General features: G+C 37.0%; 3 protein-coding genes across 4 annotated transcripts in view; 1 reads left to right on the top strand and 2 right to left on the bottom strand.

Moving 5' to 3' along the window:
- LOC140158737 (E3 ubiquitin-protein ligase RNF103-like) overlaps window positions 1–2279 on the bottom strand; it is a 17519-nt gene extending 15240 nt beyond the window's left edge. The window contains exon 1 of the mRNA XM_072181944.1: window positions 1739–2279. Coding sequence (XP_072038045.1) covers window positions 1739–1976 — 238 coding nt within the window. The 5' untranslated portion in view covers window positions 1977–2279. The remainder of the gene's footprint in view (window positions 1–1738) is intronic.
- Window positions 2280–20161: 17882 nt separating this feature from the next.
- On the bottom strand, window positions 20162–37288 carry LOC140146280 (NADH-ubiquinone oxidoreductase subunit 8-like). Its single transcript, XM_072168073.1, has 6 exons — window positions 37171–37288; window positions 30406–30471; window positions 27155–27244; window positions 25133–25305; window positions 22799–22927; window positions 20162–21275 (listed from the first exon to the last, which is right to left on the bottom strand). The coding sequence occupies exons 1-6, from the start codon at window positions 37208–37210 to the stop codon at window positions 21144–21146; spliced, it is 630 nt and encodes a 209-aa protein (XP_072024174.1). The 5' UTR covers window positions 37211–37288; the 3' UTR covers window positions 20162–21143.
- A 240-nt stretch (window positions 37289–37528) lies between these two features.
- LOC140146266 (uncharacterized) lies at window positions 37529–66112 on the top strand. Of its 2 annotated transcripts, XM_072168060.1 has the most exons (8): window positions 37529–37851; window positions 41437–41756; window positions 50998–51078; window positions 52070–52203; window positions 57208–57286; window positions 60937–60968; window positions 63221–63255; window positions 65096–66112. In XM_072168060.1, exons 2-8 carry the CDS (start codon window positions 41439–41441, stop codon window positions 65284–65286), a joined length of 870 nt encoding a protein of 289 aa, XP_072024161.1. In that variant the 5' UTR covers window positions 37529–37851; window positions 41437–41438; the 3' UTR covers window positions 65287–66112. The 2 variants fall into 2 exon arrangements, with proteins under 2 accessions (XP_072024161.1, XP_072024153.1); XM_072168052.1 differs by lacking the exon at window positions 37529–37851 and having other exon boundaries at window positions 41122–41756.
- The last annotated feature ends 5977 nt before the right edge of the window (window positions 66113–72089 follow it).

The raw sequence follows: 72089 nt of genomic DNA, 5'->3' as shown, positions 1-72089 counted from the left end.
AAAAAGGTTCATAGCACGGAAACTGCTCTGCTAAAGGTGAAGAACGACCTTCTCCAGTACGTTGAAGACAGCAAGACTGTACTGTTGGTGCTACTTGACATGTCGGCCGCTTTTGATACGGTTGACCACCCCATTCTCCTTCAGAGGCTTAGAGATAGGTTTGGAATGTGTGATTCCGTTGTTTCCTGGTTTCAATCTTATTTTGAAAACCGTACCACCAGGGTGTCCATAAAGAATGCCTTATCCAATGAACACGTCCTCACTTATTCTCTGCCTCAAGGGTCTATCATAGGTCCTCAAGGTTTTATATTGTATATTTCACCAATAGGGATATAATTCGCCGTCATAATATTAGTTTTTCACTGCGCAGATGACATCCAATTATATGCTGCTTTTGATCATAAAGTCCCCGGGAGTGTGAACGGACAATGAATCGTATTACCAATTGCATATCTGATCTTAATATGTGGATGTTGCGCAACAAACTGCAATTGAACCAAGAAAAAACAGAGTTTTTTGTTGTTGCGGGCCCAAGAGTGTTAAATTTGGTGTCTGATATCCAACTGAAGCTTGATGGTAAAACAATAGAGCCTTCAATCTCTGTTAAGAACCTGGGTGTAACCTTTGATGGTTCAATGAACATGTCCATCCATATTAGTACCCTGTGTAAAACTATCAATTTCCACATTCGCAATCTGTGGCGCATACGCCGTTTTATTTCTCAGGAAGCCTGCCATCATGCCGTTAGAGCACTTGTCCTGTCCCGCATAGACTATGCTAATTCTCTTTTGTTTGGTGCTCGTGAGGCCGACCTCAAACGGCTACAACGTGTCCAGAATAAGGCGGCCAGGCTAGTTTTTGCTTGTGGACGGGACAGTGGTGCTCTGCGGATCTCCTGAACTCCTTGCATTGGCTTCAAGTGAAGGATAGAATACAGTTTAAAATATTGTTGTATGTCTATAAGTGTTTGATGAATGTCGCTCCACCATATTTATGTGACCTGCTTACCTTGCTCAGCTACACGGTAACGCACGAAATAGGCCCAGACTCCGCTCCTCCTCAGATACAACAAGGCTCTTGGTTCCACGATCAAATAAGAGAGCTGGTGATCATTCGTTTGCTGTTGCCTCTCCACGGCTCTGGAATGAGTTGCCTATCCAGTTGAGGGAGGCGGTGTCTGTGCCTGCTTTCAAGCGTTTGCTTAAAACACATTTGTATTAAAGGGGCATTTCGTGATCCACAGCCTCATCCCCCCACTTTTCTCAAAAAAAGTTGAGATTTTTATATCACTGGTAACCTCTGGCTACATAATGTTTATGTACAAAATATTTCTTGCAGATTAATTCGTTTAGCAAAGATATCGTGAAATTTGAATTTCGTTCTGGTGCACCAGAACAAAATTACAACGCATTGTCTATGGGGCAGTGTAATACACATAATCATGCATAACTCGCAAACGCAAAATCGGAATCAACTGAAATTTTGGGAATAGGCTTTTTTCGTGGATATGTACTGAAAATGTCATAAAAAGAGGATGCTAGGATCACGTAAATACTCCTTTAATGTTGGTTGTATTTGTTTCTTGCTTCATTTTTGCCTGTATATTTTGTAAGTAAGGCGCTGTGCTCATTGTTAGAGCGCCATATAAGTGTTGATTAATAATAACAAATAATAATAATAACATGCTTTTATTTATCAAAAATCGAATATGACATAGTCTAGCATTTTATGAGCTCACCTGAAGTGTGAACAAGGTTAGTGAGTTCCTTTTTCTCCACAATACCATCATAGCTCACTCCTCTTCCATCTAACAAATTCTTCAGTTTTCGTACACTCAAAGAGAATGGATCTATGATCTGGGTGGCAAGAAAACCAGCTTCATACCAAGCCAACGTCTCTATGACCCGTACCAAGACAAATAGCAGCGCAAGGTATAACAATAACAAACCGAATTTTGTTAACATTACGTGAACCATCGCGGATCGGGGCAATGTTCTACCTCTGTTTAACCTTAATTTTACATCACAGAAGGCGCAAATGATTGTGATGTACCTTCACATCAAGCTACACCGTTTCTTATCAAATTTAAAGAAATAATACGGTAATTTTGCTCCAAAACAGACACATAGTTTTGCTCTGTTGTCGTCTAACAGAAGGACACGTAATTGATAAACAACGGTGACCGACCTGTGCAGTGGAGTGGTGTGTCAAATTCACACCCGGAAGTAAATCAATACGACTCGCATTCCTGCTCATTTGCATATCTAAGTGTCCTTTTAAAATTTCGCGCCATATCTGTAATGTTATTTGCCTATTTCACTCCAGAAAATTTCAATTCCAATTCATGCACAAGCCAAATAATTTTTATTCCAATTCAATTCCAATACATTGAAATGAAAATCCCAAAAATTCAGTTCAATTCAAATTTCAATCCAGCTGTCGAATTAACATTCAAATCCAATTCAGTTTTTCAACTTCAATCCATTCCAATATAATTCATGCCCAAGCCAAATTCAATGCATTGAAATGAAAATCACCCAAAATTCATTTCAAATGCATTACATATCACTATAGGCCTACATTTGAGCTATTTTTGGAAGCAATATACAATCTGAGTACATCTCAATCCAGAATTCTAATTTCATTATAAAATTGCACTACTCGGTGCGGTGGTCACTCGATAGTTGGCCCAACAATAACTTAGAAAAACATTCTTGATCCACACACCTCATAGAGTTTGCCATGATTTGCCATGGATAAGTTTTGTAGATTTAGTCCATTGACTAAGGTCAGTGACCATTGTTGAGGAATTTTAAATAAATGCCAGAAGCTATTCTATTGTGGTGGATATCCAACTTACAGTAGCCCTACTAGTAGGCCTTTTGACTGTGGTGATCCAAAACCATGCTATATCATAAAACCTGGCTATATCCAAAGAATGGAAATTGTAATGATGCGTGCGCATACTGCCAGGCATTGACGTCAAATTATCTTACTCGAAAACCGTTGGGGTATGACAATGTACCCCACTGAAAGTAAGTTATTTTTCAATTTTATAACTGCTATAAACCGTCATTTTGAATGGGGCTGTCAGCCTTGTATTTTCGCAAGCCTCGAACGTCTCATGTCGCTACTATGCTGCCTGATTTGGATGATGACATAGGCCTAAGGGGTGGTGCAATAATTATGTGTACCCCCGGGGTGGTGAATTCTCAAAATGGTTTGCCAAAAATCGCTTCCCCCCCCCCCCCCGGCCGTGCCAAATAATCTTTGCTCCCCCTTTTGACGTGCCAAAAAACCTTTGCCCCCCCCTTTTGAAGTGCCAACAAATCTTTGCCACCCCCCTTACACAGCTAGATTTTTGGGAACCTGAATGCAGGTATTTTTTATGAAATTGATTGAATAAGTAGGTGACATGTGCAATTTGTGCATCATTACAATACACATATTGAAACTGAAACACAGTGGATTTTTAGGCCTATATTTTTAACTTTGGAGAAAACATGTTGCTATAATTCATCATTCTCAGATGTACACACTGTACATAAATGCACACACAAACAAAAAGAGTGACTGCATATATTCCATCACATGCTAACCGGAAACCAGAAAGACCACGTACACTGTACAGCACCTCCTGGGAGATACTGAAGGGATGCTGCAGCCAAACAAAATTGCTTTGCTAGCCGAAGATCACAGCAGCTGGAGAAAGCGTGTGATCAGCTACTAATATGATGATGATGACGATGACCCAACCAACACATTCAAAAAACTGGCTGCAAAACATTCTAAAATGGTATGAGCTGACAAAATCAAATTTTACAAACATGCCAAAATACATTTACAATAATATTTTTATAACACGTTTTCATGACCTTTATATGACCTGATATTAATATGTTGTGACCAAAACACAAATAATGTTTTAAAAAACTGAACATATTAATTTGTGTTTGCTGGATAGTCTCTTTCTACCAAAGTTCGGAGAGTAACAGGGATTCTAAAGTGTGCCACTCAATTAGTTTTGAACCGTTCAAGGGAGACCAGGATTTGAATTTTCAGCCTATTTTACAACACACCACCACATTGGGTTCGTTACTTTTAATGCACTCGGTGTTTCTACCGTCCCGACTCAAACGATTCTAGAAGTTTTTCTCATAAGCCCCGCCTACTTTTCCTGCCTTCTCGGCGACCCGGAAGTAACGTTTTCCATTGGTTTGTGTGGTGCAAAAAGAGGAAATTACCAATATTTGGCAACGAATTACAGGAATTCCAGTCGTAGATCTCGACTGAAATGGATATTTCTAGGTAAATAACACTTTCATTTATGCAATATCAAAAAATTGTAGGAGATCTATTACCAGTTTGGTAGAAAATCGAGTTGAAATGTGGGCATGTTTTTGGTATGAATTGACAGGTTCGTATTAAACTCAATGGGAATCTCAAGCTTAGGCTAAATTTTAGTCTCGGCATTATACAACAATATTTTGTAAATTTTTCTCATAAATCGACTTGTCCATGTGTGGTATACACTCTCTTTTTCCATTTAAATAGTTACGAATGGAAATTTTGGCCTTACTAGCGTAACAATTACGAGGTATACTAAAATGCAGAAAACCTTTGACGAGCGCGTATTGTAAGGATACATCGCGTATGTACTGCGTTGCACGCACTTGTCTCTGATTGGCTGCTAAGGCGATATGTTGTTGCTGAGTGGAAATTTATGAATGAACTGTGCGCCGTACGCGTTGTTAGCGCCGAATTTGCAACATCACGGTAGTCGCGCTCGTAAAAGGTTTGCTGCATTTTAGTATAATTGTCAGCGGTTACGGATTCTGCTCCCTCCGCCAGTAGTGCAAGACTGTGGAATTCGGCAATGTCGAGATAGTATTTTCACACGTTCATAACCTAAAATGCACTTTATCACTGAGTGTCTCCCAACGAGTGTTTGTTTATTAATAACAAATGTCTTCATTACAAAAGAAAACTTCCAAACCTGTTAATTTAGATTATAGTTTTGAATTCCCACACATATTGGGGACTGCCATTTTCTTCGAAGAAATTTATGACCCCCTATCGCCGGGCAAAAAATTTTAGGACCCCCTATCTTGGGTCGAAAAATTTTATGACCCCCCCCCCTTCACAGACTCAAGACAAATTATTTATTGCCGGAACTAAGGTGCGGAGCGCACCAAAACTTATAGTGAAGAAAGTGCATGGAGCGTGTTAAAATTTTTATTGTAAGTATTAAACTGTAAAGAAGGCCCTTTGCACATAGATTGTACGCACATTTCGATTGGGAAGTTAAAGCATGCGCGCATAGTCACCAGCCCTTCATAATTCTGTAACCCCCTATTTTGGGTGTTAACAAAATTATAACCCCCTATTTTTTGTCTGAAACTTCTATGACCCCCTGTATTTTTGGGACCCCCCTTCCAAGAAAATGCCAGCCCCTAACCACCTTCAAAATACAAAACACTGATTTGTTTACCTCTTTGATGAAGTATGTATTTATACTACTACTGTAACGTGTAATTTTTTGCTTGTTAAATATTTTAAAACTGCATTTAGGGGTTGTGCAATAATTATGAGCTCGGGGGGGTAAAATTTCCAAACGACTCGCCAAAATTGCTTGCCCCCTCGGCATGCCAAAATCGCTTGCCCCACCTCTTGGCCTGTCAAAAATCTTTACCCCCTCCCTTTGCACATGCCAAATTTTTGGGATCCCAATTTGCAAACCTTAAATGGTCTATATAATTATGTACATGTTATGAAAGTGCAGCGAGCAGGAAAATTTGCATATTTAAGCGTTTCCGTATTGTTATCCTAAGCCTTTTTAGAGCGCTTTTATTTAAAAGGCGCCCCAAGAATGTGTGCCAAAAATCATTTGCCTCTCCCTTCGCTCACCAAAAATATCTTGTCCCCCTATTTTACCCTCGCCAGGGCTCATAATTTTGCACATTGCACAGCCCCTTAGTGAAAAAAGTAAGTCTGTAATTAGAAATTTAAGGACCTAGGGCTAGGAATATAAAAGTGAAATGAAGGGGGGGGGGGGGGGGTAAAAAAAGGGGCCGTTCACAAACACTTGTAACAGGGGGATTGGGGGAAAAAGGGGGTCTGAAATACTTTTCAGGGCCCCCCTAATATTATTTTCAGGGCCCCTTTTGGCCATGATAAATGAATGTCAACCCTATAGAAAATGGTGTAAATTAATGTTCTAAGGTACAAGAAAAAATTAAGGTGAAATTTTTACAGCCTCCCCCCCCCCGGGCAATTTTTCTTTTGGCATTAGGCCCCCTGTTACAAGTGTTTGTGAACGTTCCCAAATATGACACCTAAATGAACCCTGTGGTGTGCGACCGACTGGGGGTTAATAATTTGCCCCATAAATGAAATCACTCAGTGCTGAATGACACCGCACCACAGGGTTCAGGGGTAACATTCTCCAGTGACGAAACTAGACTTTTGCAATCAAGAGAACAGTTAGCTGGGGTAAATCTGCCACCACCACCAAAGGGGCTGGGGAAATGCTGATTTTTATTGAAGAATGTGTTCATTTGGGGAAGTGTGAGTGGGGGCAAGGATTTCAAACAAAGCTGCTGTAACAGCCCCTTGCGTATTGTGCCACTGTCCCAGCTCTACCCTAACAAATTTTCTAAAATCATATTTTCCTTTTCAGACCTGCCAAAAGATGAGAGCGACTGTACAAGTAACAAGCAACTGCCAGTCACCATTGACCAATGCCCCTGTGAGCCATTCCATGTCACTTTTTGCAGCAGAGGCAGACAAAACAAAGGACTGAAATAACGGAGTTCAAAAACGCACTTCACTATGTTGCTAATTGAAGAACAATACTAGTATTAAAAGTCGGGACTCATAAATTAGGTGTAATGGAATGTGTAAAAATTATTCAGATCTAGTATTAGAAATATTCAATCTAGACAGATTAGAATACAATTTAATTCAATTTAATTTTAATTTAATGGATTAAAAATTGCTTAGATTGATTTTTAACCCCTTAAATTAAAATCAAATTAGATTGAATCAAATTGGATTTTTAAAAAATCAAAGCGATTTTAAAAATCGAATTAGATTGAATTCTAGATTGAATGTTTCTAATTAGAGAATAAAGGTATTGTTTTTAACCGCTGGAGTGCATCTATCGTCTCTCATATAACACGGGCGACATCATTATTTTAAGTAAAACAATGAGGCGAAACCGAGTTGTTTTACGCCAAAAATAATGATGTCGCCCGTGTTATATGAGATGATAGATGCACGACAGCGGCTAAAAACAATACCTTTATTCTCATTCTTAAACACTTCCAATTCAAATAAAAATATCAAAAGAATAATAATTATTACAAATTTTAATCAAATTAAATCCTACATTTTGCAAGGAATTATACCTAGGGCTTAAAATCAATCAGTCCTGTTGTTGCTATGCAGTGTGCACCTCTGATTGGTTCAAATAGCAGTACGCCAGATCGCATCGATGCATTATCGCGCTGACCCGTGTGATATCGTGTCATATCACACGGGTAAGAACCAATAAGATTGCAGGAACATTCTCAAGTGTAAAAGAATAGATTAGAATTCAGTTAAATTTCATTTAAATGTTTTAATCCAATTTTGGACTTGTCTCTGATTACAATCACTAGTAGACTGATTTTTTTTAGTTTGAGGAATTTGTAGGGAACGTATACTGTATGGATATCTTCCATCACACAATAGTAGAGGCTAGTAAAAAAATTCCCATCATTTATTTGCTATTTAGTAGGTGGATGAACTATTTTGGTTTGATTGTTTATTGATGCCAAACACAAGCAAACACAGAACTTCTTCATACTTTTTAATTAAAAAATAGTGCTTTTTATTTTTTAAATTTCTTACAAATCTCAAAATAAACAGTGATCAAAACTACATACCCGCCGATTCACCATGCTTTTTCATGAACTCTTGTCTTTTTTATATAGTGTAAAAATAACTTAAGTAATGAATTGCAAGTACAAAAAGATCATTTCTTTGTCTATTGGCAGTCACTAGTCTTTGGGAAGGCTTGTGTGCAGGCCTCAAATTTCAATGTTGTTTTTTTTTTTGGGGGCTTGAAAATGGGTGCCCCCAAAAAAACACATTGAAATTCGAGGCCTGCACACAAGCCTTCCAATTTCCCAAAAGACTAGCGAGGGCACCAAGGCCAACAAGTGATGAAGAATGCCTTGAAAATGATATGGGGCACCAAAGCCAAAACTGAAATAGGGCACACAATGGCCTTGGTGGCCTCACTGCAATTCAAGCCCTACTTAATATGGTACTTTCACAAAAGACTAGAATTGACTGACACCTGCCAATGCTAGTCTTCATGAAAGAAATAGTTTGTCTGCCAAAAATAAAGCATTTACAAGTCGAAGATTTAGGACCAGAAGGCCCTATCTGCAATAGCTGACGGGTGTCATATTTTAGATATGTACACTACATAATGCAAAAAATTATTGAGATGTCTACATGGCAGCTATTGCAATTGGGGCCTTCTGGACTTAAACCCTTGAAGTGGATACTTATCATATTTAATTATTGGAATGAAGGTACACCTTACCCATCACTGCCCACCCACACCCACCGGAACCCTGGCTATTCATTAGTTTGCCTCAAGTTCGGTAGTGACGTTGGTGCAAAATTTTGTGGGCCGGGGGGGAGTATTGAATCGCACTCGTAAAGTTAATTGCGTAGAGAGTACATGTACAATGTTGGTTTTAGGGCTCTCAACTAACAGGTAATTATGTACCTGGGTACATGTACCTGATTGAATTTTTCGGTGGGAATCTGGGTACTCGAAAATAAAAAATAAAAATCAAAAAATTACTTTTGCTTCTATTGAACAGGCAGGGACAAATTGAATTAGTATGCATTGCTAGCTGTTCAATAGAAGCAAAAGTAATATTATTAAAATGTACAACTTAATCAAATTTAAATTTTTTTTTTTATATAACAGTATTTCTCTGGTTTCCAACCTCAAATAACAAGTAATTTAAAGCCTACAACTGCCAGGTTATTTTTTCAGGTACTTTGACCCGGGTAGGCCAAGAACAGGCGGGAACTCGGAATTGGTGAGAGCCTTTAATAGTTGGTTTGTAATGGCACAACCGCGAAAAGACATTGATGTCATTAGGCCTACCGAACTTGAGGCGAACCAAATAAAAGTGCCTGCACATCGAACATTTCCAATCATTCTGTGCTATAATTTACAGTCTACAAAATGTATGGAACTCTGCATTGTACTTGTAGGCATCACATGTCATGATGTCAGTGTCACTTGTTGAGGTGAGGTCTTTATTGTTTTTATAATTGGAGTTCATATTTACTACTGCATCGTGCATGTAGTTAGTTTATGCACAACATGTATTGCTATGCAAGTACGGTATTTAATTTCTTTTAAAATGTTCAACCTCCAGATAAGATTTTTTTTTTTTTTATTAAATTGTTGACTTTATCGGTCCAGCAGCATGTTGGGAGAGTTTTAAAAGCATGCAACAGATGGTTTACAGATGCCAGCTGTTCGCTTCCAAATCATTATCTTTTCGGTCTTTCAAGAATTGCGCCATTATCCTCATGTTGTTCTACTGCACCTGGAAATGAGAATAAAATAAATTGTAAAATAATATTAGCCAATGATAAATTACAAATTATTATCCATGTATCAGGATTATAGACTGCCTTTTACCATGGACAGCATCCAGCGATGCTTTTAGTTTCATTCTTTTAACTCGGATGCACTCGCTTTAAAAATTGAAAATCACATTGCCACAATTTATTAAAAATTCCTGTAGTAGGTTGCAGAATAGAAGAAAAATGGCTATACAGATCACCGTGGTGAAAAATGATGCATTACTTGCTTTTTTGTACAGTAACTGAGTAAGGGGCTGTGCAATAATTATGAGCCCTGGGAGGGGGGGGCAAGAAATGTTTGGCGAGCAGAAAGGGGTGGGGCAAGCAATTTTGGGCAAGCCAAGAGGGAGGGGCAAACGATTTGTGGCACACATTCATGGGGCACCTTTTAAATAAAAGGCTAATGGAAAACAGGACGGAAACGCTTAAATAGTTCCTGCGCGCTGCGCTCGCAACATATGTCTAGACCATATGAGGTTTGTAAATTGGGATCCCAAAAATTTGGCATACGAAAGGGGGGGCAAAGAATTTTTTGGCAGGCGAGAGGGGAAGCGAATTTTGGCGGGCGAGAAGGGGGGCAAGTGATTTTTAGCAAGCCGCTTGGAAATCCCCGGTTCATAATTATTGCACAGCCCCTATGTCAATGATGGCTGCAGAAATATGCAGAATTTGAAAACAGTCATTTGCCCATAACTTAGCTAATTTTGACATACTGACATGGTGGCAAGACCTCTCATTTTTTTAGTTAAATCATCACCTTTTTAAACAAAATAATTAAATGTAAAGGGCCGTTCACAAACACTTGTATTAAAGGGGGACTTTACAGACCTCGAAAATTTCAGGCCCCCCTTTATGACATGAAAATTATGGGTCAACCCCATAGAAAAGCATATAAACTCAATTTTTCCAAGAAAATCTGTGGTCATTTTTTCAGGGCCCTCCCCCCCTTAGGAGGGTCAAAAAATTTCAGGGCCCCCCTTTTTGCATTTTTAAGTGTTTGTGAACGGTAGTATTAAATGGTTAAAATATAAAGAAACCCACCTTGCAGAGTCGTGTACCATGTGTACACAATTCAATTGCACAACAAGCAACACAATCCAACATTCTCTCAGCATGCTCAGCTAGCTGTACACACAGATAAAGGTATGATCAATGCATATGAAAACACACGGGCAGTGCAGTACATGGTGGTGGTCAATGGAACAAATCTCGATATCTCGTCATGTTTTCGCCGTGTATTCGATGCGGGATTCGATGTCCGTGGCAATATTTGTCCTTAGTCCATCTTATTATTTGCTTCTCTGATACAAGATGAATTGAAAACCTATTGCAAACTTGTCAAAGCACGTCGGTAAACGAGGCAAATAATGCGATTGATTTTGCACAACTATCGTGTGTATTGCATTTTGTGTGTGTGAATGTCTCACTGGGCGCAGCCATGTTTGTGATCGAGGTCAGAGGTGAAATCTGTCAATCAAACTACTTTGCGATATTTTAGGGAAATATTTTGCCGAAGGCATTGAGGTGGTGTGATTTTACAAGTCAATCTCAGATGGCCTTTGACCTCAATGTGTGACCTTCAACAACAACATTAAAGGGCAGGTCTATAGCAAAAATAACATCATATCATTGGCAAGCTAATATTATGAGGACAATGAAAATGACTCCTTTTTTGAGAAAATAAGACATTTAAAATTGATATTCCGCAAAAACCAACTTAAGCGGCGAGTTCCTTTGAACGAGACAGATTTGGTCTAGAAAACCGGTGACGTCATGAAATGAGATGTGCCCGCTGTGAGAAAAGGGACTATAAACGCTCTCAATGGACAGAACGTATACTGTTGCTGTTCACAGAAAAAAATTCCAAATTAAGTATTACAAATTTCATGGTTTTTAAACATATGGATAAAATCAGCCGCTTTTTTTATATATTAGGGAGCGATCGTTATTTATGGCAGGGGGGAATGGGTAAATTTAGGGGAACACGAAATTTTTTGTGGTCTTGAGGGGGAACCTGAAATTTTTAGTTGAAACAGGAGGGGGATTGTTAAATTTTAAATGGAGAAAATTGGGAAAACAAGGGGAACGCGAAAATTTTGAGCGGACGCGAGGGGAACGCGAAATTTTTGTCGATATTTTTGCCAAAACACCCATTCCCCCCCCCTGCCGTAAATAACGATCGGTCCCTTAGACAATTGTGATATTACAATTCATATGTATATCAATATCGTGAGAAATATTAGGCCTAAAAAATAAATACATAATTTGAGCTTAGAATTTCATCTGAGACTAGCATATAAACCGTGTTAGTCCACAAACTCATGTATCTGATTTCCCTGTATATTGCAATGCTATAGTTTCAGTTGGATGAAATATTACAAAGCAAATACATAGTAACAATTACTGTGTGGGCTTTGTTAGGAGAACAATGGCGTGCATATTGTTATGCAGCATTGTTATGGTAAGTGATAGTACAACTCATTGTTGCTAATGTCAAACTTGTCAAAGTGAATGTATGATGAGAGCACGATAAAGCGCCCGCTTCATTTACCTACGTCATCAGTCAAACGGGGGGAGAACACGTACGCTTCAAACAGGGGAAGAACATGATACAAGGCTGAACTTTACCCACACAATTTCTCCTTTTTCAGGAGAAATACGCATAAAAAAATTGCAGCAAGTGTCAACTTGTAATGTAATAATTATTCTCTTGAATAGAGATAAACTTGTTTTTGCTATTGACCTGCCCTTTAAATGAGAGTTCCCATAGTGCAGCAATGGCCAGTTTGGTTGCATTGGATTTGAACTGTTATATGAGACCAGATTTGTAATTTTCAGCCTGTTTTACCAGTTGACCTCAAAAGACATTAGACCTCTGTGACCTGCAATTTCAAGCTAGCTCAATCAAACTTATTGACTGTGATCTCGATCTTGCATCGCCACAGACTGTGCAATGTTTCCGCAAGCCTAAGACTGTCACGCTGAATATTCATTGGCAGAGGTTTGTGGATATGAAAGCAATGGCGCAAACTAACCCTATTACCATGTCATATCTAACAAATCAAAACCACTGCACATGCATGCATCTCATGACGTGATAAGATGATGATATCACCCCACGGCCAGCAATGCACTGCTTGGCATGTGAGGGGTCCTGGAGTCGAAACCCGAGGGTACCAACAAACTTCTTTGTTGTTCATCGTGACCGTCTCTTTTTTCTTCCGTCTTTCCTTTCCGATAGCCAAAAACCATATGGAGCATTAGCAGGGGGGTGACACTAAATTCACGGCTTTTGTTTAGCCACGCAAACCTATTGCAAATTTTGTTGGCTTGCTCTCAACAAAGTGAGGCAAGGTATCGATCGGTTATGAATAATTCACATCAACTCTTACTCAGCCCATGTGATTGAGGTCACCACATAAAGGTGTCGTAAGTTTAGCGAATCGAACCTGTTGAAGATAGTAAAAAGCGCCCCAAGCAAGGTTAGACCGGGCGGAAGTGGGTCAACTACTATGATCCCATCAGGCCACAGTGATTTGTTTCTGCAAGAAAGTCTTTTAATTTGATAAGGGAATGTCTTGTTGATATAGTAATGTCGAAATTGAAACTAACTATCGATAATAGAAAGGAAATATACGACAAGCATAAGATATGAAATACAGTGAGTATTTGAAGTCAAAAATCATTTGACACTTCACGTGACCTTCCAAAATGGCACCTGCGGCAATAGTTTTTGCCATGTGCTTCCTCCCTGTGGAAAAGTATCCCGAAAAATATCAATCTGCACTAATACACTTCTTGGTGTAGCCTGCCAGTATGAATTATTGTTGAAAAGTAGAATAGCTCCGTAATTTTGACATTTAATTGTATACCGCCACTAATAATCCAAAAATCCGATCTTTATTCATCACGTCTATTGGCTCATTTTCTTACATTGAACTATTATAGGCACTTCAACATCGATGATAACCAGCGTAGACCACAAGACCCCAGAAAAAAATCATAGGCTCACGCGATCACGTCAAGCCGTCTGTACACCTGTCTTCAATCATATAATAAGTCTATAATAGATTGAATACAATACCGTTCTTTGCAAAGATACTAATCTTACAGGTGCAAGTGATTAGCATCTCTTTGACATCTATGGTTCAATGCATCGGTAGGTCCTACTGCATGAACGTGAGTGCGGGCGATAGCCTATAGTCAAAATTGTATTCATCTATTGTTATGGTAGTTAATCCGATTTAAGTACGTCACTTACCCAGCGTGCCTATAAACATATTCTGTTAGGGAGTAGCATACATTAAACAATTACAATTTCAAACTTTGTGATTGGCAATAGGCCCCTACCGGTAGGCCTACATTAAAAAAGTATGCATGGGTGACACCCAGGAGCGATTATAGTATTTGTTTCTAGCTACATCATATTTTGATTGTTTCCGTTTGCCATAATTTAACACAGAATAAAAGCAAAACTCACTGAAAAATAACATTTGCAGAAAATCAACTAAGTTTAGGGAGTGTTCAGAAATACTTTGGTGGGATGACAATATATTTTTTCGTGTTACAAATTTTTAACCCCCCCCCCCCATCCCCTCTTCGTGAACCAAAAACTTTGTTGACCCCCGGTCTCACAAGTTAATGAACCTAAAACTGTTATAACCCCCACCCTCATATTTTAATATTTTAAAGTACAAAACTATTTTGCCCCCCCCCCCCCAACATGTACCATTGTGCATCAACCGATAGAGGAAATAATATTATTAAATAATACTAAAACTTGTATTCATGTCAGTGTTGTGAGTCGGTAAATTACCGGTTAATTTACATGGTAATTTAGTAAAATAGGGTAAGTTTTTTTAAAATTAAAACTTCAAATAATATTGTTTTTGTTAAAATGTACGTTCGGCACGCGTCATGGCCTACCGTCTCTGCCTGACAAAGCTAGTCTGGTCGGAATGTGCATAATAATTATGTTTCGTTCGGTAGCCGATACAAACGGAAACTACTCTGTCCCTTGATCAAACGTCTATTATATTAACGCCCTCTGGCCAGGTCAGACCATCATTTTAATAACAATATGCTATTAACATATGAATTGGACACATGCAAATTACGAAGTGTCACATCCTGATTTAATAATCCTTGGCATTAGGGTTAATGAATAATAGCAGATGGTAATACACCAGAGTCCAACACCTTATCGATTGAGCCAACTTGACTGCTCGGATTGCATTCACACAACCATGGACACAGTACATGCACACACCCCTGTGCGTATTTTCCGCCAACCGAGAACAGTGTGTATTGCTACCTAACCGCGGACGTGTATCGTGTTTTCATCGCCAGACCAAAGACTAAAATGGTGGATTTTTTGTGTGTATGATACGAAACGGAATTTTATCCATCAACTACTCACAGCGTCATTAATATCCCAATATCTTCGTGTCAAAAATTGCTGTGATAGTACGGCAAATCCACTCGTTCTTCAACAGCTACGCATGGCGATTTTATCGAGATAGGCCAAGCGACTCAGGCTAAGCATATCATTTACACGATATGAGATACCGCAGCGTTTCCATTCATACACGTTTTTACAATCTGCGCATGCTCAGTACCCCATATGATGTTGCCATTACAAAAAAATTTGATTTGTTGTCAGGTAAAACCCCAGGTTTTGTTTTCAATTAACTCACTGGAATTTCAATTAACTAAGATACGATTATCGTGTTCTTTCAACAGATATATTTAACTGCATTTTCACCGAAATGTTTTTAAATCTTACGATAATAATGTGATATATTCAACGGTTTGAGAATTATAATCATATGAAAGGAACAAGCATAGCCCATTCCGCGCTATGTGCTGTATAGAATATTAAATCACAAGTCTATATTACAATGCACCATAGTGAGACACTATGCAACTTTCTTTATCTGCGTCAATGATAGAATATTGATTTTAATGGAATTGAATATATATCTGGTCAATTCCAGCGAAAGCGGGACAAAATTCTCTCTTTTTTAACTTTCCACTTTAAAATGTCATTAATAAACGAAATCACGTTATTGATGGAGCATATCATGTCACGTCCAATGTGCTCTCTTTGTGCATATAGGCCTTTACTAGCAAGTCATACCACGGGACAAGTTATGATGGCTTAAATGAATTGGCGTTACCCACGAATTCAAAGATAAAGCACTATATATGTCATTGAATGTCCTTCAATCAAAATGAAATTATTACCGTTAGAAAGACGTTTGCATGATCTCTCATCATATGTAAAACGATTGAATTCCACCCAAGTTTGTGGACTCTAGAGGCCATTAAGTCAATTTGGCTAATAATTTTGCTACCCACGTATCAAAAATAAAATGATCGTTCTGAAAAATGTTAAGTGAATATGCCATAAATGACTATATCATGAAACGAAGTTTTGTTCTATAATTCTGAGGTCCAAGTGATTATTTTATGCAAATACGTTTTACCCATAAAATTCCATAAAATCAAATTTGACGTTACCCACGTATCAACTGTTACCCACGAGTCCAGCAAATATAATTGCCATAACTTAAATTAACATTTAATGACTTTGGACACTGAATTTAGTTTGACAAGCGGTTAAACTTGTAGGTCGTAAAAAAACGTTCACCGCTTTAAAAAAGAATCTAAGACGGTTTAAACTTTTGTTACCCACGAATCCCGAATAGATGCTAACCTTGAAAAACAAGGAGATTGTTTATTTTAAGTTTAAATCAGCACATATTCAAGCCATGCGTATGCTATAATTTTTACAGTACTTAAAGTTTATGCACCTAAGAAACGCAAACCCCAAACGGTACTATAGTACTTATAGCTTTACCCACGAATTGGCGTTACCACTAATCCAAGGATTTACTCGTAAATTATATGTTTCTTATGCATCTTAACATTTTGAAAACATGCGAAATAGGTTCCAAAACAGTCCTGTTTAATAGCGTCCTCTTGAAGGTATACTGAAGCTGTATCATGAAGTTTTGATTGATTATCCTAAATTACCATTTTCTGGGTAAATGCAATTGGTTAGAGAAACGGGAATCATTGAAACACAATGGAGGAATAACCGCATGATGGTTTCCAACCTTCTGTAATATTTTCTATTTTGCCGCTTACCAATACATACCGTCAAATATGTGTTACCCACGAACATTTTGGTTACCCACGAATCCCTACTTAAATTATAGTTAACAATGTATTGATAGTGTTTTAGTTCATAGGAACTCTCAAACATGAGTTAATAGAATATTGCTGCATGAAAATATGGAATGATTTTACTAAAATAATAATATAAAACTGTTTGCTCTGTCTATTTGAATTTGGCAACTTCATTATTCTCAACATTTTTATACCCAAAATGCCATAATGGTCCATTCTAAATATTCCATGTAGTTTGTATTTTGATTAAAATTCATTTTAGTGCCATTGCAGCCTGAATTATTGACATACGGAAGAGTATTTTTTATTTTTATTTAAAAAAAATTAATAGGATTGCTATTTTCCAGACGCTGTTACCCACGACTCCGTCCGAGCTCCTCACCCTGCGACGCTATACAAAATCTAACTTTATATTTATATGAAGCATTTATTCTAATCTTCAAATAATACAGTAATGTTAAATGACAGCCACTTTGGAAAGAGTTCAAGAATTGACACAATCTTAACTGTACACCTGGTTCTTTCTTAAAATTTGTAATAACCAAAAAAGTGCTCTGTAAATATATGTAATAAATTCTATTTTACGCTCAAAGTCTTCACCGATTTCTAGTGTATATGAGTCACACATAAAATATTGAAAGATATTAAAGAAAGTGAAATTTTATGGCGTACAACAGGTGAAAAAGGCTTGAATTGTGGGTAACATGCATATGCGCATTTAACACTTTATTTGGTCTAGCAAGAAAAGTTATTTTTCAATCCGATGGCACTTCCACCTGATGATTCACTAGATATGATCGTCTCATTTGATAAGTCTAGAATTGAAAAGGAAAACATTTTCAAAATGGCCCCCAGAGAGAATTTTGTCCCGCTTTGGCTGGAATTGACCATCTACATTTGAGTTTGCACTTCATCACTGAGCGATCTAGCCATCGATTTCTAGCCAATCAGATTCCTTTTCTTGCGTTCGGTGAAATACCAATCGCCTGTTGCTCACCAACGGACTATTAAGACGTGATTCATTGCAGGGAAAAAATATTTATAAGTGCTGCTGACTGCAGTTTTTACACATATGGTCAACAGTTTTGAGCAAATATCACTATAATGCATTTAGCATGCATTTGAGGTCTTTTGCAGCAGTTTGAGACTGAGGACTGTCCATCGGTTGGAGGTAAGTCCGCAGTTTAGGGTGAAAGATCTTGTGTCATTGTGTGTGTCCTCGTTTGCCGGCAAACACGTACGCACACCTACACTGCTGTCTCTGGTACTGTCACTTTAATCAAATTATGTCAAGAAGTCCATTTGTGTGGTTTTTTTTTCAATTTATTTTTTATTGCTGTACAGCATAAGAATTATACTCAACACTTCAGAGAAATTGGTAATGCATTAGATTGGGGAAGCAAATACCCGAGGCCAAATTCACATACGATATTGTATAATATATCTGATACGACCATGCATTGTATGGAACCATACTATATGCCCATGACCAAGACCACTTAACAGATGCAAATATTTTAAACATAATTTAGACAGCTCCTAGGTGCCATAGATTTACATGGATTTAATAGAACCAATCACATCTTTAGGTGGTTGTGGTCAAAGTTCTTTTTACAATGGCAAAGCACCCACGTAATATACATTGTAGGAAGGTGATACAGCTTGTCTAAGATACTTATGATACTGTATGAGAATTTGGACCTAGGAATACAAGGTCTTGTCATGGAAGCCTACATGCTATGATTATTCACTGTATAGACAAGTATACATGGTAAGTATTACTCTATTCAGGAATCATGGAACAATTGATTCATGATAATCCTTTTTATGGTGCTCATATTCAATCAACGACATCAGAATGCATGGCAGTAACAAAAGTCATTACTCTGGTTAATGTTATATAGAATCTATTGCATGCATCAAACTATTGCCCATTCTACTTCTCACAAAGGTCTCCGAAAACCATTATTCATTTTTAACCTCATTTCTGATCATGGTATTTCTCCAGCAATATGACTTAAATCCCAAATGACACAAACACATACAGGTACTACATCATCGTCTATGCTTTCTGGCTATGTTGCATTGCGCACGCTACTATTGCTCTCCAGGCTTTTCTGTCTTGGGTCTGTGTCAGAGTTTGTGTGCCTATTTCTTTCTGGATTTGTACCACCCATGTTGATTTTGGCTGCCCGACTTGGAATTATTTTTTGTTGGAATTCAGCTAGGGCCTGACTTGCTGGAGTTTCTTACCCTACCCAGTTTGGAAATCTTCGGTTAAATGGTTTTGCTCCATGGTTCATGGTTCAGTATTTGTGTTTCTGTACTCCCAATTCGAAAAATACAAAGCACTAATTTTGGGGGGAATTAAAAAAATATTAACCTATTTTTCCAAATGAAACACATCCTTCAGCTGGAACTAGCAATTAAAGTGAAATTTTAATACTTGACAATTTGTGAGAAAAAGGCACAAAAACACACATTCATTTTTGCATGTTTTTATAAAACTACAGTCACAATATTCAAAGAAAGCATTCAGAATAGTATCTTGAGTATAGGCTAATATATGTTTGTTACTCTCATGCCATTTTATGCTAGTTTAATTAATTAGTTATAAAATAAAATAATGTGATGGCTAAAAATGAGAGAGCATAGACTGATATTATACTTTGAGGAAGTCTTTAGGCTCGATTGTATCGTTATTAACCGTGTGTTTCGTTTAAATCTTTGATGTAGCCAAACCTCATCCGTGGACAGAGTGAAAAACGGGTACATTTCTTAAAGAGGGTATATCTTCAAAAATTGTGAGCCGATTGAAAGAATTGTTTTGGTTTATTAAAGCTAACGATTTAGGGTTTCTCTACATACCAAAATATATTTGATCAACGTTTCAGAAATAGGAGAAAAAGAGGGCGCAATGTGGGGCCTCTTTTTTTTGGGACACCCTGTAGAAAGGCATGTGGTTTATGTACGCGCATTTTGATACCCTATTCGCTCAATTTCGTGCAGTATATTTTAAAGAAAAAACCCAGAATTTAAAAAGTTGTAGTACATTGTATCTATTTGAATCCAGCGTGAAGATAATGGCAGGATTTACATGCCACCATTGATCGCTGTAAGTGTAACTTTTAATTTCAGGGGTTTGTCCTTAAAAATACTGCTGTATCAAAATATGAATACATAAACCACCTGTAGTTCTATGTTGGAATATTGTGAATACGATTAATAGTTCTGAAGCTATAGACATATTTATAATGGCGGCTACATTACTTTTTATGAGGTCTTTAGAAACCTATTTCATATAATTTAACAAACCAAACTTTATTTCTGACATAGAGAACCTCCAACATTAAATTCAAATTTTGTTTACTCTATGTTCACCAAGTTAAAGATGTGAATGACTTTACAGATCCTCTCATACTGGAGTGGTACTATATTTTGTTTGGCTTATAATTGGCAGACTCATAACATTGTGGATTGATATAGAATCATTAGAATGCTGTGCATGAAGTTGGGGTGCTGCAACTACTAGATGTTCTTGGCATATTGTGTGAATTTATGCGAGTGTAAATTGGGATTTTATTGATCCCTGCAGTAACAAAACTGCATAATTTTCACCAGTTATCAGCCAAACAAAGTATATCACCATAATATGAATGAATATAGATCTCCATAAATATACACCTCACAAACAAAATGTCAAGAATAACTTTACAGGGAGATGAGATATCCACTCCATGACTATTGATACATTTTTAACTGTCACAACTTTTGTATGAAGCAAACTCAATGAAACCTCCCAGAAAGCAAGAAAACAAAAAAATTGTATAGAGCCGTTTTCTGATCTAACTACTAACTGCTTTTTAAATCAAGATACATGTATTCTGATTTTGACAGGTAGAGCACTACAAATCCCAACAATAATATGCCAACATTTAACCAATAAGGCTCATAAGCATCCAGATTTGAGGAACAAACAAGCTCAAATTAATAGCACAAAGACCCCAACCCATGAGCTTATTTCTCACCATAGGTCTGGCAATGAAAACTTACATCTGATGCATCCGGTAAAACAACTTGTATTAATGTTACTGGTACTTAAGTTTAAACACATGGAGCATATTAACACGACATCTTCACCAGTGTCAACTTGTCCATGACAGAACATCTTGACTATAAACGCTCAGTTTATTTTACAACTGTAATTACCATGCTGCAATTTCTTAATTCCACACATATATAAACTAAGCTTTCACTTATTAATATAGTTCTTTTTTCACACATTATCTATACAAATGATCTGCTTGTAAGTTGCCTGCTATCTCTGCCTCCCATTTATCACCATTATTAAGCAATTTTTCCTTATTGTACAGCAATTCTTCATGGGTTTCTGTTGAAAACTCAAAGTTTGGGCCCTGGAAAAGAAGAAAATTAAGTTGTTTAACACATGACCTGGTTCAAGTACAAGCTTTTTTTATGGAAAAAAATGAATATGAAAGCTGTATGCACAAATACAAACAGATACAAAGCATACTTGGTCAGTACAGTAGTATCCTTTACTTAAGTTCTGTATTTGCACACATACTTATTCATTCTCAGTACAGTAGTATCCTTTACTAGCTTTAGTTCTGTATTTGCACACATACTTATTCATTCTCCTCCAGAGAAAAAATTTCAGTACTCTAAAATATTTGATAAGATGGTGCAGCCAATATTTTATGGACATTAGGGGGCTGTGATTTTTTTTGGAACAGGGGTCATGAATATACTGGAGGAGGGGTCATATAAGTTTTAGACCAAAAATAGGGGTCATAATTTTTTACACCAAAAATAGGGCTAAGGGTTATAGAATTATGAAGGGCTTGTGACTGTTGCCATAGTTCAGGCACAATACACATGCATTCTTTACACTTTTCATCAAAAATGTTTTGCCCACCTTTAGATCAAGTGCACAGCCACACACATTTCTTGAGCTTTTCGAAAAATTTCTGGTATGTGTGCGGAAGGGGGGGGGGGTCATAAACAATTTCAGCATGTGATAAAGGGGTCATAAAAAATTGACTCAGCCACAGACATATTCATGCAAGTAATCAGTGACATGGAGTTTTGGAATTAAATCTAATACTGGAACTTACTTTTTGCAACTATTGCGACGTTGCGTCTGGAACCACCAGACTTCATCAGGCAACTGACCCGTTGGACTGGTCACGTGATAGACGGCTAGGTATCGACCCGATGGCCCGGTCCCATGCATGAGATAAATTGAAGCGGAGTCCCCTTTCTTGTTCAGTGACGGTTGCTCAATGCGTTCCCAAATGGCTTCTTTTTATGCCTCTCCTATGCCATTGTTCCTCCTTATCAAGAATAATGACTTCCTCGTTCTTAATTGAGTGTCCAGTGTCCTTTAAATGGAGGTAAACAGCAGAGTTTTGTGCTTCCGGGCCATCGGGTCGATACCTAGCCATCTATCACATGACCAGTCCAACGGGTCAGTTGCCTGATGAAGTCTGGTGGTTCCAGACACAACGTCGCAATAGTTGCAAAAAGTAAGTTCCAGTATTAGATTTAATTCCAAAACTCTGTTTGAAACTACTGGATGATTAAGAACATTCACTCATTAATCTTTCTCTTCAATATCCACAGATATTGTTCCTCAATAAGCACATATTTATATCTCTTTACAAGCAGGCATGAGAATGAATTTTGATGATAAGACAGGAAATTATGAAAAACACAATAGAACATGCAACATGGTACAAAATAATGCCAAAATGCTCATGCCTGCACAAGATGCCCCATTAATTATCAATCATTTTCTCTGGAAAACAAAATATGACAGAGAGAGAGAGAGAGAGAGAGCAACCATAACACCGACAGTTTAAGTAACATAGGTCTTAATGCCTCCCCCCCCCCCCATTCTGTCCTCACTGGTACTCACTTCAACAATAGCATCAACAGGACATGCTTCTTGACAGAATCCACAGTAAATGCATTTAGTCATATCTATGTCATAGCGTGTTGTACGTCTGCTTCCATCAGCTCTGGTTTCTGCTTCAATAGTGATAGCCTGAAATTGAACAAAAAATTTCAAAGATATACTTGGCATGGATTGTGATACATCCAAATGATAATTGAAAGTACTCTCTGCAACAAGTTTTAATCCCACATCACATAAACTGTAATCCAAAGGGTAAATCTGCATTACACGTAGTCGGTCATTAAATTCATGTTTTACACTAACTCAAGTGCAAATTTTGAACTCTTTTTATTCAATGCAGTTTGTGTTTGATCTGTACTGACAATACAGAAAACACAACAGTAACACAACATGTTTCAGCTCAGCAGTTTGACTCTCTTGTAACGTCATACCAGCCGTGTCACAGGTCAATAGCTCAGTGTCTGATCAGTCAGCCTTATATTATGCATCTTGGATGAGACGGGATACTGTAGCTATAAAAACTAGTATAATTCTACATAAGTTTGGTCTGTTTGTTTTCTTGAATCTCAAACTTTGTCTGTATATGCTTCTGGGGGCAAGATTGTTTCCACCCTGATCCTGGCATTCCCCGAATAATACTAACGTGACAAGTCATTTTTTTGCATACTGGACCAGCCGATCTGAACTTCTGTTAACCTCATCCCGATTCGTTCTATGTTTCCAAATCCGATCCTAAGTTTCAAATTGGATCTGATCAATATTTAATGTTAAATGAAAACTAAGAATGCCCTACATGTATGCAATCACCCATATTAATAATTATTATGGATTTTAAAATATCCACTTGCACTCACCTGAAGTGAAATTTTAATGTGAATAAAGAAATTAGTGAACACAATGCCGCTGTTGTGAGATGCTTCAGGCAATACTCGGCACGAGAGGGTGCATAATTCAGCTACAATATAAGCTGACAGAAGAACATATTCACTTTTTAGGAGGGGCACTGTGTTTTGAACTCGAAATCTCCTTTGCTATATATTGGATTCATAGCACATTATTGGCTATGAAAAGTGACTGGCTTACATGTACCTTTCTTTGAAGGCACATAGACAAGTAAATTAGAAAGCCTACAACAACTTTCTGGATAAAATCTACCACGAAAATCCCATGCTTGTGTCTTCTACGCCAAACTAGTAAAAGCTCTTTCGCTTACATACACATTTAATAATAATTCTGATTGAATTGTTATTGAATCAACTTAATTATATGAGAGGGAATTTCCATCTTGCATGAAATAGTTTTAAAAATGTAAACAAACATTAATGATCAAATTAACTCGGGGCACATCACAGTGTGCATTCAACAATGAACTGCGTCTGGGAAACAATCGTCGAGGCTGTACAGAAGTCAAAGGCTATAAATATCATCTTCATAATGAAATGCAAAGTTCAGGTCTTGTTGGTTCCCAGGTTTTTGCCGCAGGTGGAAAAAACCATGGTTTTAACCGCTTGGCACAAACAGTTTTTGCCCGCAATAATGGCAAGTGTTTTGGAGTTAAATGTTTCAGATTAAAAGATGCAGTTAATTATTAGTCATGCATTTACTTGATGAAATGGTATGTCTGATGTTAAAGTTTATGTTAAAAAGATGTATATATTTTAAATCATGTTGAATCAATTCAAATTGCTATTTAAGAAAGTTATATTATTAAATTAGAATTGTCAGGCGCCAATTCAAGAAAGGCAGTACATATGTTATGGCGCTATTTTCTTTCCATTTATCAATTATTTAAATATATCGCTCCGCGGGGCGCGGTCTTTGTCTCATCAATCACGCTCGCCTATGATCCTTTGTAGTCGGTAGCCAGGTCTAAAATGAGACACACCGCAAGCATAGTCAATCCGTAATCTATACATGTACATAATTGTGATACTTTGTTGATTTGATGATGTGGAATTAAAGATTATTGTGTTATATTTTGTTATCCAGCTTCTTTCTCTTCGTGTATTCGGCAAGTCTTTCCCTGTGAAACTTTGAGATCCATCGGTTATCTATTATGGTGTGATTTCTATCTTTCACCAGAATAAATAATTGATGGATCTCGGATGCGTTTCAATCCATAATAAAATCATAAGGTTTTTGAACACACAAGTTTTCAAGAATTTGTACGCGCTTGATTTTGGACTTGAAGGGGATACATAAAGTGCGTACATGTAAGCCTGTATAAATATCATATGAAAGAAAACCCTTTTGCCTAGCATTATCTGCAATGGTTTAAAGATGCCAATGATATTGGAATCTCACATACTGTACAATGGCTGCATATGTGCTTACCTGTGCAGGACAAGCAGCTTCACACAGTTTGCATGCAATGCAACGCTCTTCCCCTGATGGGTACCTCCTTAAGACATGCTCTCCTCGAAATCGTGGACTAAGTGGCCCTTTTTCAAAAGGATAGTTGATGGTAGCTGGTTCACGAAATAAGTAACTCAGTGTCACACCCATGCCTGGATTGAAAATAAGTACAAACATAAAGGAAGGCCACATGTTAATTCAATGTCATTGAACCTGTGCAGAATTACATTTTTTCCTTTAAAAGTGAAAAAAAATTCCAATGAGCAAAATAAGCTGTCAAAAACAAAATGCATGCGCGCTACAGGAAACAAACTTTTTTTTTTGGCCTTATTTTTGGCCTTTACTTAAAAATTCTGGAACCAAGCTGTTGAAAATTACTAACATCAATACATCATGAAAAAAGGTGTTCATCAAATTGAGTATAAACAATGTATTCAAAAATTTTCACATGTTTGCAGAGTGCATTTCAAACAATCATTTTATTGCATCCATAGACTAAATCCACACATTGCGTATACGTATTATGGTACAAATATTGAATGTCTATATAAGCATATTGGTCGAAATGTACTAAAGTTTAACGATGTGCAACAAGTTAAACTCATTTTGCCTTATGTTTCCAATATGCTGCTCTACAATTGTTCCCCTTTGTTATAGCATTTTAAAAGCAAAAAGTCACAGATCAGCAAAGATCAGCTTTCTACTTAAATTTATGTGTCCATTTAATTGTAGTTGCGCATCAGCATCAAAGCCTCACATACATGTACAGGTGTCGTCCAAAGACCGTGGAAATAGGGTATGTTTTTTATAAAGGGCAAATGCTTCACATAAGTGACAAAGAAATTGGGATTTGAGTTCTCTTTTCTTTATGATCACATGTCATAGAATGTTACATTAATATTTTATCCATTGTAACTTAAGGCAGCTGTGTACTCTCAGACATGCATACATGTAGTAAAAAGTGCAATAACTTTGTAATTATTCGCGCAAGACATATAAAAGTATGTATAAAGGCAAGACATCAATGAATCTTTATATGAATATAGATTTGGTGTAAAAAACAACAGTTATGAAGAAAATTACAAAAAGTGAGTTTTTGGCAATATTTGTTAGGTACATCATAACAAAAAACACTCTTTCCAAAATATTTTATTTTGTTTTTAGCTCAATCTTGAGGCTCCATTCCAAAAACGTTTTTTAAATTTTTTGATATTGGCCTTATATTTTGAGATATTGACCATATAAGGCATCAAATTGAACTTTTTAAAATTCACAAACGCCTATTTGCACAAAATGATGCCTAAAATCGGAAATAGGCCAAAATATAAAAAAAATGAGATGCACGCTTTTTGTGAATTTACACAGGCGTAAGTTGAGACTTTATTGACATTCTTGCCTACATGTATTAGGCTAAAAAATAATGCTATGTCTCAAAGCCCATGGCAGTTTCAAAAACGATAGCTGAATGAGGTTTTTTTTAAAGATTTTTGTATTTTTTTTAAAGATTTTATTTCAAAACTTAATTTTGAATTACGATTTCATTTTCGAGTGTTCAAAAGTACACTGCATAAAATTTTGGTTGATTTACACAATTGAATTACAAATATCAATTGTTTTATACCTAAACAGATGCGAGTATCAAATCCCATAACTTTTTTTTCCAAATTTGTCACAGAATTTCATGATTTTACGGCAAAAATCTAAAAAAAAGGAAATAAAACACGAATTTACTGTTTCAGCAAACATAGACGCGCTAAAAAAACGAACATGCGCGTGGGCTTTGAGACATAACAATATTTCTTAGCCTTACGGGGAAGTTACGAGCTGATGATAGTATAGCTGTACTTCCCATTGTTATTTAAAACAATATTATCAGTAATTTCTGACATTATACATGTACTGACAACAACTATTAGGTTCTTCATTAAGGAATACTGGAATTGGGTATTCATGTGTAAATAATCAAAAGGTGATTAGATTGTATTAGTTTAAGTACTCTACCTCTTAACATTTCTGTCAGGAGAAGTTTTCTAGCGACTCGATCTGTAACCGCCCTCATACTGGGATCAGGTTCTACTGCATTCACATATTCTGTACAAAATAAGGAAATATTGAAATAACATTAGATATTTACATGTAACTATAAAATCGATGAATCGAAATGAAATGTGCAAACACAAACTAGCACCTATCGCATTAAATAATTTCTAACCTCCCACCAAGATTTACTTTTAATTACCCTAGTATGGGTATGGCTGAGTGGAAATATCTCAAGAACCATATCAATTTTAGATAGTGCATGGATTGCATTCCTTACCCATTCAAATCTTCAAGGTGTCATATTTCATTAATCCCCTATAAACTAGACAATGAACATTATTTTTTTGGAGTTGGACGACCTCTACTCCGACATGCATTAAAAGTTCAAGTTTCCTCTCATATTGACAACTTAGACTGACTTGTCTTTTTTATGGGAAAGTAAAGATCTATGTGATGGACAAGTATGAAAAAGCAAGCAGTGGATGGAATTTAGAGACGGTTGAACACAGATCATCTCTATTGCTAAACAAGTATTATCAAGTTGCTGGGACATGTGGTTGAACTTGAAAGTATACATGTATGGGCAATTCCACACAAAAATGACACATTTATGTATCAGAAGAGGTCAAAATGATCATTAAATGGAGCTATTACATTAAAGGAAGGTGACCTGATATATTTGGAAAATGGAATTCTTTAAAATTAATGTATAAATGGGACTGTAAATGGGACTAATTCATTATGACATTTATACAGTGTGATAATCATGATAATATGTTTTTATTTTATGATTTCATGTAATAAATTGATATCAAGTGAGAGATCCTATTTTTCTCATATTGAAATTAGGAGTTCCAAATCGGTATATTTCCGAAGGTATCATCAAGAAACTGTTGAATTAGTCTCAAACGTGGTATACCACAATTAAGACTAATTCAACAGGTTTTTGATGATTTGTTCGGGAATATACATATGTACCGATTTGGAACGCCAAATTTCAAAATGTTTATGAGAAAAATATGCGCTTTCATCTGATACCAAAACCTGCATTCTGATAGGATAAAGTGGGGTATGAGGCAGTCAATCAGGTTACCCACCTTTAATATGTTCCTTTTTTTCTTAAAAAACTAAATTCTCTGCAAAATGTGTGACTTTTTTGTTGAAAAAAGACTTGGTTATATTTTGGATCTCATTTACACATCCTAATAAGATTTTATGTCAGATTTTCACATAATTTGTTATCTATGGGCAGACAAACTGTAATGGAAGTGACAGTAATGCGAGTGACAGGCACTTTTCCTATTACCTTTCATACCTGAACTTGATTTATATTTCTTAAATACACATTTGGTTGTACATGTATCCCTTTCTGTTTCAGGAAATTGTTGAATTTGAAGCCAATTTTTGCCATGTCTTGTTTTGTGAGCGGTTGTTGAAGTATGAAGAAAACCAGTTGAATACAGATCCAGTAATACCATATCTCTGGGTAAGGCGGTCAATAAAAATATCATGGTTGATACAATGTAGTGTCAAATGCAGCAGAGTAATCTAGAAGTATTAAAACAGCTTCCTTTCTTTTGTCTGCTGCCAATAACAAGTCATTATGATTATATACCCGTAGCGCTGTCTCAATACTGTGATCAGATCTGTAGGCCGACTGCATTTTACCGCGAAGATTTTGTGAATTGAGATACTTATGTATTTGTGAAGAACATGCACGCTCAATAGTTTTAGCGAGGAATTTGAGATTGGCCACAGGACGATAATTTTTCAGAGTTTCACAGTCTAAGCTTGGTTTTTTGATGAGTGGTGTGATGAGTGCAGATTTTAAAACATCAGGAAATTTACCTTGCTGGAATGATAAGTTGATGATAGGAACAAGCTCATTTATACATTTTTTAAGGAGCCATGTTGGTATTGGATCAAGCGTGCATGAAGGAGATGGTGATTTCATGATGATTTCCTTTACCGATTCCTTAGACATCATGGCTAATTCAGAAAGTGTCGAAGTGCAAGAATATGTTGTTTGAACACTTAAATGTGATGCTGGTGATTCTTCCAAATTGGCTTTAATACGTTCAATTGTTTTTGCAAAAAAGCTGGAGAATCTTTATGTGGTCCATTATGATAGTGTTGGTCACCGTCTATCGGGTTCTAAGAGGCGGTAAACTGGTTTAAGCCATACAAAGGGCACGGTTTATTTGGTGTTTTATAAGTCCATTAATTTTGTATTTTAAACAAAGAATATACGCACAAGATTTTATCCCGTGCATATCAGAAAACAATAATAAAATAAAATCCAAGCAAAGAAATTTACCTTGCTGGAATGATAAGTTGATGATTTTTGTGATGATAGGAACAAGCTCATTTATACATTTTTTAAGGAGCCATGTTGGTATTGGATCAAGCGTGCATGAAGGAGATGGTGATTTCATGATGATTTCCTTTACCGATTCCTCAGACATCATGGCTAATTCAGAAAGTGTCGAAGTGCAAGAATAGGTTGTTTGAACACTTAAATGTGATGCTGGTGATTCTTCCAAATTGGCTTTAATACGTTCAATTTTTTCTGCAACAAAGCTGGAGAATCTTTATGTGGTCCATAGTGTTGGTCACCGTCTATCGGGTTCTAAGAGGCGGTAAACTGGTTTAAGCCATACAAAGGTCACGGTTTATTTGGTGTTTTTATAAGTCCATTAATTTTGTATTTTAAACAAAGAATATATGCACAAGATTTTATCCCGTGCATATCAGAAAACAATAATAAAATAAAATCCAAGCAAAGTGTGGTTTTATTTCTAAGCTGGGCATACTTTCAGCAAAACAATTGCGAAGTAAATCTAGCAAGAGTGAAATTAGAAGCTTTTCACAAAGTCTTGCCAATAAGGTGCCCCCGTCGCTGCAGGCGCCCCAAAAAGTACCTTAAAATTGCACTTTCTGTTGTTATTCCTTTTTGGCCTTACACTCTTTAACATGTTCTAGCAGCCCTATATAAAACCGGGACACTCGAAAGGCCATATCTCTGGAATGGAACGTCCGATTAAGATTATTCAAACGCCAAAATGTTGCTTTCATCAAGTCCCAGCCAATAAGTTAGGTCTGAATCAAATTTAAAAGTACTTCAATTTTTAGTGGACATGCCTAGTTATAAGCTTGTTGATGACTGTTTTATGCAGTTTGGTGAAATACATCAACAGACAGACCCTACTTACTGTAACACGTTCTTGTAGATGCAGCTGTAACATTTCTCCGGCAGTTATTCAAAATGTGTTGTTGTCCTGCAAAAGTAAACAAGAAAAATCAAAGGGTTTAATGCCATTTCACCATACCTATAAGATGTTGTACTAACTTGCCGTGAAGTAGGTGAAATATAAAATAAAAACTTGTTCTCTGGAAACTGAACAACTGTGAATGATGTTTGCTAAATTTAAGGGCCCAATTGGGTTTTTTATTTTACACCCCCAAGGGTCAAATAGGGGATTCAAAATGATAATGATGCTTATTTTAATTTTCCAGAACATTTTTTATACCAGGTCCAGCTATTCAGATTAAGTGTAGTTAAATGTTAAAATCAATCATAAATACACAGATTTAATTTGACACCATAATTTAACTACTTTTTAACAGAAAAACAATTAAAATTGAACCCGAAAATATCGCATATCATCGCACATGCTGTCCATTGGTATTGTAACATTTGCACCTACCGTATTTGCATTTCCATTAACCACCTATGCCCTTATAAGCGCCTACCCAGTGACTTACAACCCAGTTTACAACTAGTGAAGTGTGATATTATTAACTGCCCATGCCAATCTGATTGAAGGTCTGAAACAAGGCACACTGATGACAATGATTCAATGAATGACTAGTTTCTGCCACTTTTCACGTTGTTAAGCACCCTTAGGCGGTTAATGGAACAAATACGTACCGGTACATGTATTTACTGGCCCAACTCAAAACACATAGCCTCATAGAAAACACTGATTAAAAAGTATTGTTAATAGTCTGGGCACCAAAATCCAAAAAATATGTATAGGCCTATGAATCAAGGCATTCATTTGCCAGAGGGGTGTCTTTAGGGTGTCCAAAATGCCTTGATGTGAATATGTCTTAAATGCGCAATTGTGCATCAATTGCAACCCCAGCCCCTAGGTATCCAGGGATGACCTGGGACTCAAGGCTTGACATCATGTAACCCGGGATTTGACTCAAAACTTGTCCTGGTGGGGCCGGGAGTTGTCCGGGCACTGGTATAAGTATTGATGTATGCCAAAGCCCCAGGAAATTGGGCGGGGACTTTAGCCGGGTGGGAGCTGGGATATTGGTTTGGTTCTTGCATCACATTTTTAGCGGCCAACGCTGTTTATGTCGACATGCCAGAAGTTCGGTCGATCCTTCATGTAATTATTTTGTGTAAGCTAATCCTAACTCTAACCCTAATCCTAACCCTGAACTAACCCTAACTTCTTGTAAAATTACATGAAGGAATAACCAGAAGTTCTGTCGACATATGACATAATTCACTTTGTCGACAGGATTCTGACAGAATTTGAAAAAGAACATAATTATCTACAAAATGACACCAAACTTCCTACAATAGGTATTATACTATAAACCACACTTGAATTGTGAAGAAAAAAGAAAGCATTCTCATATTTCAAGAAAGTCAGTTATCAACTTTCAAAATATGCAAACTATATTGGTTTGAAACCAGAAGACTTTCAAGGTGGTTATTAGATGGCAGTTTTGGGAGTGAACATCCACAACAGGTCAATTTTCACATTTGCACCTGTTTTGATTTTCTTGAAATTGGCAGCAAATTGATCATCTATTTGTGGGTATTCAGAAAAAGAATAGTTTGCAATGTCAAATTACTGAGTTTCAAATTTTGACCATTTGGTTGACATAATTACAGAACTGCCCATTTGTTACATGCAATAGGTAATTATAATAGGCCTATCAATAACGTAATGCCCGGTTTATTTCGGTTCATTTGGCTGATTTCAAAATTAACTTCAAGTTTGGAGTAATTGACAAATTTCTCGCACATTTTCACTGAAATATTATTCTGAAAATATTTGTCGGTACACAAGGTACATGTAAGTAACTGACGTATTTGCAATGGAATGTAGGCTATAATATATTATAAGGCATACTTTTGAAGCCTTTAAGAATCCATCCAGAGTCTGCAATGACAAGTGACATGATTGCCACAATATTAAAATCATAAATCTAGGCCATCCAGGCCTGTATCCGATGTTTTAAACCAAAAATTACAGGCCAACATCCCATACCTACGCCGGGAGTTGATGTGCATTATCATAAATCAACATCCTGATTTATTTCAGATAATCTGTCCAACTCGCAAGTGCACACACCATGACTATTGTTCGGCTTTATAACTAAGGTGGATATTAATCGGCTTTTGTAACTGCGCGCATCAATAAAGTCCCAACTCACGCTCGCGTAAATCCACATTAGCATGCGCTGCGCGCTAGTCACACATTATGCAACACACAACTAGTGTACGCTAGTACTGCGTCCAACAGCGTGCACGCCATTCTATATCAATACACGGTATTACGATTTACAAGTATTATTTTTTCTGCCTTATATATATAAGCCGCACAAAGTCAACAAATTACTTTAAAGGGGTACTACACCCCTGGCCATTTTTGTGCCTATTTTTGCATTTTTCTCAACAATTATAGCGCATTGGTGACAGGTAAGATATGTATATTATAGTGGCAAGGCAGAGAAGATTTATAAGCAGTCCCATGATACAACTGAAATATTCGGGTACTTGAGACCCATTCTACTAGAAATTTCAATTGAATGAATACAGCTGTCAAAACGTTGATGATTCTCTGCGTACACTGTGTGATGAACGCCCGCGTGTGCGTAACGCGGAAGTGAATCCAACCTTGCCAACGCACTCATGATTGGTTAGTATTTTCATTATTGTATCCATGGTTGTGCGAATGTGTGTTCGTGTTGTACTTTGAAATATGCGACATACGAAATCGGTCGCATCGTGTACAGTTGTTGGCAGCTGTGTCCATTAAATTGAAATTTTTACTTTTAGTATACCGATTTCTTGTATACTTTCAGACTTTTATTCCTCATTCAAATGTGGGTCGATAGTAACAAAAAAGAGCTCATTTGAATAGGGTACCGATGTTCTTTTCAGGGATCATCTCAAAACGCTTATCGACCCAAGTTTTGGACATGTTTTGAGTGTTTGAAAATCGCTTCTTTGGAACGGGAATCAACAGTGAGCAATTGTGTGAAACTCTGCGATTACTAGACTGGTTCTCAAGTACCCGGAATGTTTCAGTTGTATCATGGGACTGCTTATAAATCTTCTCTGGGGGCAAGGACTACAACTACTGCACTGAAAATTCAGCAACTCAAAGCAAGTAGTTATTGATTTATTGATCAAATATTGGTTTTCCCTCATTTTTGACTGTAACTCCACAACTGTTGTCTGCGCTGAAATAGAATTTCCAGTGCAGTAGTTGTAGTCCTTGTCCCTATAATATACATATCTAACTTGTCCCTCAATGCGCTATAATTTTTGAGAAAATGCAAAAATAGGCACAAAATTGGCTAGGGTGTAGTACCCCTTCATATTATTATACTAAATTACCGTATAGTATAAATAATCATGCGTATTGGATCGGAATTGGTAAAGCCAGAGTAGATAGACTGCGGAACTCAGTCTTCAATTTGAAGTCTACCCTTATAAATCTAAAGCCAAAAATAAACACTGACACTGTGATATATATGTACCTTAGAAAACACAAAATTGAGGCCAAATAATTGTGCGTATTTCCACCAAAATGTGTGTATGACGTCATTGTAGGATCATGTAACAGCTGAGATATACTCGAGAACTTAGCTTCGAATTTACACACGATAGTTACGCATTCGATGCTAGAGTGCTTTGCTATCGTTTTTCAGTCGGACAGCGGTGCAATTTTTTGCACCAGAGGTTATTTATTTTGTTAATGTTGAAATTTGGATAAAAGTTATTTCGATGAGTCAACTGTATCTATATGGCCGGAGTGACGGGAAATATTTTTTGTTAACATCTTGAATGTGTTATAGGACCATAAAAGGAAGCTAAAAAAGTTTGTTTGGTAGAGTCCTGGGGGGGGGGGGATGCATATTAAAACCTGGTAGATACCCGACTATACAGTGTAAAAAAAGATATGTTAAATTTAAAGAGTGTTAATACTCCATCACCAAACAGTTCAAATAACCCCATCAATTGCACAAACTTGGCAATAGCTCGTTCTTTTAAGGCCAGGGATCTATAGGGATCCCGTACAGGGATCTATACAATGATTTGGTTTTTGGGTGGATCACTGACGTCACCGTCATGACCGTATAGGCATTTTCCCATATCATATTTTAAATGTAACCCATGCACCACACAATTGAATAGCCGACCTGTACTGCACAGTGTCGCTGGTAACCAGTTGTTCTCGTCTATGTAATCGGCAATTGGATATGAGCCTACCCTACAAAATGCGGCGCCAGCCATAGACCTTAAGCATCATATTCCGAGGAGCGGAAAGACACCAAATTGGTGTTTTATGACCTTTGACATTCTTTTGTGGCAAGTGACGTGGTCTTTCAATTCACGTTGAGTGTCCTTGACAGGCGTGACTATGCTTGGTCATATACGTCATGAAAGAATTCAAAAGATAACCTCTGCTAGGTATGTCCACATTGCTTATTATAGAGGGCGACGTTCAACTCAAAAAGTTGCGACCACAGTAAATGGCTTAACTGTGTAATCCCCATAGGAAAATACAAAATTATGAAATTTGGACACCAGAAACTTGGAGACGTAGTCTAAAAAGTGCTGGTCCTTTATCCTTGATACAGAAGTCATCAATCATGCAGTGATAGTTAGATTTCATAAAATAAAATCGCCTTTGTGTAAAACGGATCATCGTGGTGAAAAATGATGCATTACTGGCTCTTTTGTACAGTAAGTCATTGTAAGGAATTGTCAATGATTGATGGCCGCAGAAAAATGAAAAATTTTAAAAACAGACATTTGCCCATAACTTTGTTGATATTTGAGCTACTAGACAAGTCATGGTTGACCCCTCATTTTTTGAGTTAAATGATCACCTTAAAGGAGGATTTCGTGACTAGCATCCTCTTTTATGACATTTTTCAGTAGATAACCACGAAAAAAAAGCTTATTTCCAAAATTTCAGTTGATTCCGATTTTATGCTTATGAAGTTATGCATGATTATGTGTATTACACTGCTCCATAGACAATGTGTTGTAATTTCGTTCTGGTGCACCAGAACGAAATTCAAATTTAGCGTATATTTTTGCTAAACGAATTATCTGCAAGAAATATTTGGTACATAAACATTATGTAGCCAGTGGTATCCAGTGGTGTAAAAATCTCAACTTTTTTTGGGAAAAGTGGGGGGATGAGGCTGTGGATCACGAAATGCCCCTTTAAACAAAATAATTTCCATGTGAAAAAACCTACCGGTACTTGAAAATTTTGTGATCATGCCTACCTCTGCCCCAATAATCCCGAGCTATGTATCGTAAGAACTCAGTCTTCAAATGATAGTCATATAACGACCAATAGATAAATGACTGACTATCATTGAAGACTGAGTTCCGCAGTCTAAAATGTGGCGCATCGTGCGTGGCATGATCAGGAATTTTTCGCAAATTTTAGCTTAGGGTAAAATCAGTCGTACCAAGAAAGGATAAAATTAAATAAAATTGAGAAAATATTCTAGGTATGACTTCTTGTACTACTGTTCAGTGCCCCTATAGGGCATATGCATGTAGTTCGCAACGCAAACTTAAAAAACCGGGCAAAACAGACACGTCATTTATCGGTATGACATTTTCGTATTGGTGCTGCCCTACTTAAGTTTGCACTGAAGTGCCATCTCAATAATTTTTTTGGTGCGCCGATTTGGATCATGTGCTAATGAATTTTTATTTATTCTGGATAAATAAAAAAGTATTAATTACAATTTCAAGCATAGTTGTTTAGGCAAGAAGTACAAGAAGCTGCGTAATAATAATATTATGATAAACATGCACCAAAGACACCAAGTTCATGCACCAAAGACACCAAGGTAGCTGCCTATAAGGCACTCGTGAGACCCACCCTAGAATATTGTTCTGGGGTCTGGGACCCGCACACCGCTGAACAGATAAAGAAGGTTGGCAAGATACAAAGACGTGCAGCGCGTATGGTTTCCAATAATTACGATTGGAAATCTAGTGTGTCGGACATGATGAAGGAACTTGATTGGGAGATGCTGTCGACACGCAGGAAGATTCAACGCTTATCCATCTTGCACAAATCATTAGGGGCCACCTGGCACTGCCAGTTCACTCGTATTTGTTACCGCTCAACGGCTTACTCGGCGATCTAATTCACGATCATTCACCCAGCACCAAACACGCACCGACATTTACAAGTACTCATATGTGCCGAGAACTGTGAGAGACTGGAATGACCTCCCACACAACATAACTGAAATCACCAGCACTGATCAATTCAAGGAAGCACTACACAGCTTCTTCAAAGCAAAGGAAAGCAACATAAGAGACTAAGAAAATCACACGCATGCGCAAATTCCTGCTTGCCTTATTCCACTTGGGACGTTAAGCAGTATCCGAGAAGAAGCTTAGCTCTGTACTAGCAGAGCTAAGTACGGTATGGGTTCCTCGTACTAATATGCACGTATGACAATGAGTGACATTTTATTTTGTCAATTCACATTACTGTATACTGCAATGTTGCCGAATTCAACAACCATCACATTGAACGATCAACTTCCAGCTCACTTTAAATGCCGTTTCACCAACTATTTTGGGCATTTTATCGTCTGTCAACTTCAACGTGTCATATATAGAGTTTTGATTATTGATTATTTATTACAGCGGTGCTGCTTTTGGGTAAAATTACCTATTTTTTGACAATTGTATAACATTCGTAGCGAAGCCATACTTGCTTGATACTTCGGAATCGGAAAATTATCTAGCGAAAAATTAAAGTTAGCTTTAAAATTAGTGTTGCATACGCATTCACATCAACTACAAAGCCGTCGTACCATGGGTCGCAGGGTCGTATCATTCACTGTGAAAATTAAACTTAGGCTATTTTCTGTGACTATACCGCTGAATTTATACTCCGTCGCAGAGCGTAAAATAATAAAAAAAATTGACCAATGAAGAGCGAACTTTTCCTCTACTTCCAAATTGCAACAAACAGCGCACAACCAAAAACCAATCGCTCGTTGCTCAGCGATCGAGTATAAGTTCAGCTCACATGACCTTTGGCTTTGGAGCGGCGAAAATAAACATTCATGACATTGTACATGTGTAAATTATTTTGTGATTTCCAGAGATCAGTTTGATCGCGAAAGCTATGTCCACGACGAATAACAAGTTCAAGTTGGATTGCCGGATTGACTTAGGATCTATAGACTTCTTGCTCAAGATTCTCGGGGCCGCGCCGCCGGTGAATTGTTGCTTAAAAATCAAAATCAAAGCTCAGCCTCAAACACCCGACTTTGCTGTACTCCGATTAAGCACTGAGGACTAGCCTACATCACATCAGAGGGTTGCAGTTCAGATCTAGAGTACGGTAAATAATTAGATGGTGGCAATTTGTTTTTAAGACTAGTGTCCATTATATTGGTAGTGCAGGCACTGGAAGGCTCGACCTAGGGTAGACTGTAAAAGGAGGCTGAGGTTGCAGGTTTAATGTCTTTATTCCTCTTGGAACATCTCTTGAGCCCAAGCGCGGATCCAGGGGGGTCATGGGGTGCTTTGGTGGCTAGGCTAGGCTGCAGTAGTCCTGCCAGCAAGACTTCAGTCTTTATCATAATGACATCTACGGACCTAGGTATGACGAGTTACAGTTACTGGAACTAAGGCTGCAGCACCCCGGGGTATATGAATCGCAAAAAGAGAGAGAGAGAGAGAGAGAGAGAGAGAGAGAGAGAGAGAGAGAGAAAAGAAAGATAGAAAGAGAGAGAGAAAGAAAGAAAGAAAGGAAAAAGTATGCACCAAATCGCGCAAATTGAGTTCAGAAATGCAAAAAAGGGAAAAAAAATGCACAGTCAGGTAGATCGGAAGTAGGCCCTATAATATAGGCCTGCAATTATTTTAGGCATCTCCTACCAAAAGCATGTGAAAATTACTGCGGGACTGCCGATATGGTGTCACCAAAGTCACTAGACGACAACAATAGGGAAAACTTGTTCACGAAACTCGAAAGGCTTCATGGACGGGCCGCGCCGTCATTCTCAAATTTTCGGCTTTTTCAAACTAAAATATGGTCCACCAAATTGCTTCAATTAGGTATTCATTTTGCAAAATTTTTGCAAAAATTGATGAATGCATTCTGTTGAACTTAAAATTAGACTCATGTTTATTACAATTCAATAGTAAATGGTCATAAAGAGTATAATTAGTGACAGTAAAAGTAAAGTATATGTAAGCCTGCCTAGATGTTATTGAATGCAACATCTTGCATAATTATAATGGCTCACCATCATTTCAATACTGAACAATTCTGATTTTGGAATCTACCAGTTTTTTGATAGAAAAAGCCCGAGTAAAAATTCGACTATGTACTTTGGAATTTTGAGCAGGACTTAGATCGGGGACTTTGTCCCTAACACACACTGTCAATCATACTGGTTTATAAATCCAATTAAACCGGAAGAACAAAGCATGGAGAGTACAAGACGTGCTAGACGTACGTCGAGCACCTAGAGAGAGTCTGACTTTTGCGTCAACACAAAAGCGCGCAGCAAATTCCACAGATAGTTGTGTACAATGTAGTTAATGGTAATGGCACATGCCCGGAGGATTTAAACCATAACAAGATCTGGGCAACCAATCACAAGCCAGATCCATTTAATCCTCCAGTATAAACAAATGCAAACTTGCTCTTGCTTTTGTTTTGACTTAAAAGTCACTCACACCTATATACCATTACCCACCAACTTCCAGTTTGAGAGGCTACATCATTACGAAAATAAGAGCGCGCAGACATAATAATAAATAAATAAATGTTGACATTTATATAGCGCCTTTCACATGTATCAAAGCGCTTTACATTTATTCCGCTGTCATTAGAATATGTCAGCTGCCATACAATGCCCAAGGCATGCTCATACCTTTGGACGGCGCTCAATGGACATTATTCCTAACAGCTTCCCATTTTGCCCCTGGGTAGAGGGAGGCAAGTGAGGTAAAGCGCCTTGCCTAAGTGCACAACACGATGGCACCTCCGGGGCTCGAACTCGCAACCCTCCGATTGCGAGGTAGAGCCTGTACCGCTGTGCCACCGTGCCCCATACAGTCACTGATAGACAGACGTAGCATAATTATTATCGTCAGGGTCAGAAATCCGCAACCAAGTGCGAGAATCCTTTTGGATTCTCCCAGCGGAATTTTGCAAGAATCCATGGATTCTCGCCATATAACTTGTATGATAAATTGAAATATTTACGAGAATCCATTTAGATTCTTGCAATTTTGTTGACGAGAATCTTTGCGAGAATGGATTCTCGGATTCTCGCCGGATTTCTGACCCTGATCGTATGCTATGAAATAGAGTAAAGATTATAAGAACGCTTCCGTCTGAAGATCCGTCCTTCAGTCAGTCAGTCCGTCCTTCCTTCATTGTAAAAAATTATTTCTCAATAATTGTGTTTGTAGTCGCTATAATTTATAAACAGGAATAAATGTAATAGAGTTGGTATCATTGTGTGACGTTTTTGTTAAAGTTTGTTCAACAGAAAAATTATATCGGATTATGTTTTACTTTTGACGTTATGTTTGTTAATTGGTTTTAATGGTTAAAGTTTCTTTTAGTAGAGAAAAACTGTAAAACTATACCATTGATTTAGAAACACTGTATATAATCGTTCCTGATTTTTCAATTGAGTACACACTCTGTTATTAGCACCTTTTGTTATGTCTGACTAATATACTGTGAGTAAATAAAATGAGAGCTATAAAATACAATCAATTAGGCCAGGCAAATATGTTGGGGAAATTGTAATATATAATACACCCATCATGCAGTGGGAGTTTTAATGATATTTTGCCAAATGCAATCACCACCTACACTCAGAAGGGCACTTAAATCAATTTGCATTGTGGGATATGATGCCATCAATCCCATGTCTAGCCACTAATCTACACTCATAAAACTAATATCATTAGATTAAATGGCCATTAAAATTGATAAAAATCTAGATATTTGGGTTGCCTTCAATTCGAAATTGTCACAGTTGATGAACATAGAATGTTATACATGCTATGTCAAATTGGGGGGGGGCAAGGGGTATCATTTTTTCAATCAATTTAGTATTTGTGTCGTTATCATTATACAATAAACATTCCTTTAAAAAAGGAATGGGGCTCCCAATGGGAGCTTTGATGTGAGATGCTGAAATCCAAGGGGGGGGGGGCACTCCCACTGTGAAGGTGACGCGTATGTATAGGGCTGTTAAGACCCCCTTTTTCACCATCGCTGTCACCAAAAGACCCCATTACCAGTACATGCTGTGTAAACCAAAGACCCCATATATTTCCTTTAGATCTATCACCCAAAGAATTTGAAATGACAAAGCCATTTGAAGTCATTTAGAACTAGAAATTTAATTTTCGAGGCTTCTTTAGGCTCTCACACAAAGACCCCATTAAAAGTCATTTCACCCAATGCCCCCCCTTATAATTTAGATCCAAACGGATCTACTCTCTCAACCAATGACCCCATATTCTGTACATTTTAGTCTCCCTGAATGCCAAAAACCATGCTCTCACACAACGTTATAGGCCATACATGCAATGTTAAATTGGGGGGGGGCAAGGGGGTATCATTTTTGCAATCAATTTAGTATCCTTTATGTTATGGCATTGTGTCGTTATCATTATAGAATAAAAATTCCTTTAAAAAACAACAAAAAACAGTAACAATCCTGTTGACCCTGGCTGGAGAAAATTATAAACGACTGCAAATTAGTCTATGAGTAAATTGTAGGTCAATGAATTATGCAAACCACACAAAATAACGTTGCACAAGCCAGTGATCTCCTTGCAATACAAACCGCACAAAATAGCGTACGATACGTTAGGCGGTCTACTTGTTTTCATATAGATTAGACCTAGTCATATATTTTTTTTATGTGTATTGTGTTCTCTTTTATAGTCATGGTTACAGATGAGAAATATGAAGCTTTGCTGTACATTGCCTCATGTACAGGGAGTATCAACTGGAACCATCTATCAGTCCAAAGCTACTGTGCACAGCAGTATCAAGATGCAGAGTATTTCTTCAAAGCCAAACCTGCCAATATCAACTACCATGCTAGGTGTCGTTTTCAGAAGAGAGCCAAAGAGTATAAGGTTACAGAAGGTGCCCTCTACAAGTTTGGTCGCAGGGTGTTGAGGTTGGCAGAATACCAAGTCATTTTAGAAAAGTATCACAATGAGAATTCTCATTGTGGTATATCAGAGCTAGAAGATATGGTGAGTATCTACATTTTTTTTTGTTTTTGTTTTTTTTTACAAATGAAGCCATTTGATGCACCATTTTCACCCTTTTTTGGGTTATTTATTTATTTTCCAACCGCATATTTTTATGGATTTTCATTCACGGGCCCGACTTTCGGCCCGCTGGTTTTAGGCATGGACCTAGGCCTACTCAATTACGTAGTAAACCCAGCACCTTGGCAACAGAATTAGGCGGTACAAATGTGCATGAAGTGCATGAAAATTTTGCGATATTGAAGCTAAACTGGTGAAATATGGTGGAAAAATTAAATAAAATTGGCACTTTTTAGGCTAAAATGGCCAAATATGAGGCTATTACTTTGGTCAGAAACCCGCATACAGGCGTCAACATTGGGGAACGGACCATCTACCTTATCAAAATACCCCCACCCCTACACCCCGGAATCTACGCCTATGGTTGTGTTACGAGTCGCACTTGACTCAAGGCCAAAATCACCTTTTACCCGAACTCACACGAATGCACAACACAAATACACTGTTTGATTACGCTAACAAAATCTAAGTCTTTAATTGAAAACAAAGTATGCTTGGTACATATAACAACAATATTGCAATACAATAAAATCACACAATCACAGTTTTATTCTATCAGTACTTAACCAGCGGTCTTCTTGTTGGTGATCCTAGAATTCTTGCAATGTTAATGTTCTGGACGACTGATATAATATATCCTTATTCACTTGTCCTGCAAAAATCAGCGAAGTCCAGTGTACACTTGCGCTTATAAATATCCTGCGTATGAAATCCTCACACTAAAATGATGCTGTTTGCTCCTATTACTTGTCTTCTCCACAATATATCTCCTTGCGCTGCTTTCTCCAATAATGGTGTTTCTTTCACCAATCACTCTTTTCCAGGGAACAGGTTTCTGTAACACAGCTCCGCTGTTTTTTGACAGATGCGTGGCCTTCACAAACCCAGCAAACTCCAGCAATTCGACAGAAGAACTTTAATCCTTTGATGAGGAAGAGCACATTTGTTTGCTCGCTATCTCCTTCGTTGCTGTATTAAAATAGCTCAATTATTGGCTACATAAACTGGTTAAAATGTACTTCTTTTTTTTAGCACGAAGACCATCACACACATGTGGAGTTTCTCAATCTCCCATGGCATTCTGTAAAGTCCAAACAAAAGCCTCAAGCTTTTATATCAGTACTCATGCAAAAACCCATCATCTATTAATAAACCATTACTTCAATCACATTTTCACCACATTGCTGCAATCTTGGGATTTCCCAAGATTAATTATACACATTCACCTTTCACATTACATCACTTCCTGGGGGGTTTTCCTGATGGTGCAATAATGAACTGGGGATTTCCAAGTTCCAAACATAGATCTGACTTTGTTTACAATCATTTTGGGGGAATTCCAAAATGACTTTCCACACCATTATCTTGCACGTACAAGGGGGTTTCCTATCTCATGAAATACTTTCAGCTTGTAAACAAAGTTAAATAATTAAATTAAATTACTCGGGGCACATCACACCCTCCCCCTTAAAAGAAGAAAGTTCGAATGTAATGAAAACTTTCTTTAATGTTTTCATCTTTTAAATCAACTTCAACATTTATTAACTTTGAGTATTTTTACTCATCATACACAGTGACTACTTGTCACACACAACTTCCCTTTTAAAGGAATTTTTTGTTTATCAGTTTTTATGCAATTCTGGACAGAGCATCAGCCATCACATTGTCTTTTCCCTTAATATGTTTGATGTCCAGATTGTACTCTTGCAAGGTCAAACTCCACCTCACCAGTCGTTGATTTTTGTTCATCCTGTTGATGAAGGTGAGGGGATTGTGATCTGTGAAAACAAGCACATGGGTATACTGTGGTACCCAAATACACATCAAAATGTAGCAATGCTAATAGCAATGCTAGACACTCCTTCTCAATTGTGGAGTAATTTCTCTGGTGCTTGTTGAATTTCCTTGAAAAGTAACATATAGGTGGTCAATTTGATCTTCACCCTCTTGCATCACAACACCTCCACAGCCTATGTCACTGGCATCAACATTCAACTTGAACTGCTTCTGAAAATCAGGTGCAGTAAGTACTGGTGAACTCATGAGTATTGATTTGACTTTGTGAAAAGCATTTTCACACTGTTCTGACCAAATGAATTTTGCATCTTTCTTCAACAAATCAGTCAAAGGACTAGCTATATCTGAAAAGTTTGGACAAAACTTTCTATAATAGCCAACCATTCCTAGAAATCTCATGAGTGCCTTCTTGTTTACAGGTGTGGGGTATTGTTCAATTGCTTCAACTTTGGCTTTGATAGGTTTCACCTGACCTTGACCTACAACATATCCCAAGTATGTGACTGTGGCATGGCAAAACTCACTTTTTACCAGATTGACTGTCAATTGTACTTCTGACAGCTTCTTAAAACAATTGATGGAGTTGTTCCATGTGTTGTTCCCAAGTTTGACTGTAAACAATCAAATCATCTACATACGCTTCACATCCCTCTATGTCTGCCACAATTTGGTTCACCATTCTCTGAAATGTTGCTGGTGCGTTTTTCAAACCGAATGGCATAACTTTGTACTGGTAAAGACCAAATGGTGTACAAAAAGCAGAAATCTCTTTGGCACGGTCTGTGAGTGGAACCTGCCAGTACCCTTTCAAAAGATCAAATTTGCTAACAAATTTTGCATTCCCAATTTTGTCTATGCAATCATCAATTCTTGGAATTGGGTACGAGTCTGTCTTTGAATGAACATTTGCAGCTCTCATGTTCTGCGACCAATCGGTATGAACCATCAGGCTTGGGAACAAGTATACACGGTGAACTCCATTCACTACTACTTGGTTCTATGATATCATTGTTTAGCATATAGTTGATCTCATTTTTGAGATGTTCCATTTTCAATGGATTGACTCTATAAGGATGCTGCTTGATTGGTTTTGTATCACCAACATCTACATCATGAAATGCAGCATTTGTTCTACTTGGCGTATCAGGAAATATATTGTCAAATGTGTGAATCAAATTGCAATTTGACTTTGTTGATCTTGAGAAAGATGACCTAACTTTGAGTCCAAATTAGTGAGCACATCAGAATTGTTCAATTTTACATTATACTCTTTGTGCTCCAGCTCTTTGTCCTGGTCAAATGTGACATCAGAATTGTCATCTTTACTCTTGTCTACATTGGCGATTTTGTCTACATCGGCATGTTTGTCTACATTATCAGCATGTTTTACTGTACACACAGGTTTTGGAATGCCACTGTCACTTCTTTCAACATACTCTTTGAGCATATTTATGTGGCATAACTGCCTGCTCTTGCGTCTACCAGGAGTCTTGATAATATAATCTACTTCACCCAGTGCTGTACGGTGCAAAAACTGATTGAGGAGCCATTGCCTCATTTCAAATATATAGTTTTAGTTTTGGTTTTGGTTTTGGTCACGTGGTTTCCTATTGTCCTGCCAAACCTCTTGAATCATAAGATATCGAACTCATTGTTTCTACCTTTTGTTTAAAACCGAACATTTGTGTCAGTCAGTTTCGGTTTTGGTTTCAGTTTCTTATAAGTGGTGTGGATCGTAAAATTATTTGATTTGAAGTTACCTACTCTAAGTATACAAAAGAAATGTTTAAATTTCGCAGTGCAATATTCACGAGCAGAGAAGTCGAACAAAGCAGTCTACATTTGAAAGCATTGATTTAGTTTGAAAGCATTGACTTGAGACTACGAATTAGCCTAAGCTGATTTCTCTGTGAAAATATATAGACCATCGAAATATTTCCACAGACATTACAATAGCCACTTGACAGATTATGACTTCATTGATATAATCACTATTATGCACAACTCTATTTATGTGCATGTCGCATGACGGAAGATCAATATCATAGAAAGCTGGTTTAAACTAACTTTTATTCAATTTATTTATTGGAGAATAGAGAGAGAGAGAGAGAGAGATAGAAGAGATCGCCAGGGAAAGAGGGTATGTGTGTGTGTGTGAGGGGGAGGGGGTAAGGGTAAGGGAGAAAGAGAAACAGAGGGAGAGAGCATTGGAAGTGGGAAGGAAGGAGGGGAGAGGGGGCTCAAGAGTGGAGTGGAATAATAGGGAAGAGTCGATATCGAGTGTGGGGAGGGGGAGGGAGGAGGTTATATATAGGTGGCGGAGGAACATAGGTAAGAGGTATGGGTTGTGCTTTCCGGGAATAATCTAATTCATAATCAAATCATCTACATCATCATGCATCGTTTATATTTCAGACAAATAAACAAAACACCCCCCCACCCCTCAATATATGCACATGATTTCTACATGTAGGCCTAGGTCTCGTATATATCCATCCTGTATGTCTCAACGATGTCTATGCATAACTTATCAAACGAATCTCGGAACTCGGGTGTAATTTTATGGTGTCATGGAAGTGTGCCACCTACGGCAAAAGTCGCCAGCGTTGATAGATATCGATAATGAAAATGTTAGCACAATAGGCTATTATATACGTATGGTTATAGGCCATTATACTTTTGATTATATATACCCTCTTGTGTCCTCCCAGCACAATAGTGTTATGATTGCATACCAGTTCATCTCCACATTTTAATCCCTTGATTTTTGGTTTCTGAACAATAGAGAAACCAAAACTATATATTTGAAATGAGGGAGTGGCTCCTAACTTTATAAATTTAGGCGCCCAAATTTTGCTCCCAGGTAAAAAATCTGAGGTGCCAACGTAAACTGAACAGCCACGTGTGTTGAATGTTCATAGCTGCTGTACTCTGATCTACATATTCCCATTGAACGCTACATACTTCCTACGCAGCATGTACAGTGTAGGCCTATATGTTTTCCAGGAAGTCCCCATTGAGACATGATTATGCATATTCATAGCATACATTCGTACTCTTGAATGCTACATTACATACATGTTTTGTTTTTGGCGATTAAAAGCTTCAGCAGTTGGTAGCCATTGGCGCCAGGGATTGAATATTTAGTCGCCATCAGCAAAAATCTAGTCGCCAATGCGCCTAAAATGGTCGCACCGTACAGCATTGACTTCACCCACTTTTGACTCTACTTCACATGGACCATGATATCTGGCTTGTAATGGGTGTCCTGGAATTGGAAACAGTACTAGAACTTTGTCACCTGGTTTGAACACTCTCTCTTTGGCATGTTTATCATTCCATTGTTTTATTTTGGCCTGACCCTGTTTCAAGATTTCTTTGGCGATATCAGTTACTCTGTTAAGCCTATGTTTAAAATTGGAGACATAATCCAACAAATTGATATCTGATTTCTCATTGAGCCACTTTTCTTTCAACAATTTTAAGGGCCTGCGCACTGTGTGTCCAAACACTAACGCACTAATCCCAAAGTTTCCTGAACAGCTTCCCTAGCAGCAAACAACAACAAGTGTACTCCCTCATCCCAGTCCCTCTGAAATTCCAAACAGTATGTCCTGATCATGTTTTTCAAAGTTTGGTGGAACCTTTCGAGTGCACCTTGTGATTCTGGATGGTAAGCACTTGAGGTATACTGTTCTATACCTAATTGATACATGACCTGCTGAAATACTTCAGAAGTAAAGTTTGATCCTTGGTCTGACTGTATGGACTTGGGGAGCCCCACAAATGTGAAGAACTTGGTTATTAAAGCTTTCACTATAGTCACTGCTTTAATATTTCTCAAGGGTATGGCTTCAGGAAAGCGTGTTGACGCGCATATAATTGTCAGAAGGTATTGATTACCTGACTTAGTCTTTGGTAGGGGGCCTACACAATCAATAATAACCCTACTAAATGGTTCATCAAAGGCTGGAATTGGCTTAATGGAGCAGGAGGTATTTTCTGATTTGGCTTCCCTACTATTTGGCATATGTGACATGTTTTGCAATATTCAGAAACATCTTTTCTGAGTGTGGGCCACCAGAAATGTCTCAGAATTCTTTCATGAGTTTTCTTAACACCCAAATGCCCTGCCATTGGACTGTCATGTGCTATGTTAATTACTTCAGTGTGGTATACTTTTGGTACCACAATTTGGTGGACTACCTTCCACTCTTCATCGGCAGGTACATCAGGGGGGCACCATTTTCTCATTAGCACACCATCTTGTTTGTAAAAACAGACAGAATTTTGTTCTGCTTCTTCTAGGGTCAATGCCCTTTGATTGATCTCTTTGAGTTCTGGGTCATTTTGTTGCTCCAGAATCAGCTTGTCATGACTTAATGGGTCTTTCAATGTATCCCCAATTTGTTCATGCTCAGAGGCTGTGTCATTTTTAGGGGTATTTTTATCCCCAGGAGAAGGAAGTTTATCTTCTTTCTCATTCAACTGTGACACAAATGTGTCTTCCAAATTGTAGCCTAAGTCATCAATTTGGTTGTCCTCAATTGTTTCTAATGAGGCCTTCTTACTCATTGCCCGTGTCACTGCACAGTGCACATGCAGGAAATATCTCCCTTTCCTCACTATTATCATCCTGCAAACAGGGCTTATCTGTGACTATTGGGTCAGGAAAAACCTTCCCCCTGCCAAATCATTTCCTAGCAACATGGACACTCCCTTGACTGGTAATTCCTGTCTAACTTCTATGGTTACAGGACCAGAAACCAAGTCAGATGTCAAGTTAACTTTGTGGAGAGGTACATTAAGTATTTCCATCCCAATACCCTGGATCAAAGCATCACCAGCTGAACTATCCTCATTAAAGGGCAAAGTTCCTTCCAGAATCATAGACTGTGCACAACACGTATCTCGCACAATCTTAATGGGCTTTGGACTACCATTCTCACCAAGTGATACTACTCCCTCAAATGGTTCAAATTCTTCACACACCTTGTCTGTCTCACCTCCCTTTTATGGGAATTCTTGTTTCTTGATTTGACTGACTTTTTTCTTTGACTCAAGTGACACTGCACATCCCACAGTATTACTAGTAGATGGCTGCTGTTTGTGTGCGTCTTGTCTGCCTTTTAAGAAATAACACTGGGTCATTGTATGCCCTGGTCTCTTACTACAGTGAGTACAAGTTACTTTGGATTTAAATTCAGTCCCAAATTTTGATTTGTTACCTGAACTCCCTGGGGTCCCTCTACCACCAGCACTATGCTGTGAATTAGACTGAGATCTCCCTTCTTGTGTACCACCCTAATTTGTTCTAGGTTGATTATGGCTGAACCTGTTTGAATAACTTCTGTTATGACCAAATCTACTCGCATTCAATTTGTGAGTTAAGCCATAGTCGTCCGCCATTGTCGCCGCCTCGTTTAGCGTCTTAATTTTGCTAGCGCTTTCATCCAAATGGGTTTTAATGTCAACATGGACACATTTCTTGAACTCTTCTATAAGAACCAATTGCTTAAGTTGGCCAAAATCATCTTTGACTTCTTTTGACCCAAGCCACCTGTCAAACATTTGTTCTTTTACTCTAGCAAATTCTACATGGGTTTGATCTGCTTGCTTTCTTGAATCTCTGAACTTTTGTCTGTATGCTTCAGGCACCAGTTCATAGGCCTTGAGAACTGCCTGTTTGACTTCTTCTTTATAATTATTACACTTCTCTATTGGTAGAGCTGAGTAAGTTTCCCTGGCCTTCCCCACAAAACTACTTTGTAACAGTAGGGTCCAATGCTCTGGAGGCCATTTCAAATTTGTAGCTACCTTTTCAAAATGTTGAAAATACTCGTCAACTTCTTTTTCTTTGAATTTAGGCACAAGCTTTACATACTTTGTAACATCAAACCCTGACTTTGAGGAGAAACTTGATGAGTATTTGTCACCTAGCTTTGCCAACTTCTCTTGTTCAAACTTGTACTTTTCCTCAATTTCTTTTTCTTTCAAATGTGCTTCTATTTGCAGCTTTGTTTGTTTTTCTTTTCTTCAAGTTCCAACTTTTGGTGTTCAAGCGCCATCTTGTCTTGGCGAGCTTTGTCTTCCATTGCTAGTTTTTGTTTTTCAATGTCTAGCCTTTCTTGTTTTTCTTTATTTTCATTCTCTAACTTGATCATTTCCAGTTTTTCTTTTTGGTCCATTTCTATTTCCATTTTCTTTTGGTCCATTTCCATTTTCTTAATTTCTAATTGAATTTCCAACTCTTTCAACTTAAATGCTGAGTCCCCACCAATTTCAGTTTCTACTTCAAGTTTCTCTTCCAAATAGGATTCATCAAAAATGTCCTCCCCGACCAAAACATCAATCAAGATTATTTGCTTTCTTGTAGCTTGTTTTACTTTCAAGTCATAATGTTTGGCAAATGCCAATAAATCAGGCTTCTTTAACTCATCAAACTTCTCCCAATTTATAGTTTCAAGAAACTCTTCTGCTTTGAACTCTGCCGTACTGTACTTTCACTTTCAAGACTCATTAAATGAATGTTAACTTTTTCACAGTGTATTTCCCGGACGAGCCCCCAATTTTTGTTACGAGTCGCACTTGACTCGAGGCCAAAATCACCTTTTACCCGAACTCACACGAATGCACAACACAAATACACTGTTTGATTACGCTAACAAAATCTAAGTCTTTAATTGAAAATAAAGTATGCTTGGTACATATAACAACAATATTGCAATACAATAAAATCACACAATCACAGTTTTATTCTATCAGTACTTAACCAGCGGTCTTCTTGTTGGTGATCCTAGAATTCTTGCAATGTTAATGTTCTGGACGACTGATGTAATATATCCTTATTCACTTGTCCTGCGAAAATCAGCGAAGTCCAGTGTACACTTGCGTTTATAAATATCCTTGCGTATGAAATCCTCACATGAAAATGATGCTGCTTGCTCCTATTACTTGTCTTCTCCACAATATATCTCCTTGCGCTGCTTTCTCCAATAATGGTGTTTCTTTCACCAATCACTCTTTTTCCAGGGAACAGGTTTCTTTAACACAGCTCCGCTGTTTTTGACAGATGCGTGGCCTTCACAAACCCAGCAAACTCCAGCAATTCGACAGAAGAACTTTAATCCTTTGATGAGGAAGAGCACATTTGTTTGCTCGCTATCTCCTTCGTTGCTGTATTAAAATAGCTCAATTATTGGCTACATAAACTGGTTAAAATGTACTTCTTTTTTGAAGCACGAAGACCATCACACACATGTGGAGTTTCTCAATCTCCCATGGCATTCTGTAAAGTCCAAACAAAAGCCTCAAGCTTTTATATCAGTACTCATGCAAAAACCCATCATTTGGATTTAACTTTCAGCTTGTGCTAGATTTTGCTGAAATTGACACTGGTCTGGTTGAGAACTATGTCTCAAATTGTACGTACTGCACTACATCAAAGGTATGTAATCTGGGTATTTTGCATAATCAACTTTGACCACAAGTGGAGTCAAATTTAATAACAGAAATGCTTTCCCCACCAAACTGGTGTTAGCTCTGGTTTAAAAGGTAAATTTAAACACACAACTAATAAAAAATTTAACTTACTCAAATTTCCGTCCGTCATCCGACGAGACTTTTTTAAGAGTGATTGACTTGAGCGGGATTTTGGTCATGTGACTTAGATATGACGTCAGAGTCACATGACAGGAAAGTGAATGTGGTTCCGGAATCTCGCTAGTTTTCGCTACATAAATTCCAAAGATCGAAAATTCTTTAAGGGTGTTAGCTCTTTTCAAGTTGACTGTTCCCATATGATCATTTTTGTAATAGAAAGTTGCATCTTTCCCCGATCCCCATTCTTTGACAATTATAACTAGTAATGTTACTATTAAGGCTGAAGATGTAACAGTTGGTCTAATTTTTTTTAAATGTTCGAAAAGAATGCAAAAGTAAATGATATGAGCTGTAGATCTCCATGTTTGATTAATTAATTTGTGGTCCATATGTTCTCTATTTCCTGGATTGTTACTGAATAATACAATACCGGTAATTCAAATAAGCCAACCATATGAGAAAGCATCGAGGGCACTAAGGGGCTGTGCAATAATTATGAGCCCTGGTGGGAGGGTAACATTGGGGGGGCAAGCAATTTTTAGCACACATTCATGGGGAGCCTTTTAAATAAAACGCTCTAAAAAGGCAGTAAGGAAAACAGTACGGAAACGCTTAAATAGGGGAATTTTCCAGCTCGCTGCACTCGCATCATATATATAGACTATTTAGGGTTTGCAAATTGGGATCCCAAAAATTTGGCATGTGCAAAGGGGGGGGGAGATTTTTTAGCAGGCTGAGTGAGGGGCAAGCGATTTTTGGCAGGCCGAGGGGGGGGGGGGCAAGACTTTCTATTTGTGTTGTGTTTATTTTGTTTTCATTTAATTTGATACTGGCAGGGGTCAGCAGATCTACAGAAAAAGCCAAAAAAAAGAAAAATTGAAGATGGACAGAACAAGAGTGAAGGACCGATGGAGAAATGTGAGGCATCAAAGGTTTTTCAATTTAGCGCCTCTCCTTCTTTAGAGAAAATGTAAGTCAAACAAGAACACATATGTGACTCGTTCTGACGAAACCAGCAACAAGTCGCATTTTTAACATTTCATGATCTGAATAAAAATGTAAGCACACATTGTCCTGTGCTTACATTTTTATTCAGATCATGAAATGTTAAAAATGCGACTTGTTGCTGGTTTCGTCAGAACGAGTCACATATGTGTTCTTATAAGCTTCAAAATAATACCAAAATTATATAAATAGCATCAATACTTTTCAAGATATGGATAATTTTGTAAATGAAACCTTGATATTTTTGCCAAACTGCTAATCTGAGTAATGGGCTAATTAGTTTCCTGGTTTACACAGGATTGAATAGGGATTATCATAGTTCAACTGTCAATTATTATTGATTAAACAAACCTCTTTTTAATAAGTACTTTCAAGGATTCAGTCCCATTAAAACTTTTTCCTGATTTTCAAGATTAGGTTGGGTTGGGTGAGAAAAGGAAACAAAATTGTTTGGAAAGGCTTAACAAAATTGTCTGGAAAGGTTTTTAAGCCTTTTCAGACAATTTTGTTAAAACATGTGAAAAAAGCTATGCTCAACAGCATGAGGGGTCCTCAATTTTCATCATGACATATAATTTACATGTTCACTCCAAGATAAGTTTGGATCAAATACTACACCTAAATATTTATATTTATTTATGATGCTCTCGTTTCCATAGGCAAGAGATATGTCCTTAAATAATAAATTTACTTAATTTCTGTCTAGAGCCAAATAGCATGATCTTAATGTTTAAAGTGAGTTTATTAGACTTTAACCATCTTGCTAGTACAGGTACATCATGTACAATTGTACATATGTACCACAGTCACAGTAGTACAGGTACATCATGTACATATTGTACATATGTACCACAGTCACAGTAGTACAGGTACATCATGTACATATTGTACCACAGTCACCGTAGTACAGGTACATCATGTACATATTGTACCACAGTCACAGTAGTACAGGTACATCATGTACAATTGTATGTACCACAGTCACAGTAGTACAGGTACATCATGTACATATTGTACCACAGTCACAGTAGTACAGGTACATCATGTACAATTGTACATATGTACCACAGTCACAGTAGTACAGGTACATCATGTACATATTGTACCACAGTCACCGTAGTACAGGTACATCATGTACAATTGTACCACAGTCACAGTAGTACAGGTACATCATGTACATATTGTACCACAGTCACAGTAGTACAGGTACATCATGTACAATTGTACCACAGTCACAGTAGTACAGGTACATCATGTACATATTGTACCACAGTCACAGTAGTACAGGTACATCATGTACATATTGTACCACAGTCACAGTAGTACAGGTACATCATGTACAATTGTATCACAGTCACAGTAGTACAGGTACATCATGTACATATTGTACCACAGTCACAGTAGTACAGGTACATCATGTACAATTGTACCACAGTCACAGTAGTACAGGTACATCATGTACATATTGTACCACAGTCACAGTAGTACAGGTACATCATGTACAATTGTACCACAGTCACAGTAGTACAGGTACATCATGTACAATTGTACATATGGGCAATTCCAAGCAAAAGTGGACATGACTCAAAAAAATAAAATTGCCTCTATGTATTTCTTTTAACTTTCATATTATTCCAAACAGATGTAATGTTCAAGTTCTAAACTTTTTTCTGCATTTTTCTAACATTTTGTTTAAAAAAAAAAAAAATTCTTCTGAGAGTGTATTTTTAGTGGAAAAATCCTGTTTAACTTAGATATTTTCTAAGTGGGCCTATTTTATTAAACAGGGGCACTTTTCTTTTTAATTTGATACATTTTATATCTATGAAATATGGTCTTCAAGAAATATCCATCACATTTTAAATAACCCCCGCTAATTTTTTCCTTTCATTGTGTTTTCATAACGCTAAATATGGTGTAGCACGAGTTACCGAGAGATGCATTTTTTAATATATTTACAAAATGTTGGCAATTTAATTGATGCCACTTATTATTTTCCTTCTACTAGTAGTACCTTGAATACAAATAAGAAATTGAAATACAAAACACTATCCACCACATAATAATGACCCCTTAAAAACTGTAGCACGAGTTACCAGTAGCACGAGTTACCGATGTAGCACGAGTTACCATAGCCCACTTTCCCCCTGTACCAGCAAAGGTAATGTAAAATACCACTTGGCAGCAATAGAAGTATCTCCCAACTGCATGAATATGCATTTATGTAACCATGGTAACAACTTTCTAGCAGTAGTGTAGCCAGTGGGGGGGGCAGTTGGGGCAGACTTCCCCCTGGCAAACTAGAATTACGCGGTTTGTAATTAAGGTGGCACTCACTCAAAAGTGTGTAAATAACAATGTTTTGTAAATACAAATGATATGCAATATGCAAATAAGTTCATTAATATTCATAAATATGCAAATAACATGACAAACATCAGGTCACAATATCCAATCACCAAACCAAGTTTGAAGTTGTTATTAATGCATTTAAGCTGCAGAGTGGATTAATGAAAATGTAGGCAAAATATGCAAATAAGCTCATTAATATTCATAAATATGCAAATAACATAACACAAAACTATACAGCACATCAAGCCATCATATCCTATCACCATACCTATCTATCTGGCATAGTATACCAAGTATGTAGTTGATCGATTATTGCGTTGAAGCTGCACAGTGGATTAATCAATTTGCTTCCGCCCGAGCAGCCAAACAAAGAAACAACCAGGAAAACACACATGTGTGGGGGCCAAAATTAAAGATAAAAATGCCCTTCTGACAGAAAAATGGAAGTAAAAATATGGAAGGCAAAGATAGAGAATTTAAGGTTCAAGGAGCCAGTTCCACCTGATCATGCGCCAAAATAGTGTAAATATACCAAATTTTTACCAAAATAAAGTCCCTTTTTTGAAGCTCGAAGACTTAAACTTGTACAGTCTCTAAAAAAAAATGCTCTAGTAAAATTATATCCCATTACTAATGATGCAACCAAAATTTTAGTTTCCCCCCCCCCAAAAAAAAAAATCTAGCCCAAGAAATATAGATACTGGAAATCCTGAGACTAGCTAACAGCCACAGTGATATTTCAAGTTGATACTGAGATTTGTATGATTGATACAAAATTTGTTCATGTTGTTGAGTATATGGGTCTCATTTTCCAGGTGAAGTGATTGAAATCGTGCAAACTGTATTCAGTAATGCACCAAGCAGGAAATCACAGGAAATGATCTCAACCAAAAGATGACCAAACATTCTATACCGGTACCTCGAAAAGCAATTTTTAAATTTAAAGAAACTTACAGAGCCGATCATTGTAAAGAACCACGAACATTACAAGTTTTGTGAACTAATTTAGGGTGAAATAACCTATCAATCTATCAATTGTTGACTGTTCAATTTAACTGTTGAAATTTAAGCCCTACAATGTATGAAATATCCAAACAGGATGGAGCAAGGGATTAAGTACATACATATGTAATGCTGGGATGTAATGTGTGTGGTACATTGTATGCTGATACATGCACTGTACAAATGTATTGGTGTTATTTGTACATAAATTGGGTTATTTTTGGGTTATCATGGATATATCAAAGTATACTTTGGTTATATGTACATAGGTTGGGTTATTTGATCATATACCAGTCATTGCGGAATTTTTATCAAGAAACTTTGACATTTAAACGAACATTAACCATTTTGTATATGGCGGACAAACTGTAGCACGAAGTTACCGTAGTACGAGTTACCATGTTTTTTGCCAGTCAATGTAAAACTATGAGGGACAAAACTTTTTAAGTTATACCAAGATAAACCTTAGCATAGTAGTTACTTATCATATAATCAATTAGGCTTTAATGTTTTTTGTTTTAGGACACAATCAAAATAAAAATGAGTGATTTTTTAGCATGTCCTCTGCTCGTAGCACGAGTTACCGTTTGTTCGCAGCTGTCCCATACATACAAAAGTTGATATATTCATTTAGCAATACTATGAGGATCTAGCCTTGAATGTTGGGTATTAAAATACAAAAAATACAGATTCCAATCAAATGATTTTAAAAAGCTGGAGCACAAAGTATGTAAAAGGACGCCATAAAGTGTAGCACGAGTTACCGTGGAATTGCCCATATGTACCACAGTCAAAGTAGTACAGGTACATCATGTAGTACATATGTACCACAGTCACAGTAGTACAGGCACATCATGTACATATGTACCACAGTCACAGTAGTACAGGTACATCATGTACAAATGTACCACAGTCACAGTATAGTACAGGTACATCATGTACATATTGTACATATGTACCACAGTCACAGTAGTACAGATACATCATGTACATATTGTACCACAGTCATAGTAGTACAGGTACATCATGTACATATTGTACCACAGTCACAGTAGTACAGGTACATCATGTACATATTGTACCACAGTCACAGTAGTACAGGTACATCATGTACATATTGTACCACAGTCCCAGTAGTACAGGTATGTATGTACCAATACATACAGTATATCATAATATATCATATACACAATGCAAAAGATTAAAATAATAAAATAGGTGACATAAAGAATCACATTATAGATGTTAAGATGTATATACATTTTGCTTATCAACTGAATATCCTAGTGAGAAAAATAGTGTTGTGTTGAATAGCTTAGACATTCTTGCATGTTTATACATAGGTCTAGTTAATAGTAGTAATATACCTATTGTATTGAATCTTTCTAAAATTGTGAAATGTATGGAAATCATCATTGATTGTTGGGACTCTGGCACAGCAACTTTATATACTGCAAATACGGGGTATACTAAGTGGTGGATTGAATTCTCATATAGCTTGCAGGCTATATAGCCATTTAAAAAATAATATCTGTCTCCAAAATGTTTCTATCAAGAAAAATGTGTTTCAGATATCTTAATATATTGTATATGAATTGATATTTGTTTATTCCAGAAGACAACTGCAGAAGAAATTTATAGAAGAGAGAGATTGGGATCAATTTCATGCACCAAGAAATGTCTTATTAGCAATGGTTAGTGTATCTCAGTGCATCCCAGCAAACGCTAAAATGTTTTAAAAATATTATAAACCCATTATAAACTCGTTTGGGTTTTGGTCAAAATGTTAGGTTTTATACAGGTCATGAAAACGTTTTTAAAATATTTTGTCAATCCTCACATACATTTTATCATAGAATGTTTAATGTTATTAAAATGTTTTATACCCTTTATTTTTTTTTTTTGTAAAATGTTTTGTGTTTGCTGGGATAAGCAAGTACTGTGAAAGTCACAAAAACAAATATTCCAAGTGTGCATTTTTATTGATTACTTTTCCAAAACTAGTCTCCATTTGATATACCAACAAATCCTCCCCCCCCACCCAACTAACACAAGCTTAATTTTGGATCTTATAGTCAAGATTCTAGATAGCTGAAGTAAGGGAGTGTTCAGAAATACTCTGGTGGGGGGGGGGCTGGAAAATATGTAGGGGGGTCAAAAGATTTTAGGAGTTCTGAATAGGGGGTTAAAAAAGTTTTGGGTGTATGAACAGGGGGGGTTAAAAAGTTTTTCGGCACGTAGGGGGGGGGGGGGGTAAAAAATTTTCTCGCGCTGTGGGCGCTAATGTTCCCATCTTAGGGTAAAATAGGGTAAAATTGCAAAATTTTGCGCTTCGCGATCACACGAACTGGCCCATCAATTTAATAGCAAAACACACCATTTCGGCAGTAGTGTAGACAGGGGGCGGAAGGGCCCCTTACAAAAAATGAAAGAGAAAAGTGCCCCTCTGACAAAAAATGAAAGAGAAAATCTGGAGGGTAAAGAAAAGGAGCAAGGAGACCCTTTTCCATATAAATTCAACCCAATCATGGGCCAAAATAGTGTAAAATACAAAATGTTTGCACGATGTGTGCGCACATTGTCACAATAAAGGCATTTTCATCCCATCGTGGGCGAAAAACACAATTTTTGCACGCGTTTTGTCCCAATAAAGCCTTTTTTGAAGCTCAAATACATGGCAGTCTCTCTAAAAAACAAAACCGGTATATGTATTTGCAACTGCAATTTATTTATCCCGTCTGTGCCCCCGAAATTTTATTCACCCCCGACCAAGAAAACTGGCTACGCCCCTGTATTTTGGGCTAAAATAGTCTTGTTTTTGCGCGCTTCCAATGTTGACGCCTGTATGTGTGTTTCTGACCAAATTAAGCTCATATGTGGGTCGATAACCCATATGCATATGTGGCCATTTTAGCCCCCAAAGTACAAATTTTTGCGCACTTCGCACGTATGTAATCCACTTTTACATCAAATTTCATTTGTTTAGCTTCCAAATGGCAAAAATTTTAGCGTGCTACTTTAAAACATTTCCACAATTCCACATATTTTATATCAATGACATGCGTACAATTTCATTTGCACTTGAATACAAATTTTAGTATCATTAGTGTCATTTGAATGGTAGTAGAATTGAATTAGTAGAATGGTACATTATGATGGGGGGGGGTCAAAATAGTTTTGAACCTAGAGGGGGGGGGGGTCAAAAAGTTTTAGGTCCATTAAGAGGGGGTCCAAAAGTTTTGGGTTCGCGAAGAGGGGGGGTTAAAAAAATTTCGACATGAAAAAAAATATTTTCCAGCCCCCCCCACCAAAGTATTTATGAACACTCCCTAAGCAAGCATAGCAAACAAGACAATTTTGCATACCGTATTTAGTCAAATAAATGCCCCCAGGGCGTTACATTTTCCCAAGGGGGGGGGGCGTTTATTCAAGGTCAATTTTAGAACGATAATTCCTGTTAAAATCATTAGGTAAACTAAAAACACACGCTAAAATGACGAACTATGAACTAGAAACACTGACTTCTGGTTCACTTCCGGGTTTTGGCAATATCGTGTTTCACCACCCGATGACGTCATCAATAAATTTGACCCCCTAGCTTACTGAAAAAAAGTAATAACATAAAATCACCTTGAATGACCTCGAATGAATGTCAGAAATAAAATTCCTCTTAAAAAGGACAAGTAGCGACCAAGATGATTCATTAGTCTCTATAATACTAATCGTGTTTTACCACCCGTCGCCTATACTCGCTGTATAAAACCTCTGTACAAAGGTATAGGGACGGGTGGCCAACACGATTAGTATATAAGCATGATGCTATCCAAGACACTTTATACTAATCGTGTTTGGCCACCCGTCCCTATACCTTTGTACAGAGGTTTTACACAGCGAGTATAGGCGACGGGTGGTGAAACACGATTAGTATATAGTGTCTTGGAAAGTATCAAGCTTCATACTAACCAAATTGTTTTATTTTTTAACGGATTAAAGTCAAAATATATCTATTTTGATACTTAAACTAGATTAAAGCTGCATTGTGTAATATTTAGATTTATTCCATTGCATATAATTGTCTTGGATAGTATCAAGATTAATACAAATTATTTTTGATCAGATTTAAAACGGATTAAAGTCAGAAATTTATTTTAAAATTTTATTTAAATGATTTTTATATTTTCAAAATAGGTATGTGACATTCTGTCATATTTAGGTTTATTCTGTTATCGAAAATAGACACGTTTTAAACATTGTAAGTATTTAAAATGATTTATTTCAAGCATTATAGGTCTATAATGCCTAACTAAAACATGGGTGATTAAAAATCTGCGAAAATGTGTAGAATTTTCTCCACCCGTAGATCACTCGTTCCTTCTTGCTTAACCTTCTTCCCAAAAAACTACCGAGCCCCTCTTTTGCTGGTATAAATATCACCCCAAAAGAAATCCCCTTTTCTCACCCTCCGGGCGGTTGCTAATTAAATTCGTTGATATCCAAGACACTATATACTAATCGTGTTTTACCACCCGTCGCCTATACTCGCTGTACAAAACCTCTGTACAAAGGTATAGGGACGGGTGGCCAAACACGATTAGTATATAAGCATGATGCTTGTTCCTTTCCCCATTTTGGTTGGCCAACAATTTCTTATTCAGTTTCATATAAGACTCCCATTTATTCCAAATCAGTTGGTTTCATAAGATGAGACTTCCAGTATTCAGTTCCAAGACAACTCTTTTCTTTTTTTTTTTTTTTTGATGGTTCTAAACACTGACATCTATACATAGATAGTGGGCAGCGACTGAAAAAGTGAAACCACTTGGCCGCCTTATTGGTGAGGGCAAAAAAAATTCACCTCACTGATGAGTAAAAAAACAATCTCCCACACAACTCTTTATAAAGTTGTACATTAAAATTGAAATTGAAAAAAAAAAAATTCGCTTCCGAAGGCGGCCTAAAAAAAAAGAAGTTTAAATCATCCTCCAAAAGACATGCAAATGCATGGAGTACAAAAGAATCAATACCACGAACAGGTAAGTGGTATTGTTCTCTCTGACCTTCTACCATATTGGTGAGGGCAAAAAGCCATAGTGGTTTCAATCGGCAACTATCCTATTACGTGCAAGCCCGCTATCCATGTATAGAGGTCAGTGGTTTCAAATCAGTTATGTGGAAAATATTCTTTTTTATTATAAAATATTCATTTCAAATAAAGATATGGCCTTTTGACCATGCAACCACAGCAAGATTTTAGGAGAAACTCTGATTTGACTAGGAAAACTGTTGCCCCAGTCAAAACCACCATAGTTAATTAGCAACATTTTTTTTTTCTTTTCTTTTGTAGGTGGGAGAAGTAGGGGAAGTGGCTGAACTATTGTGAGTATAATTCATTTATATGCATTGATATTGTATGCTTGCACCATTGCTACAGGGAGCCTGAGCACAATAGTTATAAATTCCCCTATACTTTGTGTACAAAATGGGCTATATTCAAATGGCTCTACTAATTACCTTATGAAGCGACTCAATTTTTCAAAGTAATATTTTCCTGAAAGACAAAGAAATAAACAAGTAAACATACAAAAAAGAAATTTATTGGTGACCATTGAATTTTCAAACTACTGGACTGCGAAGACCTGAGACGAATTATAGGTATATTCGTCTCAGGTAAGACAATCAACTTTGTTCATCCCATTTTCAGAAAAGTGCCACTAGTCATTTTACCTAGAAACCGCGGCTTGAGAAATACATCTGAATAAAAACACAAGTCTTTCTAAATCTTGGCAGATGCTTGGATTCAAACCTACATTTAATACCTGGCACAAAGTTTTCACAAAATCTGCCCAATTTCTTTGATTTTTAATATTGATTTATATGCAATCTTTTCTGAAATATCATATTGTGATGTCTTAAATGAGGCATGTACAATGTACCTGAAATCTGCATGGGGCCCTGTGCATGCTGTGTGACTTCCAGTGTGGCTAAGTTAGCTGCTATTTATTACAAAACCAAATAAATAGAAAAATAACAAAGGTCTAGCAGAATTGGTATACAAATATTGAATCTTTATGAGTTCAATGGTAAGAATATTTCCATGAGGTGAAATATGTGACCCCTCGGCACAACTGAGCCCGGATGTCGCCAGTGCCACTATTGAGATATGCTCCATCGAACTTAACAATAAACAATAGGAAACAAAGGATTTATTGACTGTTTTATTGATTTTTCACTACTTAAATGTCAAGTACTATAGACATGATATACATCATTTTAAAGCTAATTTCAAGCAGAATATTTTGGTTGAATATCTCAAAAATGATGATTGGCGACTTCAGGGCTCAGTTGTGCCGAGGGGTCACATATGGACTGTTCCATTCAACAAGGCTTTGCTGAGTTGAATGGAACAGTTCATATTGCACCGAATGAAACATTCAATATTTGTTTTATATAACTCATATATAAGTTCCCTTCCTTCCACTTAATTTTATAAATCACCAGGAAAACAAAATAAATTAAAAAATATTTAAATGTATATTTATTTTAGAAGCAACACCCGCACCTATAATTGGCGAGTCGATGTGGAAACCTCACGCTATATGCTTATATGTCTGTCAGCATTGCTATGGTTGCTCCGTGTCAGTGCAATGGAAAAATGACTATTGCACTTTGCGCGAGTGCAATAGTCTGGCTGCTAAAAATAGCAGAAATAATCAATAGTAATTGGCCAATCAAATGACAAGAAACTTTGTATGAGTTATATAACTTTTTTGCACAATACAACTTTTTTGCATTTTTATTTAGTTCTCTATCTTAATGTTGATAAAGGGTTATGAGATAAGTGCCCGTCCCATTGGGTTTCTTAAGCAGTAGCACCCTCATAAATGCCAATACAATTTTTCGCCATTTAAAAAAACCCTTATGAGGCCTATATGATCCTGCATGTAGATCCTCAAACACATCAAAATATGTGGAAAATACCAAAAAATGTAACTAATACTCCATCGGAGTGTACCCACTTGTGGCATACAGGGGATATGACGCTCAAATGGGTAGTTGTTTGGAAAGTAATCTTTATAGACATGGGTGTTAATGTTGAAGACCATTTCCACGCTACATGCAAAATCATAATTCACATTGTTCCCTATTTTTGTTAAATTACCCTTACGCACTTTTCCAGTACTCTGCTACACTCCCTATCTCAGGGAATGTAGATAAATGATGGCATTTGTAATTCTTGGATTAATTACATGCATTCAAATATATCATTACCCGACCCGAGTAATTTAATTTGATCATATAACTTTGCTTACAATTTAAAGCTACTTCAAGAGAAATGGGAACTAATGCCCTGCAGGGCAAGATTTTTTCCACCCCGATCCTGGCATTCCCTGAATAAGACCGACCCGACCTGTCCAGAAAAATTTTGAACAAATTTGCCAGATTCGGACGTTGAATGATATCATTGAATGTTTTGTTTTGGCATGAATACAGCATAATAAGTTCTCTGATGATTTCCTCAATTGATTTTAAATCAACTTGTTGGTAAAATTTTTAAAGGTTACAGTACAATTTTTTTCTCTTGCTGTCTTTTTCTCATGCTGTCTTTCTAATTTTGTCTATGTTTTCAGTCAGTGGCGAGGTGAAACGAAGATTGGATTGCCAGGTAACCATTTCTTTCTTTTATATAGTTTTCTGTCTTTTGTTTCCTTTCGGGGGGCAGGGGGGAGTGACCCCCACAGAAATTTTTCAAATTTTGTGCAAAATTGCCGCAAAAAGTAGAAATTGACGTGATTTTTGGGGTTTTGCCTCAAAAGTGGGAGGGGAGGGGGGGGCAAGAAAATATTTGGGGGAAATGCCCCCTTGCCCCCAGAAGCGCAGCCACTGGGCATGCCCATTTTGATCAAGTGAGTGGTATATAACTATGTATCAATGGCTTGTGTGCTTTCAAGAAGCCAAACACACCTTAGAGGTGTGTGAGATGAGAATAAAAGGTATACCACTTGCATTTGACTTATCACTTACTGATAGTCAACTTAAGGATACCACAAGAAACATAAAAAATGTATAAACTTGATTTCTAAAATCAAGTTTTCTCAGCAATAAAATATCCCAGAGAAAGGTTGGTGCGTTGGATATAGCTTTACATTATTTTTGTACGTTTATGCATATTGTAAGAATCTGTTTCAATACTTCGTTTACATCCTTTTTACACACCATGTTGACAAGATCAAAAACATGTTCATGTTTTTTTTTTTCTTCAAATGAGTGCTCCATATAAAACCATGCCAAGTGATTGCTTTCTATTTTCTTGGGGCGGGCATTGGGTGAGAATATGACTTTTTTTTTTTAATAGGGTCTTTTGTGTGAGAGCCTAAAGAAGCCTCGAAAATTGAATTTCTAGTTTTAAATGGCTTCAAATGGCTTTGTTATTTCAAAAGAATTAACAAAATCAGTGATAGATGAGGCTCGTTGCTGTTCAGATGTCTTGATTGTGGAACGTTAATTGTGACATCTAACTACCTACATTATTTCTCAACTTTCTGTCAATTGCTATCCCATTTCATTTTCACTCCAAATTGAAGCAAATATTGCAAACAAGGTTTTTCGCAGGGGGATGAGCTTGGTTATCATAACAGCATGTAATGACACGATTGCATATAGTCACTTTGAGATCAATATGTTTCGCAAGCTCTTCTGTGGCATAATCGGATAGTGTGCTAGACTCTGACTGGACTATGTAATATTTTGAGCTGTAAAACTTGAGTGCGGGTTCGAGTCCCAGTGGTAAAATTCCATTTTCTTTTTTTCTTTCATTATTTATTTCTGTTTTGTTTCTTGTTCATTTCTTTCTTTCTGACTGCAGTGATTGATTGTTTTTACCCATTTTCTTCATTATATAATTCAGAAATGTGTAGGCCTACTAGTCTCAGGTGCCATTGGTTCAATTTGTCTATATGCCCTTTGACATATAAAATAATTTTAAATACAAATTGAAAAGGGAAATACAATTTGGAAAGGGAACATATGTGACCAGGGGTCCATTTCAATCAACTTTACGAAGCTTTGTTAGTCTCAAAATCATTCGTAACTTATGAGTTGTAAGTTTTATTTCACCTAACTTAGGTAAGTTTTATTTCACTAAACTTACTTACGAATGGTACTCTTAGTAAGTAATAGGATTTATCGCAGGGACCCTGTAAAGTTACGTCAAGTATTGGGTATTTGTAACTTTACAAATGGTTACTTGAGTTACGAAGTGTTAAAAGTTTAGTGAAACGGACCCCAGGCAAGAGGGTTGAGTAGACCGGCGCAAACCTGTGCAGGTATAATCACTCACAATAAACAGGAACCACAAAATAGATTACAAATATTTTCATAATATAATAAAACATGTATCTAGTAATTCATCTAGTTCCATTATTGTTCGTTTTTATTTTGTTGTATTGTTTAATTACATTATACCAACAGTATGTTATGATTGTACTTGCAATGTTATTTTACAGATTGGAGTGAAGAAGATAAGAAACATCTAGGCCAAGAACTTAGTGATGTGTTGCTGTATCTTGTGGATTTAGCAGAAAGGTGTTATATAGATTTACCCAAAGAAGCTATTTCAAAAATGTCTCATAATGCTGTCAAATATCCTGTGAATAAAGTCAAAGGATCTAGCAAGAAGTACACTGAGTATGAGTAAAACCTGCCCTACAGATAACATGTTTCTGCACGTACCAGCATTGAACAAATGTGCATCAAGGTCAGCTATAGCCAAAATATTCAATTCTCGATCATGAGAGCCAACTTGGGTACGCACAGTTATTTGCGCCAAGCGTACTACGCAAATACCGGCGCTTACGGCGCAAACACAGCTTTTGAGAATTGACCAATCACACGGTCGTTGCTAGGCAAGGTCAATGTTCGGTCATACAGGTCGCACGATCGTGCTATTCTATGAAAAGTATGCTGACGCAGAAGGTACATCCTCTCATGATCGAGAAATTGGTATTTTGGCTATAGCCACAGGTTTGGGTTGTGTGGAAAAAGTGTGAATTCTTTTCCAAAATCATGCATGCCATGATTATATTACCAAAAATGTGAAATCTTAACAATTATGTCTAGGCACTGATGTACTTGACTTTTGTCTGCCCAGAAATCAGTATTTGCATAACAATTGCCTTTTCACTGCATGAAAGTGATTTCAAAATGACCAATTCCCTGTACAATTAAAAAATGGCTCCTGCCATCCACTTGCTGTAAAAAGCATGATACTTTATTCAATATATGAATTAACTTATAGTTACATGCACATAATAAAAAAGACTGAATATTCGATCCAATCTTCACTTTCAAATTGAAATTGCATGTTGCTGAATATTGTTCATGTTGTTAGGCTTCTTCTTCTGCACAGCTATGGACACGGCATCTTACATGATACCTCATCATTTGTTGAGTGTCATAATTCCATCAAGTTGGGACACAGTGTGTTAATGGACTAGATCATTAAAAGTATCAATACATTTGAATCCATTGTTTAATATAGCATTCATCTAAGGGTGTGCAAGTGTTTATGAACGTTTGAAATTATGTAAGCCTTATAATTTAACAAAAATATGATCAAAAATGTCTCATGTTGACATGACATTGACACCTTGTCAATGTTACGTCTGCATTTCTCTTTTTTACATTTTTCCAACACTTAAATAAATAAATATGCAAATTAATAATGGGTACTAAATTACAATACACACAGTGCAACTAGAAACACCTTTATAATGGTAGTCAGTGCCCAAATTACAGCAGATATAGAAAATTTTTTATGCAGACGTAACATTGATACCACGACCACACTCACAATTTTAATTTCTGCTGTTTCTGCTGTTTTATCTTTTCTGTTTCGGGAGCTCTATTGTTCAGAAACACAAACGCAAGGGATTAAGTGGGATGGTGTGTAAGTTGACTTCATTGTTACGTTTGGGGCATCATGCTTCTCATTTCAAGAGGTAATAATAGGTGCTGTCAATCACACTTATGTCTGTCAATAAAGGTTGAATAAGTCAATTATATGCAACACTGGCGCCTGAAGTGGGCAATCTAACCCTCGTTTCATCTTTTCTGTTTCGGGAGCTCTATTGTTCAGAAACGAAAACGCAAGGGATTTATGTGAATTGATCTGCTCCTTGAATTCATTGAAGTACCAATCAGCTGATTTCAATAGGTAGATACCTGCATGCCTGTCTGGATAAGACAAGAATGGAACACCCACAGTGTGTGGATGACCGGTGTTTTTAGTGGTCTAGCGCCCCTTTCGCTCGCTTTAATATCCTCTAATACCGATAGGCCTTTGATGTTGGTAAACTGATTCACATGTAATGTGACAAAATGCCAATCCGAATGAAAAGGTTGAATTTTCTGTAAAAACTTTGAAATATAGGCCCAATTGTCAGATTAACAATTGATTGTCATACCATGTCATATTTATTCAACATCATCATCGTCATTGTCATCAACATCAGTACCATCACTATCATCATCATCATCTCCTCTCCTCTCCTCTCCTCCTCTCCCTCCTCTCCTCTCCTCTCCTCTCCTCTCCTCTCCTCTCCGCTCCTCTCCTCTCCTCCACCAGATCATCTCCGCGTCTCATCTTCCCCACTCTCTCAAATAATATACATTTAAAATAGATTTGAGTCTGGCAATTTTGCCTGAAGCAATTATCAGATTACCAATTCCAATGAAAGAAATCCTATTAGTTTCACTTCAACGCACTTCCCTGGTGTTGCATATTACCAAGTTTTAAGGTGTATTTGGGACGAAAATAATTCCCCATTTAATCGCTACATAAGCATAATATGACCGATTTTTGCGCGATTGCACGTCGAACAAGTATACGTAATTCTTGGCAACACTGATTACTATTGATTAATTTATATTAATCATGTTAATGTATATTTCGACGCTGGGTTATTTTCAGGAGATACTCCCGCTTAGGCTGGAGTACCTGGTCGAATCCAACCAAAAGTGTCCACGGGCCAAAAATAAAAGTCCGAAATAAAAATGTCTCCACAATTTTTCCTTTTGCCCATTGATTGATGACATATTGGCCTTATAGGAACCAAAAGTGCCATTACTAATCTTGAAAAATAAATCCAGGACGTGTGATAGTAAATGTGATATCAAAACCAAATGTTACCTACGAATACCACTAGGATGCTTTCACTATCGCAATACTAATCAACCTAAAACAAATGGAATATTCCTTTTAACACTTTTTTCGTGTAAAGTAGACCACAGGGTGTGAGGAAAATGCTAGCTCAACCAGAAAATATGTGTATATTTTTATAACGCGATCAATATGATCTTAGTCAATTTATGCTAGTTTATTTTTGAAAATGAAGTTTAGGTCAGTTTCTGTATTTTATTTATCAAATTAGTATGAATCAATTTACACATTGTATTAGAACGAGTAGGATATATGTTTTCAAGAATATTAGGAATTATACGCATACACCTAACGCTTTATACAATGAAAAGGTGAAGAAACCCGGGTATTCGTAGGTAACATGAGCGATTTAACAATATCTATATTGAGTTTAGAGGTTTAAATTTTGCTATTATGGTAATGTATTAATACAATGGTAGTTTTTAGATCTCTTTCAGATGGTACGTCCAAATGAATAAATGCTATTACCTTAGATCAAAAACATTTTGATGCTTTTGACCACTTCATTTTGATATACAAGTAGTTAATCAGCAATTTTACATAATAAATAATTGTTGAATGAATCCGTATATGGGTCCTGGGGTACCGCTTAAAGTTTTTGACAATTAATTTCCATTGGTAGAGACACTTCATTGCACATGTCATGTATTATGCTGTATTCGTAAGTAACATTTCAGTATTTGTAGGTAAGAATTAGACTTTTGGTGGATATCGCAATCAAAACTTCATTTTATAAAGCACTTTGAATGTATTATTTTCTTTATGTGCGTTTATTGATACTTTAGACCCTATCATGTATTAATAATGTCGGTTCACAGCGGTTGAAAGAGGATTGAAGTAAGAAACAAAGGCACTAAAGTGACTTTAATTTGCTTAATTGCACACAAATCGCTTAAAACCGTTATTGTAGACTTGTGAAGTCCATCTTGGAGTCAGTTACGTCTTGTGGCCTTTCGTGTGAGGGCAACTACAATTAGCTTTATACCAGGGTCCATCAATGTGTTGTCTAGATCATGAGACAATGAGAACAGTCGTTTTTCCATGGTATTCGTAGGTAACCTTAGCAAAAACGTCAAAAGTTACCTTCGAATAAATCAATTTGGACACAAATTACTCAGAAACCAGAAGGTCGGTAAACATTTAAAATAAAGCACACATGACAGTTGACAAATCCAAGTATTTATCCCCTTCTAATCTTCTTTGATTCTGATTTTTCTTTCAAATGAGCAGACCGTCGTCTATTTCAGTACATATTTTTCACCAATTAAGCCGTATTCAGTTTTGCATGGTGGGCATGTATGTGAATTCGAAACTTTCATTGACATATGATTTGATAGCAAACATACAGGCCTTTGTTATGTACCAATATGGGCATTGGCATGAATGGCGGTGTTTCACAATACTGTCATGATGTCAAATTGTATTCGTAGGTAACATTCGGTTACCGAAATTTACTTACGAATACTTGCTTTTATTGTTGACATCTCAGAAATATTTAAACGCAGGCTATTGAAACTTGGTAGAAATAAAGAGTGTATTACCCTGCACCTATTGCTTAACTATTGTTTACTATTCTCTCACTTTGTGGAAATGGCACAGCTTTTAACATGTATTCGGAGGTAATGCATATTTTTTACCAAACCTACCTTTGTGCCATTTAGAATTTCTGGCAGCTAAACACAATAATAAAGATGTCCGAATGCAATGCATTTCAGTATTGGACATATCAAAGCTTGTATCAATTGCGCATTTATTAGTGATTTCCATTTTTTAAAGATATATCTAGTGCTATGAAAAATTGTATTCGTAGGTAATGTAAAAAATACCACTCAAAAATTATCACAAAAATTCATAATTATGTACAAATATGTGAAAAATTGAACAGGCAATCTTTGAATACACACCTTTCAGGAAATCAATTTAGATTCAATCCAATGACTTCTTTTCATAACTGATTTATATGTTTTTAAAAATACTTTAAGAAATATTTTGAAAAAATGGGTAAAAATAGCATGTTTTGGGGTCTCTGTGTCTAAGTTTTTCACAGAAGGGGTCTTATTATATATGGCGCGAAGCGTATGATCAAGGCGAATAAACACAATACAAAACCGAATGCCAATTGATTAATACTTTTAAGTTATGGCCCTGAACATGCCATGTACACTTTTCGTTGGATTCGACCACCTATACACCCAACGCAAGTCAATTGAAGCCGTACACTTTATCGCGAATTTACCACCGTAAAATTTAGACACTTCTTTTGTCTAGATTAGCATCAACCCTCTCATCTCACGTTTTTCATGTCAGAAATTAACATAACTCCCGAAACCGAAACAGAAGTTATCTTCGTTCAACTTTTCTGTAGTCAACAAAAGACTAGAATAAAAGGATTGTTCACACGTACCATGCTAACACTTCAAAATAACAATGAGATCCGAAACCGAAACCGGAAACCGAAACAGAAAAGATGAAAGGACCCTTACTCATGTCCGTCATTTAACTAGGCAGGATAGGCCTACATCAGGTCCGAACGCAAATTTGGTGTTATTATGGTCTATATTACTGTGACATTTTAGCAATAGGCCTATGATCAACGTGGAAAAATTAAAATAAACGGAATAAACTCCTCCCGAAACTCCTCCCTGCTCTACTCGCCCTCCTCTCTTCTCTTGATCTCCTCTCCACTCCTCTGCAATCTTTAACATGTTTAACCTGGTCAATGAATGACAAATAATATACATTTAAAATAGATTTGAGTCCGGCAATTTTGCCTGAAGCAATTATCAGATTACCAATTCCAATGAAAGAAATCCAATTAGTTACATTTTGATGTGCAGCTTGGATTTCAAAACACTGTCAATTATATGCAACACTGGCGCCTGAAGTGGGCAATCTTACTCATGTCCGTCATTTAACTAGGCAGGATATGCCTACATCAGGTCCGAACTGGTTGGTGTCATTATGGTCTATATTATTGTGACATTTAAAAAAGGACCCTGCCTCTTCTCCTCTCGCTTTCTTCTCTTTCTAGTTGATCATCTCCTCATCTCATCATCCCTCTCTCTCAAATAATATACATTTAAAATAGATTTGAGTCTGGCAATTTTGCCTGAAGCAATTATCAGATTACCAATTCCAATGAAAGAAATCCTATTAGTTTCACTTCAACGCACCCCGGGCAACGCACTTCTCTGGTGTTGCATATAACCAAGTTTTAAGGTGTATTTGGGACGAAAATAATTCCCCATTTAATCTCTACATAATCATAATATGACCGATTTTTGCGCGATTGCACGAACAAGTATACGTAATTCTTGGCAACACTGATTACTATTGATTAATTCTATTAATGTATATTTCTACGCTGGGCTATTTTCAGGAGCTATTCCCGCCTAGGCTGGAGTACCTATACACCCAACGCAAGTCAATTGAAGCCGTACCATTTATCGGGAATTTACGACCGTAAAATTTAGACACTTTTGTCTAGATTAGCATCAACCCCCCGGGATCAACCCTCTCATCTCACGTTTTTCATGTCAGAAATTAACATAACTCCCGAAACCGAAAAAGAAGTTATCTTCGTTCAACTTTTCTGTAGTCAACAAAAGACTAGAATAAAAGGATTGTTCACACGTACCATGCTATCACTTCAAAATAACAATGAGATCCGAAACCGGAAACAGAAACAGAAAAGATAAAACGACGGATACTGTCGTTTTATCTTTTCTGTTTCGGGAGCTCTATTGTTCAGAAGCGAAAACGCAAGGAATTAAGTGAGATGGTGTGTAATTTGACTTCATTGTTACGTTTGGGGCCGGCATCATGCTTCTCATTTCAAGAGGTAATAATAGGTGCTGTCAATCACACTTATGTCTGTCAATAAAGGTTGGATAAGTCAATTATATGCAACACTGGTGCTTCAAGTGGGCAATCTTACTCATGTCTCTCATTTAACCATGAACATTAAATTCTTTCAAATTGGACTTTATTTTGTCCACTATATATTTCAAACTTCAAATAATTTTACTTTGTGTAGCAAATATGATTTTGAATTTCCAATTCATTATCCAAATAAATACAATGTTTTAGGACAGACTTGTTGCAGTCTAAAAAGTTTTTTTTATTGAATTATCAGTATTGTAACATGGTAGACTTGGAACAAATCTTAATTTATTTTTATTCTAAGAAAAAACATAGATTCTAAAAGTAAGCATTAAAATGAGCAGAAATTTGCATAAATTTGGATTGGTAATGATTAGTAATATTAAATCCTACAAGTG

Source organism: Amphiura filiformis, chromosome 1, assembly GCF_039555335.1.
Source record: "Amphiura filiformis chromosome 1, Afil_fr2py, whole genome shotgun sequence".
Taxonomy (NCBI): Eukaryota; Metazoa; Echinodermata; class Ophiuroidea; order Amphilepidida; family Amphiuridae; genus Amphiura; species Amphiura filiformis.
This window is presented reverse-complemented; position numbering and strand designations above follow the sequence as displayed.

Excerpts from the sequence above, each read along its gene's own strand:
- LOC140146280 (XM_072168073.1), bottom strand. The coding sequence starts at position 37,210 with ATGGCTTCGCTACGAATGTTATACAATTGTCAAAAAATAG. Across the intron at positions 25,306-27,154 it reads CCTGACAGAAATGTTAAGAG|GCATGGGTGTGACACTGAGT; the intron begins GTAGAGTACTTA and ends TTTTCAATCCAG. Across the intron at positions 22,928-25,132 it reads AAGCTGCTTGTCCTGCACAG|GCTATCACTATTGAAGCAGA; the intron begins GTAAGCACATAT and ends GTTCAATTTCAG.
- LOC140146266 (XM_072168052.1), top strand. The coding sequence starts at position 41,412 with ATGTGTATTGTGTTCTCTTTTATAGTCATGGTTACAGATGAGAAATAT. Across the intron at positions 52,204-57,207 it reads TCTCCTTCTTTAGAGAAAAT|AAGACAACTGCAGAAGAAAT; the intron begins GTAAGTCAAACA and ends TGTTTATTCCAG. Across the intron at positions 57,287-60,936 it reads GAAATGTCTTATTAGCAATG|GTGGGAGAAGTAGGGGAAGT; the intron begins GTTAGTGTATCT and ends TTTCTTTTGTAG.